Consider the following 72,089-nt stretch of genomic DNA (forward strand, 5'->3'; position numbering starts at 1 on the left):
GCTGCCTATTAATAAAAGAATTATTTTTAAAGCCCTGTACTTTTGCCATTGGAGTCTGCGGGGCAAAGGCCCCAGTTATCTCCATGATCTTGTCCCCTATAATCCTATGCGTCACCTCAGGTCAACTGGGGCTCATTTGATTAAAGTACCTAAAATCCAAAGAGCAAGAATGGGTGCATGTTCATTTGGTTATTTGGAAGACAAAAACTGGAATGCATTACCTCTCTCTCTTCGAGCAGAGCCATCGGAAAACACTTTCCAAAAATGCCTTAAAACCTGCCTCTCCCAGCTCTGGGGTTTTGTGTTCATATTGCTCCTGTTTCACTGCTTCTTGTCCCTCTAGTCAATTATGCAGTGTTTCCTTAGGTGGGCGACGCCAGTTGGTGTAACCTGGCGCTCTATAAATGGTTTGAAAAAATTCAAGCAGGGGCAGCAGGAACAACAGAACAAAAGGGGGAACAAGAAAGCGGAAGAGACCTCAAGCTGAAAATAATGCAATAAAATAGTCAGTCTTCCAAGACTCTTTTTCATAACTCATCAATATAAGATGGGAAACCACAATATGGCTTAGTTTCACGACGCAAAACTGGGTGTTGACCAACAGGTGATACCCAAGAAGTTAAAGGTATACTATGCTGAGTGAATCAGAGTGGGTCAATGATAGGGCCTTGTGGAGCATTATGAAGTACAAGTGTCAAGGAAGAGAAGACCTTTTCCATGACATTCAAAAGAATGACCAGAAAGATGAGAGTCACACCACCCTATACCGGAGCCAGAAATATCATTTGCATAGTCATTTGTCATACTGGAAAGCTGAAGTGGTACATTCTTGGAGGACTGCTCCCATTCTTGCTCTTTGGATTTTAGGTACTTTAACCAAATGAGCCCCAGTTGGCCTGAGGTGACACATCGGATTATAGCAGGGCCGGACTGGCCGTAGCGGGCACCGGGCAATACCCCGGTCAGCCGCACGGGTGAGGGCCGGTTTTGGGCCCCTGGGGGCCGTTTTTGTTACAGGGCCGTTTTTGCAGCATTTTGCCTGGGCCGGTTTTGGTTCCCTATCCGGCCCTGGATTATAGGGATTAGCCACAACATTCTCAGCATCAGTTGCAAAGATTCCCTCTAGACTCGACTGCATAGCTAACAAAGAAACCTGAGAGGAGACTATTGATTGTGGGAAGAAATAGCAAGAAAATTAGCCATCTCATGCACTGTATACAGGGAGTGCAGCAATATGCCCAGGCAGGTACACCTGCTGCTTGGCCCACTCACCTTTCAGAACCAATTTAAGACTATGGGGTTTATGGCGAATTTAGCTGCTATTTATTGTTCATGATTAATAACTATAGAAAGGGGTACGTTATTTATCAGGCGTGATAAACAACACTCATTACGAGTTAGTGGAGAATAACATGAGGATTTGTGTATAACACACCCAAAAATGCTTGATATGGTAAATACAGTATGCTTTTCCTCCGTTAAATGTTGGCAGGTTTGACTTGCTGAAATGTAACAAAGGTATTTAAAGCACCTCATAATTATCAGATGCGTTAAATACCTACCAACTCTTAATTCCACCCCGTGATTAAACAAGGCTTTATGCATGGGTTGGAACATAACGACCAACTTATAAACATGGCCTAGGAGCCTGATTATGAGTTAAAGCGTTATTTTTTGCCCCTGATAAATAATGATATCCTGGGGTACGTTATTTATCTGGTGCGATAAATAACACTCGTATGTTTATGAAGAATAACATGCAGATTTTGGTGTTTAACTCACCAAAATCTGCATGATTCAGTAAATACCATATGTTTTTCCCTGTTAAATGTTGGCAGGTTTCCCCTGCTGAAATGTAACAAATGTTGAGTCATTTAACGCATCAGATAACAGTCAAATTCGTAATTCTGACCCATGCATTAACAGGAGTTTACACCTGGGTTGCAACATTACGCAATATTACGAGTAAATCATAATCAAGCCCTAAGTAAGAATTTAGTAGGAACCTAACAATCAAAATGAGCCTAACATAAAGCGCTATATTCTCTTCATTCAAAACCCGATAGATCCCAAATGTAATGAATGATTATCGGAATTTAATAGGGTGTATCGTGCTTTAAAGGAAATATAGGCGCAGTCTGCTGTACGCAGCTCATCCCACATAGATCCTAGCAGCTCTGCTATTCTACTCTAGAGTGGTAAGAGCTTTTGAAGAACAGCACATAGCAAAAGTTTTACATTTTTACTTTACATTAGCACATTGTTTTGGTTACCCACCCAGGCATTCACGACAGGAAATGAACTTTAAAGTTCCAACGACAGACCTCACTGGCGTGCCTGCAAGGGACCCTGGAAGCTGCACTTTTTGATAATAACTTAAGACTGACAATAGCAGAGGTTTGGAATTCTAAGGTAGGAAATATGTAGCTGCTGCAATGAAGGTCAGAGTTAAATATAACAATAACGCCCCGTTCAGGGCTAAAATCCGATCCTTATGTAATCACTTGTGGCGCTCTTGCAAAAATATGCTGTCTATGGTTCAAGCAACTCTCAGATATGCTTCCTTATGCATTTAGGAATATAGCTTCTAACAAATTGCTTTTTCTAATGTATAATGTCTGTGACTCAATTATACTGTAATTATGCAATCTTTCTCTTTTCTTATTCTTACTTGTTGTCGTTATTGCATTTGTCCTTCCTTCCACCCTATCGTAAAGCGCTCTGATATCCTTCGGGATCTTGTATGCGCTATATAAAACTTTATAAATAAATAAAATATATAATACTCACATACAGTCAGATACATTCAATGCAGTCTCTCTATTGAATAGAATGTATGTGCCACATGCCATTCAATCGCATCTCTGAAGAACGCCATCCACCATCTTCTGTGTGGAAAGGGTAACGCCGATATCCCATAGCCCACCACACACATACTGCCCTGGTTAAAATGCATATACCAATAGAGCGAAGACAATAAATAATAGACAAGGGACGCCAGTTAGTGTTGGAGAGAACTCTGCTGCAGGTTTATTATTGCATATGTAAGCAAGACAAAAATGGGTTAACTTACGGGCAATCCAAGGACAGCTTGCGTAGATGTAATCTATGCTGACCACCCACATTATTAGCCAACGAGAGCCTGAAATATACACCATCAGGCACTAACCTTTTGGGGTTTCCCCAACCTGTGGACCCCAAAGTCCAGGAAAGAGAACTCATATGCAGTGGCGGAGTGGTACAAGGCAAGCCCCCAGATTCTCACATTTTACAAATACGCATGGGACTAACAGGGCACCGTCGCTTTCATCCTTGGAGTCCTGCCGTAAAGACTATTGGGGAGTTGGCATGGAGCACCCCCTTTGTTCTCCCACCTTGGTAGCTTTCTGCACCAAAATCCTTTGGATCACCCCATAACTCCGCCTGTAACACAAAGCAATCAAAAAACAACTTTGCAGATAATACAGACAATTTGGCTCTTTAAATACATCCAAGGTTAAGAAAAGGTGGGTTTCACATAGACTACCTTCCGAAATAGGATGAGGGCCAGGAGGCCCCATGTATTTAAAACTTCTTTCTCCTCCCCCTAAAGTGTCCACCACACCCAGGAATTGGCAACCGCTACCCGGAGTGGAAGGGGAGGTACACATTGTCCGTCTTCCCCCAATGTAGTTTCCCCGGCAGCAGGACTATATGAATGAGCCATGCAGCGATAATGACAACTGCAGGTCTTGAGTGTTGTTGGTATCCATTAAGGAAAGATTATGTATTGTTAACCAGTGTGGAGACCGCCTGCCCTACTATGACTTTTAAAGTCATTGGCGTTCCCACAGCGGTCCCTATAAAATAGCCACCACAATGAGAACGTCAAGTGCTGGAACTTTGGTGCATGCACACAGGGGGGCACATGACGTGCCCCCCTGGTGCATCCACAAGCTGTGAGGCACAAGGGGGCCCTGCAGGGCCCCATTTCTTTCCTCACCGCCACTGTTTAATGGAGGAAGGCCTCCATGAAAACAGTGGCAGTGATGAAAGTCAGAATATGCTTAGCAGGACCGCCATGGTCCCGACAAGCATATAGGTGCCTCTGGACTGCCGCACCACCGCCAGGGAGCAACAGTTCTCTGGCGAAGTTGGCGGTCTCAGGGTGGCATGACCACTAGGGTCATAATAGGGCGGTCACAAGACCACCACCGCCGCACCACCACGAGGCTGGTGGTCCTCGGCCCGCCAGACTCGTATTATGCTCCATAGTAGATGGAATTGACCTATTGCTTATGTTCAGAGTTTCATATACTACAATCTACCATTTCTAAGTCAATGGATCGTTAGTATGTGCAACATTTTTGTAAGCAATATTGATGGGTGCAATGTTTTTTGGAAGTAATATTGTACGCTCATTATGTCCCAATTTTATGAATGATATCTCTGTATTTGTGTCTCAGAATTATGACAGCTATCTCTACCTAATCCATCCATGATTATTCTTGATAGTAATTTGCCTTCACCATAGAACATCTCAACATTTGTGCTTTGAGAAAAATGAAAATGTTCCTGTAAAAATATCTGTGTAGATTTTCCAAAGTAACAAATATGTCTATCATATGTGCATGTTGTAAGTCACAATCTCACATGACAAACTATCAACCTGAAACAATATCAAGTGCAGTATATCAACTAACGCTGTATCAATTAAGCAAGCATATATAGGTAAGTAGTAGATTTACTATTATTAACAGAATACAAACATATTTTGAAGCTATATACATACATATTATCAACGTACATAGATGTGAATATCCAAGTACATTTAGAGACAAGGAAGACCACATCCACAATAAAAAAACATTCATCAATAAATTTGGGCAAATAATGGTATTTGAAAGATAATATCTGAAAACATTGACAATGTGTAGACTCCAACCAGTGTTTCCATGCAGATCCCCCATGCAGTAAAGATGACAAGCCCTGTTGTACAGCAGGGTATGGCTGCAACTTTTAACAGCTCTCTTGTGAGAGGTGTTGACGTCTAGATCTTTTTAACAATGGAGATGTCCGGAACCGCAAATTATTTTAACAACTATCATGCAAAAGGTGTTGACAAGTAAAATAATTGTATCTTCATAGCATCTCTTCTGGAAGAGGTGTTGGCGTATACAGCTGGCAGGCCTTACTATAGAAATCAGTTAGACTCCGACAGAAAATAAGTAATGATAAAAAAAACAAAATGTTTTAGATTTTTTAGGCAAAAGTATAGTAGCATTTTCTACATTCTATTTATATATTGCTTTCTATGTTTTGCTGTTTTGCAAGATAATCATGTATTTCTTAAATTTTGGAGGGGAAGTTCGGCACCGCAGCCCTACCTTTCCTTGCAAACGCACCCAGGCTTTTTAAACAATTATTTGGAAAAGATGCATTTAGCTTGTTTTGTATAGCATATTGCTGTAAACTAAATATTTAGGTTTTGCTATGTATACATTTATAAGCATTGGCAAAGCCAATAGATCTTTCTTTTGCAGCAGTAAACATTTTTGGTTTCTCTATTCTACAGTAGTTGTGTGGATAGTAAGTGTAGATTGTTTGTGTTTGTGTTAATAAAATAGTTTTTGATGTTGTGCTAATTAAGTGAAGTATGTTGGATGTTTTGTCTGCCTAGGTAGACCTATTGGCTTTGTAAATGTTTTTTGTCGATGTTAGCAAGCTGAAGCATTGATGTCATGCACTACCTCAATCGCATCAGAAACCATTACTGCAGATATCATAAGCTCCCTTTGGCATGTGTTCAGTGAGCTATAGTACATACTTTTGTTAAGCCATTTTATCACAGCACGCAGAGGCTTGGTTATTTCAGTAGGAGAGGGCGTCTTATTTAGCCTCCATTCAGTACAGAAGTTGTATGTATGAGGTATTTATATACAAACCTAATTGAAAGGCAGCGGAGCTCCGTATAAAGTTATCATAACATATGATAGATGTGGTAGCTGGTTTGTGGAGCACTGATGATACTGTTTGATATAACAGTGTGAATCACTGTCTGTAAATCAGTCAACTTTTGCATCATGGGCAACCCGGCAACGGATTTGAGTCGCGTGTTGCAACGCATAAAGATGAAGTAGATGGCTTGCACAACTACTTTCCTTGCTCGTGAATGTTAACGTTTGAAACACGCTAGGTAGCCGCACGACTTTGCACTAATGGTTCCTTTTATCAAATATATAGCTGTAAAGTTTTGGTTTTGCATATAAGGTTGTGATAATTATTGTTAGTGCATTGTGCATCTGTGTGGTGATTGGCGGTCCCACATGTGTAGCTCTCCATTGGAACCAGTTGTAAAGAGGGGCCAGGAAGCTAAAGCGGGACTCAGAGGGGAGGAGACGGAAAGAGCGGCCAACGACATAGGGGGCAGGCAGCGATGAGAGAGGTGGTTGTTGGATGGAACAGGCGCCCTTTGAAAACAGCAAATGTGACAAGATAAGGACAAGATTTAAAGGGGTGTTTACGAAAATGGTGCTAGGAGCACAAATTCAACAAAGAAACAAAAGGGAACCTTGCCAAACGAAAAAAAAGGGGGCATACACAAACTGAAATAGAAAAAAGTAAAATGATACAAGTACTAGGCTACTGCTCCATGGGAGAGAGCAAGACACAAGAAGGAGGGACCAAAAACACAGATAACCCACATAAAAACAAGTTTTTGGGAAGGACACATGAAGAAACTAATCAAAAGCAATGGGCAGGCTGTAAGCCCACAGAGAGTATGTCGCATGTCTAGAAGAGACCGCGCATACGCTGCCTAGGTGAGACCTAAAAATCTGATCATAGACAAAAACGAAGTCACCCTTAAGCACACTTTCTGTCCTTGACCTCAAACACCAACTATTTACACAATGGAATATTTACAATCCTTTCACCCTTTGGCATACAATGGAGCTTCGGTTGAATCTTATGGTTCTACCCTCTCTACTGCCCCTCTCTGCCTGATGGTCTTTTCACATTGGGCATACTGCACCTTTCTGTGTATAATAGTAATACCAATGGTGTAATCATAATGTATGACTGTATGCCAGGCATAACATAAGGAGGTAGAAAACAGCTCTGTGTGTGGGGTATAAGGCATCCATAAGTTCTTGTACAACATGAAGCTGGAGCACATCAACCACGCCTGAAGACACTACTAGAGCCTTCAAGAAAAGGAAATAATGCGAGGTCCAAGAATCCTACAGCTGGATATCGTATTGCCTTTATTCAATTTGAATCTTCTTCTGAGGAGTTTAAACTCGAGGCCCTGGACCAACTCAGCCTCATAATCTACAAAGTGTTTTAGGTTTTGAGTATTGACTCCTCTTTACGTATTGCCAATGCTTCTTTCATTCAATGTTTCCTGAGAAAGACAATTGTCCGATAATAATTTCGAATGAAGTCTTTATTATTTTCATAAAGGTTCTTGTGATGATACATTAACCAAACAGCCGACACGTGTTTCGCTCTGTGGTCAGTACAACCTGGGCTTTCTCAAGGCAGCAAAAAATATGTAGAAATGTAAGATTATAAGTAAAAAACAAAATGGAATCCCCATAATAAAATAATAAGATATTGTGCCATTAGTAAAGGTGCAAGAGAAAAGGAAAATAGGCACCATAAAAAAGATCAAATGTCAAAAAATCATGAAGAGATCACCAGAAAAGAAGTGACAAATAGATGATGAAAAAGTGCTTGTGAAAAAAGTGAGGTAGTCCAGGTCAAAAAGCTGGTAGAAAAGCCCGAAGAAGATATATTATATAACAGGTAATAATATATGTAGTCTGTATATAGGCCAACCTTTATATAGAGATTTGAAGGTGCTGGCTAGAGAACATGCAAATTGGTGAGTAAATGTAAAATTGTGTAAAAGTTTTTTCAAGTGAATATCTATTTGTACACTATGAATTTATTAAAATATAAGTTCCAAAGTCAGAAAAAATAGTCAGTAATAATTAGCACAGTGTGCATGCACTGAAATGTTGTTCAGGATAAGGTTTAGGCAAGACAACCCTTATCAAATATATCATACATATAATACCTTTCTTAATCTCAATTGAAAATCTTGGGTATGACATCATAAAGCTCTTCATGGCATTAAAAAGCAAGTATATATCATCTTCTGTAAGGGAGAGGGATGAGAAAGATTATTGCAATCAAGAAAAGTCATATAAGGAAGATCAAAAAATAACTTGATAGTTTTGCAGCAAGCAAGTTGATGTAAACAGTTTGAATACAATTACATTATCTACTCCAAAGGGGAACAAAATTGCAAGGTCTCAGACAAATATCAGTTTATCCTTCAATGTGGCATGGACATGTTTAATGTAATGCAACCAAAACCTCATAAGGGACATTTCTTTGCAACCACCTAATAGCGAACCAGGTAGCTAAAAAAGCTACCTGTAAAGACACACTGTATGGGTATTTTGCAAGGTATGAGAGATGTAATCCTTTTATGCTTGCTGCAGGCAATACTTGTGGTAGTGTGAAATGAACAGCCGACGTGGCCATAAAACAGCCCACATGTCCATAAAACAGGCTCACCCCCTGCTAAAAACCGACCCGCACACTGATCTGTCAGAAAAGCCCATCGGCCACTGCTTGTTTGCCTTATAGGCCATTCCAACCTTGGAGGGAAGAGGTGGCTTGCCAGAGAAGTCTCCTCCACTGTCACTCCTGGCAGCAGAAGGGCTCCAGAGTATAGCCACACACTTTGTATGGAGAGTGGGGTAATTCAATTGCACCTAGTCTCCTGATCTCACAGTCTGTCTGTGAAACAGAGGTGACAGCAGGCAGCTATTGCGAATAGCTGTAGTTATTGTGATACTCACCACTGCCTGCAGCTGTCTGCCCCCTCGCTCATTGGTAGAAATTTCATGCATTCATCCAAAGGGAGGAGGCTGTGGAACCTGGGAGGGAGAGAGTTTGAAGCAGAAATTTCTACCTGCATGTGTCTCTTTTATATTTCTCAGAAACTACTGAACGGATTTACACCATTTAAAGCACAGAGTGCACTCTGGACCAAGAGCTACATCTCTGCCAAATTTGGTGTAATTCCGTTCAGCAGCTCAGGCTGTAGCCGCGACAAAATTTCCTACGGAAATTAACATGGAGAAAACCCGTTTTGGGACCCCTCTTTTTTCTCGGCTCCCGCTTGACAAATCACCCTAAAACTTTCAAGATAGGAGCTGACCGGAAATTGGTTTTGAAAATTGCGCAAAGATTTGTCAAACGGTGCCAAAGATATTGGATGAATCAAAAAAACGCTTTTCCTATGGAAACTAGGTCCTAACTATAACTACCTACTGGCGACCGCCAGGAGGTAATATATATATATATATATATATATATATATATATATATATCTATATATACTCACTGAAAAAACCATAGGTTTCACACACGTTATAGTTAGGAATTAGCATTTAAAAAACCTTGCAAATTCACTGAAAAAACCATAGGTTTCACACATGTTATAGTTAGCTGGACATTTCACTCGTACAAAACCAATGAAATTCCCCCGTTATAGTTAGTTCAGCTAACTATAACTCGCGCGCCCGCAATGCACTGCTGATGACATATTACATCACTCATGACATGGTCAGTGACATCACTCATGACATCACTGATGACATCTCAAATGACATCACTGATGACATCATCCAGTGAATGTGTGTTTTTCTGAAAATTAAATATGTTTTATATATGTTTATCTAAAGGTCGATGAAAGAATAAATGGCTATATAAGTGTCTAAATGGATGATTTGTTTTTGAAAAATTGATTGTATAACTGACTGATTAAGTGTATCTTAGTGAATACATGGCTTAGTGAGTAATGTTTAATATGTAAATATCTGTATCAGTCTCTCACTTTGTGTATAAGTGGCTGCATGGGTTGGTGAGTAGCTACATAGCTACATGAGTGTCTATATAGGTTATTAGTTGTATTTTGAGTATCAGTACGAGTGTCTGAGTGTCTGTATGGTTCGGTGGGGGGTATTACGTAGTGCATAGGTGCATGAATGAGTGACTCACTGTTTGTATGTGTTGAAGACAGCATGTGTGCAGGACTGTATGGGTGGATGAGTGTGTGCATGGGTGTGTTAGTGAGTGAATGACTGTATCAATAGTGTCTTTATGAGTAACTACATATGTTTTAAACTAGTATATGTGACTATTGGTGTATATAAGTGAATATATGTGAGAGTAAGAGATTGAAAGTGTTCCTGTATGAATAAGTATGTGTTTCTATAAGTGATTGTTTAAAAGACTAAGTATGTGTAAGTTTCCGTAGAAGTAAGTGTGGTGGTGTTTGTATAACTGTATATGCAAGTAAATGTATGTTTTACTCTTTATTAGCATGAGTGACTATGTGTGTGAGTAACTCTATGGATGAGTGGCATTGTGTAACAGGATGTATAGGTGTATGAGTACATATGATGAGTGAGTACATGTATGAGTGACTGTATAGGACTGTTGGTGAATGTGTGGATGTGTATGCGGATCTTAGAATTACTGAAGAGGTTGTTGTAACTGGTATTGGTCCATTGTTTTGAAAATTGTAGTCTCTATTTTTGAATGTGTGTATCAAAGGTTATATTAGGGTGAGAGGAGGTCTGCCACTCTATCACAAGGATGATGTTATCAGTGATGTCATGAGTGATGTCACTGACCATGTCATGAGTGATGTAATATGTGACGTCATCAGCAGTGCATTGCGGGCGCGCGAGTTATAGTTAGCTGAACTAACTATAACGGGGGAATTTAATTGGTTTTGTACGAGTGAAATGTCCAGCTAACTATAACATGTGTGAAACCTATGGTTTTTTTAGTGAATTTGCAAGGTTTTTTAAATGCTAATTCCTAACTATAACGTGTGTGAAACCTATGGTTTTTTCAGTGAATTTACAAGGTTTTTTAAATGCTAAGTTATGTATTTTTTATTTATATTTTTTAAATATTTGTTTTTTAAAAAATTTCCTATGTATTAATTTATATATTATCTTTATCCTTTAATTTTGTTTTGCTCATTTTTTTAAAAATTTGCAATTAGGATAAAGGTGAACAGCATAGTTAATATTTTCTATTAGGTTATATCCTTTTTTTTTTATATATTAATTCTTAGGGTGCGCGCTCAGAGCGCGCACCTAGTACGTTTACGTAAGTTTATTAAGAATTCTGTTTTACGTCAGTTACGTACGCATACATACGTTTTCTTTCGCGCTCGGAGCGCGCACCCAGTACGCATGCGTACGTACGCGTACGTACGCATGCGTCCGTACGCATGCGTGCGTGCGTCGTACGTGCTCCACGCGGTACACTTCCGTATACGCGTAGAGTACGCGCGCTGTCGTTCGCGTATACGCGTGTGCTATGTATGCGCGTTACGTACGCGCATACCACGTATGCGCATGCGCTCGTACGCGTTTGCACATGCGTAATTGCCAGGTGCGCGCTCCGAGCTTGCTCCGTGCGCGCACCTCGGGTTATGTTCATAATAAAACAACACTTCTAATTGGTTTTCATTACTTTCAGTTTCTGATTGTTTCAACACCACACCCAATCCCCTCATTGCAAGTCATGTGATCCACAATAATGACTTTTGATTGGTTTGAAGTACTTTCAGTTCCAGATTCTTCCAACACCACTCCCACGTTCTTCATTATTAGTTCTGATTCCCTTGGAGAAGGAGCTAATCTGTTGTTGAGAGACAATGGCTGAGCAGCAACCATCTTCAGAGAGTGAACAGGACACTCTTGAGAGACAGAGGAACAGGAAGCAGAAAGACAGCTTTATATGGCAGTTTTTTACTTTCCCTGAGGGAAAAAAAAAGTGAATGCACCGAAAGTTACTTGTGTATTGTGTCAAAAAGTCTGTTCACGTGGGAATGCTAACAAGAAGTATTCTTTTAGCATACACACAATGACGAGGCATGTTGAGGCAATGCATCCAGTGTCTTTTCGTCGAGCTTCTGGAGCAAACCCTCCACCTGCTCAGCCGACGACATCTGCAGCAGCTCAGCCGAGCACATCTTCGGCAGCTCAGGCAAGCACTTCTACTGTGATGGTGCCTTCACCTTTTTCTACACCTCTTATTGGTCCACCTTGTTTGGCGAGGTTGTCTACACGGTGCACTGATTGCGGTAGTCTTATTTCTGTGGGGGAGACCAGTCTTGATCTCCTTCAACGAAAATTTGATGCGCATCAGTGCTCTAGGCCATAGATGTTTTTTCTTTTTGTCGTTTTTCTCTTCCTGTTTCCCTACATTAACACAAGGGCTCTTTTCAGAGCCACCTAAAAACTAAGCCCAAAAATATTTTTGGGGGATTTTTTTAAAAAAATCCTTTTGGGGTGCGCGCACGCTGCGCGCACCCAAGGAAGTTTTTTTTTTTTTTAATTTTAATGAACAAAGAGAGGTGAAGAAAAGGAATCATGAAAAGGAAGGATTAAGAAATACAAATATTTTTTACTTAGCTTATTTTTAAAATAACTTATTTTGATAAAAAACATTTTTAATAATTTGCAAGGAAACAGAATTTCATTTTTTAATTTTTCTTACAAGTTCTGAAAAATACATTTTATAAAGCAGTAAATGTTTTTACATATTTTACAAAGCAATTTTTTGCGCTTTTTTTGCTGTTTTCAGATTTTTTTAATTTTCACTTAAAATAGTGAAAACAATTGTATTCATCATTTAACAGCGGGCAAAAAAAAAACAATCTGAAAGATTGTTTAAAAAAGCCCAAAAACTATCCACACTAAAATATACTTTGATAGAAATATTACATATATATTACAAATACCTTTCTAGATGAATAATAATTTTGTAGATATTCCATCTTTAAACATTGTTGCAAAAGCACATATGCCAAAATAATATCTGTCAAAAAAGTCCACATTTGTTTTTATTACTTTTCCTTTAGGCCAAATAGTAATTTCAAAATCCTTTTTAAGTGAAATCTTCAATTATAATCCTTTAAAATTTCTAAAAATGCTTTCTTCAGATGCAGTTTTTAGTTTTTAAAATTTAGGTTTCAGAATAATTAAGTAAGAATTGGGTAAATCAGAAGGCAAACGTTGCTTGAAAATTAATTGGGAATCACCTTATATCTAAACACTTAAATGCGATTTTTTATTCTTTTTTTAAAAAAGTTTTTTTTCGGATGCGCGCTGGGTGCGCGCACTCGGCTATATTTTTTTTAAAAATATAAATCTTTTTTTTTGCCCTACAATGTCCTACTGTGACCCCCTTACAATGCCTAGTGGGTCAATATCTCCCCACTCTGCCCCCTTCACACGTTCTCCCCCTTTGTTTCTCACCCCCTCTTTATGCGAGAGACAAAATGGCGGCCGCCGCTTCCTGATTTCCACTGATTCGAATGTTTACTTACTTCTAACAACCAATCAGAAGTGCGCTCGCGCACTGCCGAGTGCGCGCACCCAGCGCGTACGCTGCGCGCTTACAGATATATATATTGTTTTAAATGCTTTTTTCTCTGGAAATACTGAACAGATTTACACCAAACCTGCAAAAGGCACTTCATGGACCCTTTAGCTACCTCTCTGCCAAATTTCACATAATTATGTTAAGCCGTTCAGGCTGTAGCTGCGACTAAAGTCCCTATGGAAAAATCCATGGGGAAAACGTTTTTTGGGACCCCCCCTTTTTCTCAGCCCCCGCCTTACGAATCACCCCGAGACTTCCAGGGTAGGAGCTGAGCGGAGCGCCCCATTAGTTTTGAAAATTTCGCGAGGAATCGTCAACCGGCGCCAAAGTTATTCAAAATAGAATTTTGAGATTTCCTATGGAAACTCGGTCCTAACTATAACTATCTACTGGCGACCGCCAGTAGATAATATATATATATATATATATGTGATCAAGGCCACCTTGTGGCCGAAACGCGTACTGGCGTGCTGTGTTGGTGCTGGCTTCCATTAAATTTCCTTGAAGCACGAGCTGGTGTCCGTGTGCTTTCTTCTTCGTAAAGTGGGAGAGTGCGTTTGGTGTTTACATACATATATATATATATATATATATATATATATATATATATATATATATATATATATATATATATATGAACCAACAAAATGCCCCAAGCATTTGAGAGGGCACACACAGCGCTCGCGCCCTCCGGCTCTCTTTTGCAGCTCGCTTTCACGTTTCATCATTAAGCATTTAGATATGCCGACGCGTTTCGAGGCTCTGGGCCCCTTCTTCCTGGGCTGCTGAAACAAACCACATCGCAAGCTCACCTTTTGATTTATGGCGTTTTTTATTTCTATTCAGGTCCTAAGTAGGAGGTGCTGCATTTAGCTGTATCCTGGGACATGTAGTCTCTTGGGTGAGCGTCATTATTTTCTTAAGTAAGTTCGATGCACGTTTCAAAATTAAAGCATTTATAGTCCTTAGTGGAATGATGAAGCATTCAAGACGGGCACATTTTGCAATTCGAACGCTGTACTGTTAATGGTTACGAACAGTTCGAAAACCCCAGCCTCACTGTTTTTGTGACGGTGCTCCTGTCCACGGCTGGGCTGCCGTGAAGTAAATGAACCAACAAAATGCCCCAAGCATTTGAGAGGGCACACACAGCGCTCGCGCCCTCCGGCTCTCTTTTGCAGCTCGCTTTCACGTTTCATCATTAAGCATTTAGATATGCCGACGCGTTTCGAGGCTCTGGGCCCCTTCTTCCTGGGCTGCTGAAACAAACCACATCGCAAGCTCACCTTTTGATTTATGGCGTTTTTTATTTCTATTCAGGTCCTAAGTAGGAGGTGCTGCATTTAGCTGTATCCTGGGACATGTAGTCTCTTGGGTGAGCGTCATTATTTTCTTAAGTAAGTTCGATGCACGTTTCAAAATTAAAGCATTTATAGTCCTTAGTGGAATGATGAAGCATTCAAGACGGGCACATTTTGCAATTCGAACGCTGTACTGTTAATGGTTACGAACAGTTCGAAAACCCCAGCCTCACTGTTTTTGTGACGGTGCTCCTCTCCACGGCTGGGCTGCCGTGAAGTAAATGAACCAACAAAATGCCCCAAGCATTTGAGAGGGCACACACAGCGCTCGCGCCCTCCGGCTCTCTTTTGCAGCTCGCTTTCACGTTTCATCATTAAGCATTTAGATATGCCGACGCGTTTCGAGGCTCTGGGCCCCTTCTTCCTGGGCTGCTGAAACAAACCACATCGCAAGCTCACCTTTTGATTTATGGCGTTTTTTATTTCTATTCAGGTCCTAAGTAGGAGGTGCTGCATTTAGCTGTATCCTGTGACATGTAGTCTCTTGGGTGAGCGTCATTATTTTCTTAAGTAAGTTTGATGCACGTTTCAAAATTAAAGCATTTATAGTCCTTAGTGGAATGATGAAGCATTCAAGACGGGCACATTTTGCAATTCGAACGCTGTACTGTTAATGGTTACGAACAGTTCGAAAACCCCAGCCTCACTGTTTTTGTGACGGTGCTCCTCTCCACGGCTGGGCTGCCGTGAAGTAAATGAACCAACAAAATGCCCCAAGCATTTGAGAGGGCACACACAGCGCTCGCGCCCTCCGGCTCTCTTTTGCAGCTCGCTTTCACGTTTCATCATTAAGCATTTAGATATGCCGACGCGTTTCGAGGCTCTTGGCCCCTTCTTCCTGGGCTGCTGAAACAAACCACATCGCAAGCTTACCTTTTGATTCATGGCGTTTTTTATTTCTATTCAGGTCCTAAGTAGGAGATGCTGCATTTAGCTGTATCCTGGGACATGTAGTCTCTTGGGTGAGCGTCATTATTTTCTTAAGTAAGTTCGATGCACGTTTTAAAATTAAAGCATTTATAGTCCTTAGTGGAATGATGAAGCATTCAAGACGGGCACATTTTGCAATTCGAACGCTGTACTGTTAATGGTTATGAACAGTTCGAAAACCCCAGCCTCACTGTTTTTGTGACGGTGCTCCTCTCCACGGCTGGGCTGCCGTGAAGTAAATGAACCAACAAAATGCCCCAAGCATTTGAGAGGGCACACACAGCGCTCGCGCCCTCCGGCTCTCTTTTGCAGCCCGCTTTCACGTTTCATCATTAAGCATTTAGATATGCCGACGCGTTTCGAGGCTCTGGGCCCCTTCTTCCTGGGCTGCTGAAAGAAACCACATCGAAAGCTCACCTTTTGATTTATGGCGTTTTTTATTTCTATTCAGGTCCTAAGTAGGAGGTGCTGCATTTAGCTGTATCCTGGGACATGTAGTCTCTTGGGTGAGCGTCATTATTTTCTTAAGTAAGTTTGATGCACGTTTCAAAATTAAAGCATTTATAGTCCTTAGTGGAATGATGAAGCATTCAAGACGGGCACATTTTGCAATTCGAACGCTGTACTGTTAATGGTTACGAACAGTTCGAAAACCCCAGCCTCACAGTTTTTGTGACGGTGCTCCTCTCCACGGCTGGGCTGCCGTGAAGTAAATGAACCAACAAAATGCCCCAAGCATTTGAGAGGGCACACACAGCGCTCGCGCCCTCCGGCTCTCTTTTGCAGCTCGCTTTCACGTTTCATCATTAAGCATTTAGATATGCCGACGCGTTTCGAGGCTCTGGGCCCCTTCTTCCTGGGCTGCTGAAACAAACCACATCGCAAGCTCACCTTTTGATTTATGGCGTTTTTTATTTCTATTCAGGTCCTAAGTAGGAGGTGCTGCATTTAGCTGTATCCTGGGACATGTAGTCTCTTGGGTGAGCGTCATTATTTTCTTAAGTAAGTTCGATGCACGTTTCAAAATTAAAGCATTTATAGTCCTTAGTGGAATGATGAAGCATTCAAGACGGGCACATTTTGCAATTCGAACGCTGTACTGTTAATGGTTACGAACAGTTCGAAAACCCCAGCCTCACTGTTTTTGTGACAGTGCTTCTCTCCACGACTGGGCTGCCGTGAAGTAAATGAACCAACAAAATGCCCCAAGCATTTGAGAGGGCACACACAGCGCTCGCGCCCTCCGGCTCTCTTTTGCAGCTCGCTTTCACGTTTTATCATTAAGCATTTAGATATGCCGACGCGTTTCGAGGCTCTGGGCCCCTTCTTCCTGGGCTGCTGAAACAAACCACATCGCAAGCTCACCTTTTGATTTATGGCGTTTTTTATTTCTATTCAGGTCCTAAGTAGGAGGTGCTGCATTTAGCTGTATCCTGGGACATGTAGTCTCTTGGGTGAGCGTCATTATTTTCTTAAGTAAGTTCGATGCACGTTTCGAAATTAAAGCATTTATAGTCCTTAGTGGAATGATGAAGCATTCAAGACGGGCACATTCTGCAATTCGAACGCTGTACTGTTAATGGTTACGAACAGTTCGAAAACCCCAGCCTCACTGTTTTTGTGACGGTGCTCCTCTCCACGGCTGGGCTGCCGTGAAGTAAATGAACCAACAAAATGCCCCAAGCATTTGAGAGGGCACACACAGCGCTCGCGCCCTCCGGCTCTCTTTTGCAGCTCGCTTTCACGTTTCATCATTAAGCATTTAGATATGCCGACGCGTTTCGAGGCTCTGGGCCCCTTCTTCCTGGGCTGCTGAAACAAACCACATCGCAAGCTCACCTTTTGATTTATGGCGTTTTTTATTTCTATTCAGGTCCTAAGTAGGAGGTGCTGCATTTAGCTGTATCCTGGGACATGTAGTCTCTTGGGTGAGCGTCATTATTTTCTTAAGTAAGTTCGATGCACGTTTCAAAATTAAAGCATTTATAGTCCTTAGTGGAATGATGAAGCATTCAAGACGGGCACATTTTGCAATTCGAACGCTGTACTGTTAATGGTTACGAACAGTTCGAAAACCCCAGCCTCACTGTTTTTGTGACGGTGCTCCTCTCCACGGCTGGGCTGCCGTGAAGTAAATGAACCAACAAAATGCCCCAAGCATTTGAGAGGGCACACACAGCGCTCGCGCCCTCCGGCTCTCTTTTGCAGCTCGCTTTCACGTTTCATCATTAAGCATTTAGATATGCCGACGCGTTTCGAGGCTCTGGGCCCCTTCTTCCTGGGCTGCTGAAACAAACCACATCGCAAGCTCACCTTTTGATTTATGGCGTTTTTTATTTCTATTCAGGTCCTAAGTAGGAGGTGCTGCATTTAGCTGTATCCTGGGACATGTAGTCTCTTGGGTGAGCGTCATTATTTTCTTAAGTAAGTTCGATGCACGTTTCAAAATTAAAGCATTTATAGTCCTTAGTGGAATGATGAAGCATTCAAGACGGGCACATTTTGCAATTCGAACGCTGTACTGTTAATGGTTACGAACAGTTCGAAAACCCCAGCCTCACTGTTTTTGTGACGGTGCTCCTCTCCACGGCTGGGCTGCCGTGAAGTAAATGAACCAACAAAATGCCCCAAGCATTTGAGAGGGCACACTCTCTCTCTCTCTATATATATATATATATATATATTTTTAAACCAAGGGTGCCCAAAGCAATTTGAAAGCGCACTCGACTCACAGAGGAAAACCTTCCGGTTTTATTACATGAAGAACAGGCATCCGCTTTCAACTTCGTTTGTCCCGACGCGTTTCGAGGCTCCCTGCCTCTTAATCATGGGTAATTTAGCAATTGCAGCAGATGGCTCCGACATTTCTTTTACCAGCAAAATCATTTAAATACCCCCAGTGGGCTTTGCGCAGTGCGTAGGTGTTTCCTAATAATGCTGGGACTTGTAGTCCATATTCAGAGTCATTTAATCACTTTAAAACCCCCAGTGGGCTCTGCTGTTAGATGCTTGAGTTAAATCCTTCGTTGCCCTTCAGTAAGCTTTGAAGATGACGCCAGTTCGAATTAATCACCCCTGAAGTGCTGATGAATGTGGCACAGTTCCTGATTCCAGCCTCCCATAGTTCGAGGGATGGTGCAGCTTTCCACGGCAGGGCTGCCGTGTGAATAGTTTTAAACCAAGGGTGCCCAAAGCAATTTGAAAGCGCACTCGACTCACAGAGGAAAACCTTCCAGTTTTATTACATGAAGAACAGGCATCCGCTTTCAACTTCGTTTGTCCCGACGCGTTTCGAGGCTCCCTGCCTCTTAATCATGGGTAATTTAGCAATTGCAGCAGATGGCTCCGACATTTCTTTTACCAGCAAAATCATTTAAATAACCCCAGTGGGCTTTGCGCAGTGCGTAGGTGTTTCCTAATAATGAACCAACAAAATGCCCCAAGCATTTGAGAGGGCTCTCGGGCTGTGTGTGTCTCTGTGTCTCTGTGTCTGTGTGTGTGTGTCTCTCTCTCTCTCTCTCTCTCTCTCTCTCTCTCTCTCTCTCTCTCTCTCTCTCTCTCTCTCTCTCTCTCTCTCTCTCTCTCTCTCTATATATATATATATATATATATATATATATATATATATATATATATATATATATATATATAAAGTTCCACACTTGCCAAAGCTTTAGGACGCACTCTCCATAGGACAAATAAGGCAACAACGCAGTCTGCAACTCCCTAGTAAATAATATTGCCTTACGCGTTTCAGACATAGACTGTCCTTTCTCCCAGGCAGAGCGACATCAAATGAAAGGCAAAAACTGCTGCTGGGTATTACAAATACCTTTAATGGCCTTCAGGTGAGGCCTCGTAGTGTCAGCGAATTGCATTCTGGGAACAGCAGTTCTTAACTCAGCCCCAGAGTTCGTAATCACAATGTCCACTCTCAATAAATCCATAATTTCGCCATTAATGGGCTGCCAGGGAAAGCAAACGAACGTTGTTAAAATATGCAAGCCATCCTCATGGACCGAACCGGCTCTTGACATCCAGAGCCTCCGGCCCGCCCCTCTGCGGTGGTGCTGTCCTCACGGCATGGCTGCCGTGTATTAATAAAGTTCCACACTTGCCAAAGCTTTAGGACGCACTCTCCATAGGACAAATAAGGCAACAACGCAGTCTGCAACTCCCTAGTAAATAATATTGCCTTACGCGTTTCAGACATAGACTGTCCTTTCTCCCAGGCAGAGCGACATCAAATGAAAGGCAAAAACTGCTGCTGGGTGTTACAAATACCTTTAATGGCCTTCAGGTGAGGCCTCGTAGTGTCAGCGAATTGCATTCTGGGAACAGCAGTTCTTAACTCAGCCCCAGAGTTCGTAATCACAATGTCCACTCTCAATAAATCCATAATTTCGCCATTAATGGGCTGCCAGGGAAAGCAAACGAACGTTGTTAAAATATGCAAGCCATCCTCATGGACCGAACCGGCTCTTGACATCCAGAGCCTCCGGCCCGCCCCTCTGCGGTGGTGCTGTCCTCACGGCATGGCTGCCGTGTATTAATAAAGTTCCACACTTGCCAAAGCTTTAGGACACACTCTCCATAGGACAAATAAGGCAACAACGCAGTCTGCAAGTCCCTAGTAAATAATATTGCCTTACGCGTTTCAGACATAGACTGTCCTTTCTCCCAGGCAGAGCGACATCAAATGAAAGGCAAAAACTGCTGCTGGGTGTTACAAATACCTTTAATGGCCTTCAGGTGAGGCCTCGTAGTGTCAGCGAATTGCATTCTGGGAACAGCAGTTCTTAACTCAGCCCCAGAGTTCGTAATCACAATATCCACTCTCAATAAATCCATAATTTCGCCATTAATGGGCTGCCAGGGAAAGCAAACGAACGTTGTTAAAATATGCAAGCCATCCTCATGGACCGAACCGGCTCTTGACATCCAGAGCCTCCGGCCCGCCCCTCTGCGGTGGTGCTGTCCTCATGGCATGGCTGCCGTGTATTAATAAAGTTCCACACTTGCCAAAGCTTTAGGACGCACTCTCCATAGGACAAATAAGGCAACAACGCAGTCTGCAACTCCCTAGTAAATAATATTGCCTTACGCGTTTCAGACATAGACTGTCCTTTCTCCCAGGCAGAGCGACATCAAATGAAAGGCAAAAACTGCTGCTGGGTGTTACAAATACCTTTAATGGCCTTCAGGTGAGGCCTCGTAGTGTCAGCGAATTGCATTCTGGGAACAGCAGTTCTTAACTCAGCCCCAGAGTTCGTAATCACAATGTCCACTCTCAATAAATCCATAATTTCGCCATTAATGGGCTGCCAGGGAAAGCAAACGAACGTTGTTAAAATATGCAAGCCATCCTCATGGACCGAACCGGCTCTTGACATCCAGAGCCTCCGGCCCGCCCCTCTGCGGTGGTGCTGTCCTCACGGCATGGCTGCCGTGTATTAATAAAGTTCCACACTTGCCAAAGCTTTAGGTCGCACTCTCCATAGGACAAATAAGGCAACAACGCAGTCTGCAACTCCCTAGTAAATAATATTGCCTTACGCGTTTCATGTGTGGAACTTTTTTAATACACGGCAGCCATGCCGTGAGGACAGCACCACCGCAGAGGGGCGGGCCGGAGGCTCTGGATGTCAAGAGCCGGTTCGGTCCATGAGGATGGCTTGCATATTTTAACAACGTTCGTTTGCTTTCCCTGGCAGCCCATTAATGGCGAAATTATGGATTTATTGAGAGTGGACATTGTGATTACGAACTCTGGGGCTGAGTTAAGAACTGCTGTTCCCAGAATGCAATTCGCTGACACTACGAGGCCTCACCTGAAGGCCATTAAAGGTATTTGTAACACCCAGCAGCAGTTTTTGCCTTTCATTTGATGCCGCTCTGCCTGGGAGAAAGGACAGTCTATGTCTGAAACGCGTAAGGCAATATTATTTACTAGGGAGTTGCAGACTGCGTTGTTGCCTTATTTGTCCTATGGAGAGTGCGTCCTAAAGCTTTGGCTAGTGTGGAACTTTATTAATACCCGGCAGCCATGCCGTGAGGACAGCACCACCGCAGAGGGGCGGGCCTAAGGCTCTGGATGTCAAGAGCCGGTTCGGTCCATGAGGATGGCTTGCATATTTTAACAACGTTCGTTTGCTTTCCCTGGCAGCCCATTAATGGCGAAATTATGGATTTATTGAGAGTGGACATTGTGATTACGAACTCTGGGGCTGAGTTAAGAACTGCTGTTCCCAGAATGCAATTCACTGACACTACGAGGCCTCACCTGAAGGCCATTAAAGGTATTTGTAACACCCAGCAGCAGTTTTTGCCTTTCATTTGATGTCGCTCTGCCTGGGAGAAAGGACAGTCTATGTCTGAAACGCGTAAGGCAATATTATTTACTAGGGAGTTGCAGACTGCGTTGTTGCCTTATTTGTCCTATGGAGAGTGCGTCCTAAAGCTTTGGCAAGTGTGGAACTTTATTAATACACGGCAGCCATGCCGTGAGGACAGCACCACCGCAGAGGGGCGGGCCGGAGGCTCTGGATGTCAAGAGCCGGTTCGGTCCATGAGGATGGCTTGCATATTTTTAACAACGTTCGTTTGCTTTCCCTGGCAGCCCATTAATGGCGAAATTATGGATTTATTGAGAGTGGACATTGTGATTACGAACTCTGGGGCTGAGTTAAGAACTGCTGTTCCCAGAATGCAATTCGCTGACACTATGAGGCCTCACCTGAAGGCCATTAAAGGTATTTGTAACACCCAGCAGCAGTTTTTGCCTTTCATTTGATGTCGCTCTGCCTGGGAGAAAGGACAGTCTATGTCTGAAACGCGTAAGGCAATATTATTTACTAGGGAGTTGCAGACTGCGTTGTTGCCTTATTTGTCCTATGGAGAGTGCGTCCTAAAGCTTTGGCAAGTGTGGAACTTTATTAATACACGGCAGCCATGCCGTGAGGACAGCACCACCGCAGAGGGGCGGGCCGGAGGCTCTGGATGTCAAGAGCCGGTTCGGTCCATGAGGATGGCTTGCATATTTTAACAACGTTCGTTTGCTTTCCCTGGCAGCCCATTAATGGCGAAATTATGGATTTATTGAGAGTGGACATTGTGATTACGAACTCTGGGGCTGAGTTAAGAACTGCTGTTCCCAGAATGCAATTCGCTGACACTACGAGGCCTCACCTGAAGGCCATTAAAGGTATTTGTAACACCCAGCAGCAGTTTTTGCCTTTCATTTGATGTCGCTCTGCCTGGGAGAAAGGACAGTCTATGTCTGAAACGCGTAAGGCAATATTATTTACTAGGGAGTTGCAGACTGCGTTGTTGCCTTATAAATAAAGCCAGTTTTCCCGGAACCAGTGTTGTGGCGCATTTTTGGTGAGGATGTTACATGCGGGAAGCGCTGTCTCCCGTTTAGCCATGAACGCCCTGCAGGGTTGGGGGCCCCCGACGACAGCGAACTTTGTTGTATGATATTAATTGGGGGGCATGACCCGCTTGACCCACTGCAAGCCTGAGGATTTACCGGCGATTGTGCAGTGGAGAAGAGAAAGGGAGCGGAAAGGGGGTTGATACCTCCTTGTAGCAGGTTCCGGATTCAGCGCCTTAATTGTGACATTGTGCAACTGCTACGTGAACGAGTGTGCACCAGAGTTTGCCAGCAACCATACTTACCTGCAACATCATGTCGGAGTTTGAGGTGGGACTTTACAACACTAGGACTGCATGAATATTGTCCATTTCAACTCCTGATGAATCATGGGATTTGTAGTGTGGGAGACATTGCACACGTGTTGTTCCTCTGAAGAAAGCAATACGCTGAAACGCGTCAGGTGCTTCACCATCGTTGCAGCTTGTGCCAAGCATAAATAAAGCCAGTTTTCCCGGAACCAGTGTTGTGGCGCATTTTTGGTGAGGATATATATATATATATATATATATATATATATATATATATATATATACATACACATTATATATATATATATATTTCATTGACAAAATAAACGTTACAGTGACATCCTAGTTAGGAATAGTAATCATATGTGACTTTATATTAAGAAAAACATATACATTCCCTGAAAAAAATTTGAAAATTATTGTTGCTTCATCTAAGTATGTGTGATGGCATTAATGATGCTTTTTTATTATTCTGATCCATTTTGTACTTACTTTTATACCTCTATTGCCATACTCTTTTACAGAGTAATGAATACAAATGTAGCTTGGATGATGTCGTCAGTGCTGTCATCAATGATGTCATATGAGATGTCATCAGTGATTTCATACGTTAGGAGTGATGTAATATGTGAGATCATAACCAGTACATGGTGGTGGCACAAGTTATAGTCAGTTCTGCTAAATATGACTGTTTCATTTCTGTGGTTCTTTGAATACAAAACGATACACTGTCACTGATATTTTCACCTAACTATAACGTCACTCTAACTTTTGTTTTTCCAGTGAATTTTGAACACATTTTTTCCTGCCCATTCTGTTACGTACAGGGAATTTACTGTGTCCCAAGGGTGGGCTCCAAGGGACACAGTCTTTGAGTCGGCCCCGGGGTATTGACCCCATCCCTCGAGGCCTTAAGGTTCTCAGGGAAGCGGAGACAGCTTGATCCTTTCCCTTTAAAGTTAAGTTTGGCCCTGGCGGATGGGGTTCCCGGGGCCTTTGAAGGCTTGCAAAGGGGAGCTGTGCGCCCCCTCCCCTTAATTGCTGCAGTGGGTCCCAAGGGATCTGCTCCCTGGGACCACAAATGGCTTGGGGAGGAGGTTGTGCCCCTCCACCTTAATGGATATACAGATAATTTATTATATATTACGGATGTGCTAGTTTGAGGGTACATGGAACCAGCAGTGCTCAAAATTGAAGATCTGCAGATATAAGGATGAGTCGATTGAGTATATCACCTGCATGTGTCTGACACTTATGGATTTCAAAAAGAAATATCTAAAGGCGACATTCATCATAGCTAATACCAGAACTATTGATCAAGCCATAAAATGCTGCTTTTGGTCAAAAGACAATCAATTTGTTGGGAAATTGACCACACCTTTTTACTTTACTTATTTACTGCTACAGTTACACATGACATGACAGAATATCTATAGGTGGAATTGTGTGTTTACTAATTATTTGTATCTTTTAGCATTACTATGGCTAACTGGCTGGATTACTTGTCATTATTTATATCTTTTATTTTTAAGTCATGTTGAATTTTATCTTTAGGGTTTTAAATGAAATACTTCCTTTTTTCTACACAATAAATGTGAACTTTTTCTTGACCTGCATGCAGAATGGTGAGTGACCGATATTTCGGCATCTTATGGAGCAACTTCTTTCTGTTTCATAGACTTCATTTAGCTCGTAAATCACTTACACATATTTAAATAGATGAGCGGAGAAGGTATTTAGGAATATTTTAAGGTTGCACAAATGGGTATCAAAAATAGGGGGTGTAATGTGGTCCACCCAAGCCATCTTAGGGTTCTTGTGGCATCTGTAAACCCCTCGGCCATCATTATTAGCATTAGCATGTCGCTACAAATGTTTAATGGCATTATTAGCCCTTAATACCCATCTGCTGGTCATGTATCCTTTCATAAATAATTTTTATTTTTCAGAAATTAAAAGGAAGCTTTTGGAGGCAGGGGTGGAGAGTAATTCATCAGACTTGAAACAATGTGCCTGCTTTTCAATGTCATGACCGGAAAGAAACTGAGAAGGACATTGTGACCGATGTGGGCAATGTACAGAAGTTGTGCCCAGTCAGGTTCTAAGAGGCTAGTTTAACCAGTTGCCACATGGGCGTGGCGTGACTCGCACCTGCATGTTGCTGTCATCTGCCATCAGGTGATGCACATGTGCGTGATGTCCCTGTGATACGGGCACCTCTTTGCAGAGCTGCAAAGTTAAACCTGCCCGGTGACATTTCCTCGAGAGTACAAACCCCCAGGTCTGTTGTTCCTCGAAACACAAAAAAGATCAAAAGTTATTTATGGCAAAACACATCTCTTTCAGGACAGCAGGACTTACCAAATAAGGCGATGCTCGGAAGTGGCATATCTCACTGCCTTTCAGCACTCAATTACCCATTCCAGAAGGGTGTACACCCGAATATTGAGCCCATAATATTGGCGGGACAGAATATTGCTGACAAAATAAGTCTAGTTTTTCTAACTCTACATATATGTACTTCAGTTTTACATATAATCACCTACGACTGAAAATGGAAATGAATCTGCAAACGTGTAAAGCAATCCAGAATATATTGTTTCAGAAAATCTGCCAGATGGATTGGTATGGTTGGGGGCTGTACTCCTGAATATTGACCCCCAGAATATGGTGGTACTATCGAGGACAGAGTATTGAGGGCAAAATATAGAAAGGTAAGTGCATATAGGAACGTATAGATTTACTATGCCTAAATCCATATCTATTACCTTGAAAATATATATGTAGCATAGGTCGATAAATGTGAGGTTAGGTATAGAAAATGTATAATTACTTACCTGTTGATATTTTGGGTTTGATATTTTGTCCTCGGTATTCTGTGTCATCAATATTCTGGTTTCGATATTTGGGGTGCACAGCACAGTTGGAAAAGAGGCAGGAAGAAGGGTGTACCCTTTCCTGAGGCAATTGCTTACCCATTGAAACAGCCTGCAAAGTTTAAACACTGGGCCTTGTTTTACTGGCTGGCCGACCACCATCCTTTTGTGAATGGGACCACCCGACTGTCTGTCGGCTGTCCGGCCATAGGCATTAGGATGCGATGGCCACCACGGTGGTTGCAATGTCTATATTTTGTATTGCAGCGGTTGCTGCGGGCTGCAGCACTCGCCGCAGTACAAAAAATAGAAAATTCACGTATCCCTGCATTACGTGGCTGGCACCATGTGGTGACTGCCGCATGGGGTGGGGATATGTAGGGGGGCACCTGTGGTGCCCCCCAAAACTCAAAGCTAAGGGCCAAGGTGGATGGGGGGCCGCTACGGGCCCCCAAAGTCACTTTTTGCCAGCCTTTTCATGGTGGGTAAACCGCCATGAAACGGCCAGCAGGGTGGGACATCATAATCCCTACGCAGGCTCCGCCACCATTGTAGGGACTGAAGTTCCCTCTGACTGTCGATCTGCGGCGGTCGGTCTCTCCGATCGCCACCCATTCGCCTGCCTACCTAATGTAGCGGGCGGGAATCCTCATTACGATGGATTGGGTTGTCGGTGGCGGTCCCACTGTCATCGTAAATAGGCCCTCAGATATTCTCAATCCACTTCCTACTCAAGCACACATACCCTTACCCACATGAGATGTTCTCCTGAGAACATTTTGCAGGTGTGACATTACCAAGAAAAGATGTGCTGGTGATCTAGGAGTTTCATAGATTTTCATGTGTACTTTCATTTTTTTTAAATTCAGAAATGAGTGAATCTATGAAAATCATAGGGGAAAGACTATCACTGGACACTCTTGTTGTTGTGGGTTATTTTTGGCAGGTGAATGGGAGTGAGCTGAGCAAGGTATCAGGAGTTTGATATTCAAGCAATAGGAATACAGGAACTGCCTGATAGTGGATGGTGTTCCATACTCAACCAGATCATCATATGAAAGGAAAGGCTTAATCTCCAGTTAACTTTAGCTTTTTCATACTATTAAAAATATAAAATGTTATACCTGTTCTTGAGTGGTTTACAGAAGCCGAATATATATTTACTTTATTTATTTTTTGCAGTTCATAGCGCAACCTCAGGTACTGGAATACTTTATATGAGCATCAGTTAAATTACACAAGGTCACATTCATCTTTTTAGGCACTCAGAGATTAAGAGCTTGATTTAGATTTGGTCAGACGGGGTACTCCACCACAACGGTGACAAATATACTGTCCGCCAAATTATAAATCACATAATATCCTATGGATTTATATTTCGGCGGGCGGGATATCCGTCACTGTTGTGATGGAGTAAACTAACCACCGAAATCTAAATCAGGACCTTAGTTATTTGCCCAGGATCACAGGATGCGGAGCCAACACTGTGACTCAAACCTGCTTCCCTTGTCGGGACGGGATCATTGAGAATAAGCACATGGAATGAACTTTTCCCTGCCATAGGTTTGATGGTGAAGGATAGATTTTTAGTGCAATATGTGAACCCAAGCTTCTTCTGCCACCCCTCCCCCATCATCAGCGTATTACACTGAGAACCTAAAGATTGGGATCAGAAGGATTCCCAGAGAAAAGTGGTGTCTTCAATTTTTATGAAAGGCTATGTGGTGAGTACCAATGTTGCACTCAGAGCTTTCAACGATACTGATCAACAGTACAGGCACCAGTAATAAGACAATGCTACCAGTAGTAAATAGTTACATTAAGGGACCTTAGTCAGACTCAGATTCCTGTACCTAAAGTCTCAAATTTGGCAAAAGATGGAACCCTTTTCCTTCATACAGCCAGCTCCTTGGCCGCCAGTGCGTTAGAAAAATATCCTAAAATGATGTTGGACAAATGAGAGGGAATTTTCCTGGTAACTATTGACGATGGCGCATGAGGATGAAACTCAAGACGTGTGATTCTTCTCTGACTTCGAGTCAGTAGCGTAGAGTTTATAAGTGATTGCGGTGACAGAATCTGGAGCTGGCAAAGGCAGAGTTGGTGTCAGCCTTGCAGGGCGCATGTGGGATTGTAACTAAGTATTATGCTGGGAAAAATATTACAAAATGGATTATATTGCTGCATACTCAAATGTTTGCATACTTTCTCAGATGAATATAACCCTAGTAGACAGTCTCTCCAGTTTCCAAAATCACTTACTAATAGTGGCTTATAGCCAGCCCTCTTTACCCATTGTTCTGTTCTTGTGTCATTCACACACTTCTACCATCTCTTTCAGCATACAGCATGGGGCAATGGGTCAGTCACATCCTCAAACTTCACTGTGGGTGGACGCAAAAACTCTTTTACAAGGTGTACACAAGCACACAAAGTAGTTTCCTTCTGTGCTAGACAGGGCTTTAAGTGGGATGAGAAAATGGGGACGGGGGGGTCTCTCAAAGGGGCGTGGCCAATGCAATTAAGGGCGTGGCTTAAAACACGTAAGCTAAATATCTGTGCTCAGCATAGTGTACCGCCTGACTTTTATTTTGCTGTTTCTGTCATTGCATCCAGATCTATGATATTACAAGTAACATCATAACTACAATAAGTCAGGACTATTGGATTTGTCAATGGTTGTTAGTTGCATTAGATAAATAAGCAGCAACTGTGCCTTGTATACAATATTGAAAAAGATTCCACTTAAAACCCTGCTGACACCACAACACTATTGCTGCTCCTGAGTTTAAAAAAGAGAAGGGAAATCCAGAGAGAAAAGGACTCTCTTTAAAGGATTTCCCTTCCCCTACAATGCTCACCTGGCATGACGTCATGCCGTAACTTCTCCACTAGTGAGAAGTGAGCACACGCACATCGATGTTACTGTTGTCACTGCAGTCCGGAAAAAACGGGACCGCCTATGCCAGGGCACAAAACAGAGCCAGATAGAGACCTGTTTCGAAGCCTCCTTTAAAAATCTGCCGGGGGTCAGGACCGTTGAGACCCGGCCCACTTAAAGCCCTGGTGCTAGAGACTACTATGGCAATGTGTGATACTTGAGTCCCAAAAATATTTTTGCTTTCCCATTTTTCTTTAATATTGGTGGGAGTGTCAGCCAATTCACTTACAATAAAGATATACAAAAATCACAACAAAATAAAAGAAACACTGAGAAAGTCGAAATACTGTCACTCAACGCCAAAACGATTGGATTTTCCAATCTTGTTGTTAAATATCTTGTGTGTACCCCTAGCCCATAGGCATTTTTTAGAAGAAAGGTTTCAATCAAAAACCATGCTTGACTACTGATGTACATATAAATGCAATGAAGGTGGGATTGGTAGTGCTTAACTTGTAAGAGAATGAGTGCTGGTGCCAAAACCTCTGCTTAAATGTCTGCGCCTAGCGCTATTAAATGTCAGTGTGCCGAATACCAAGGCTGGAAGTCTTCAAACCCACCCAGGCCTCTTTAACTCACTGCAGGACCCCTTCTGCATCTTTATCTCACTCTTGTGGTTTCCTACTTTTTAGGTCGAGCTTAGAGTCAGCACGCATGCGCTGCTCTGTGAGGCATGCAGTATTACGTCTGTGTGGTTTGGCCACGCCCACCACTTTTCATTGGTTCCTTTAGTGCTTATGTTTTGAGTCACTGAGCGCTTGTTTGGTCAGCGGTTACGTAGAGATAGTTTTCTGTGGAGTGCTGCCCTTTATGTGGTTGCTAAAAGGTAGTGCCTCCTTTTCCCACCTCTCTCTTCCACGCCACCTTCATATATCCATTCAGTGGTGTTGTGCACCATACAAAACGCTTTCATACCACATACCTAAGGTTAAGAGGCAAAACTCTGCAGTAAAATGTAACCCATTCTCCTATTTTTATTGCAGGGTAAACAAGATGTAATGGCAAAAATGAAAAGGCCACTGCAGAATGTCATAGTGCTGAGTCCAGATCTGAAGCAAACTGAATACCCTTCCCCTGCTATGCATTGTAATATGGAGTTGTGGAATGGAGGGGTGTTCTGCCTGAGCTAGCATTTGGGTTGAATTACAAAGTATTTCCCTCTTAAAATGCAGGAACCGCCCAATTTGGGACTGGTCCCTGAAAATCGTGGTTGCTCCTGTCCAGCCGTGGTCCGTGTAGGTAAGAGTGTTGGGGCGGTGGGGCTGGGTAACTGGGTATTTCGTGGGATGATGCCGAGGGAAAATTAAATTTCCCTCGAAATCCCCCCTTACACGGCCCACCGCTGTTACCTGCATGGACCGTGGCTGCTCCTGTCGGAGAGGTTGCAATATTTGATTGTTTCAACCAATCAGTTTCCGCAAACCATTCGGTGAAATCCCAAGAAAGTCAATACATTTCGCCAATGTGCGACCTATTGGCTTTATTTATATTTTTGAAAGATGTTGCACAGCTGCTGTGCCACATGGCTTAAAGTTAAAAAAAAAGCAAAACGCTATGGTGGGACGAGTGTAGACCACGCCATAGCACTTTATTTTTATTCACTATAAGCCATGCTGCACGGTAGCCTATGCTGCTGGGCTATATCGTTCAGCAGCTTGGGGAGGTAGGGGGCGGCAAGCAAGAAGAGGGAGGAGAGTGGGGAACAAAGTATATGTAGCAGGAGTAGGGCGGTGGGTGGGTTAAAGAGAACAATAGCGGGGATGTTTTGCAAAGATTGGATGGCAGGAGGAGGGCGGGTTAAAAGGATCAGACGTCAGGAGGAGTGCGGGGGAAAGACTGCTGTTGGAGGGCAGGAGTGAAAAAGAGGGATTGCAGATGCCTGCGCTGTCTAAGAATGCATGCCAAAAAGTAAAAATAAAGTACCTGCAGGAGCCTGCAGCCAGCGGAAGTACACTGGCTACAGGAAGCTGTACGTGATCCATGCTCTATGGAAAATGAAACAAAAACGTTTTATTTTTCATTTTTTTAAATGCATCCCGTTTTGCATTTGAAAAAAAAAACTGCTTTATTTAAAAGCAGTCCCAGACATGGGGGTCTGCTGAGCCCAGCAGGCTACCATACCTGGGAGGACCAGCCATTCCCAATAGGGTCACAAATTGCGAGTGCCTCATGAATATTGATGAGCCATGCAATTTGCGACCCCATTGGGAATCAGACACTGTTGAACGTGTCCTTTTGCGACTCCAAATTGTGACTCGCAATTTAGCGCAATTTTCGAGTCGCTAAATGACATGGTCGGACATCTGCCCCATAGTGTGAACCGATTCATCCAGCCGAATTTATGACTGCTGATAAATAGCATATTGCGCTCAGTGGACCTGCGTTTCTGGATAAGCCCATGTGTTTTTTCATACTTGGCAGTAATACATAAAAGTATTCATCCATGCAGTGCAACAGAATCACAACACATAGACCTTGCAGTGTGGCACCAGCTGTTCACATAGGTGATTCTGACACGGAAACTGTAGGACTTTCAGCAGTTTTTTTTCGTTATTCATGTTCAAATGTGATGATAACATGCAGAGTGATTCTTTGCGCTTTAGTTGCAAAAGTAAGATTATATTTTTATTATTACACTTTATGTCAAAAACCTGTTTTATTGGCCCATTTGTATTTTTACTAGCATGAAATACAAAAATATATACTCTTAGATTAAAAAAGGTTGATGTATGATCCGCCTATGAGTTTCTGCTGCAACAATCTTTTCCCTTCTCTTTTGTTTAATAGCAAGGGCGTCTGAAGGCGATCCTAAAAGGCCAGGACTTTTTACAAAGTTTTGTGATAATCTCTGTCTGAGACAAGGATTTCCAAATAAAATCATATATGTCAATTTGTCTTACATAATTATTCTTAAACTATGGAGTGTATTGCGCGCCCCTTGAAGTACGTTGGGTACCCATGTTTCAGAACATTAGAAACTCTTGTGAAATGTATCCTATCACATGTAATTCTATTCATTCTCCTCGACCCACACGCAAAAACGTCTGAGAGCAATCAATTGATTCTGAACATAAGCCAGAAGTTCACCTCAAAGAGAAGTCACATCATGGAGCATGGCGTCTCTTCAAAATGCATGCTTCTCAAACTAAGCATGAGTCCATGGCAAGGCAGAGTGGTAACAGAGCCACAACTGTCACATCCTGTTTCGCTAACACTTCCAAAGTGACTTTCAATCGGATCTGACCAGGTTGTGGTTCCCTTTCATGAAAGACGTCGTTGACAGCACCACGTGGAGACCACACACACATGGTATGTGTCTCTAATACCACTATTATCTTAATCCATGCTGCATTTCTCTGTCGAACGCGGAGGGCAGACCTGGCCGCCGCTGCGCTTGGTAAGGGTCTATGTGTTGCGGATTACCAAGATTTTGGATCCACAGATTGAGTGGCATGGATCTCCTTGTAGACGAGTCACTGCCCAGGGCACCTCTGGGTGCCGCACTCTTACTATGAGAATTACCTGCTCGAATGAGCAATTCACATAAGATTATAGCCTTGTATTCACCCGGGCGCCAGATGAGGACCAATCACCAGGAGCCTCTGGGCAGTGTAACCTCAACGTCCTAAGTGACTCAAAAGTAAATATACTTAAAATGGGAATTTATGTATCCCTTATGCAAAAGTATAGAATTCTAGACAGATCAATTCGAATATCGGGATTGTTTTTCATTGAGTGACATCAAATAGACAGCGAGAGTGATGTCAAGTTCTCTGTGATGTCACTCAGGAGCCTGTCATAAAAAACATCCCCTTTATCCATTGTTATCCATCTACAATTTTACATAATATATTGGTACCCAACCCATCCACCATTGAGAGGCTTTTTGAAATGTGGCATTTTAAATATATATATTTATAGACTATTTTACCCAGGGGTTCTGAGTGACGTCAATAGACAATGAGAGAGAATATCGATTTATCAGGAGAGTCACTGCGCACCCCAAGGGGAGAAGCCTCCCCATCATTCACTTGCTGCACATCTATAATTGTAAGCTACGTATGGCCCCAAAAATCATCTGCCCCTGCTTTCAACATGTACGCAGGGGCAGGCAGTAATGTGGGAGCCATACACAACAGGGGTTCCACTCTCCCAAAGATTAAAAAAAAACTGGTCTTCTGCTCCCCACCACTACTGACCTCTGCTTATTCCCTCACTGTCCACCTGAAGCTGTGCTCGCTGCTCTCCAGCACTGAGCTGACAGGCCAACAGAGAGCGCGAGCCGCCGCAAATCCCTCATCAACCAGCAGCAGCGGTTCATTGATTTCATTTATAAAGCGCAGCGAATGTCCGAGGGCTTCTTGGGGCTAGCGTTAGCAAGGGAAGCGACAAACGGAGATATAAAGACAAGAGACAATCATTAGGCTGATTTTTTAACAGGGTGGGCAATTTATTCCAGAGTTTGTATGTTAAAAAGAAAAAACTTCCCACCCTTACCCCCCCCCCCCCCCCCAAGAAACTTTATCACATTTGCAAATAATCCTCATTTTGGATGCTGCGGAACGAAGAGCTCTCCTGGGCATGCACCATTAACAACATTTGTTTCCCATTGCTGCAGTATCATAGCGTTGAATAACCAGATTTAGAATCTGGTCGCCGGGTATGGCTCATAGAGAGCCGCTATCGTTTATTTCAGTTTCTGACTCTCATAGCCCACTGCTATGACATAGCAACGGTTAATAACTAATCTGGTTACCTGCTGTTGTGATGTCATAAAGGCCTTCCAGGCCAGACTGATAGGAATCCCTGAGAGCCTGTCAGTGCAGCGTTGCTTGTCTGCGCTGATTGCAAACAGACAGCACAGCTGCAGGAGGGGGACGGAAGGTGGGGAAGGTGGTGGGGGTTGGTTATGGATAGCAGGTAAATTATTCATTTTTCACATTTGCCGATAATCATCATTTTGGATGCTGCGGAACAAAGAGCTCTCCTGGGCATGCACCATTAACAACTTTTGTTTCCCATTGCTGCAGTATCATAGCGTTGAATAGCCAGATTTAGGATCTGCTCGCCGGGTATGGCTCATTGGGAGCCTCTATTGTTTATTTCAATTTCTGAATCTCATAACCCACTGCTATGACATAGCAATAATTGATAACGAATCTGGTTACCTGCTGTTGTGATGTCATAAAGACCTTCCAGGCCAGCCTGACATGGATCCCTGAGAGCCTGTCAGCGCAGCGCTGCTTGTCTGCGTTGATTGAAAACAGACAGCACAGCAGTTATGGATAGCAGGTAAATTATTCATTTTTCACATTTGCCGATAAACATCATTTTGGATGCTGCGGAACGAAGAGCTCTCCTGTTCATGCACCATTAACAACTTTTGACTCCCATTGTTGCAGTATCATAGCAATGAATAACCAGATTTAGAATCTGGTCGCCGGGTATGGCTCATAGAGAGCCTCTATCGTTTATTTCAGTTTCTGAATCTCATAACCCACTGCTATGACATAGCAATAATTGATAACGAATCTGGTTACCTGCTGTTGTGATGTCATAAAGACCTTCCAGGCCAGACTGATAGGAATCCACGAGAGCCTGTCAGCGCAGCGCAGCGCAGCTTGTCTGCTTTGATTGAAAACAGACAGCACAGCTGCAGGTGGGGGACGGAAGGTGGGGAATGCGGTGGGGGTTGGTTATGGATAGCAGGCAAATGATTCACTTTTCACGTTTACCGATAATCATCATTTTGTATGCTGCGGAACGAAGAGCTCTCCTGGGCATGCACCATTAACAACTTTTGTTTCCCATTGTTGCAGTATCATAGCGTTGAATAACCAGATTTAGAATCTGGTCGTCGGGTATGGCTCATGGGGAGCCTCTATCGTTTATTTCAGTTTCTGAATCTCATAATCCACTGCTATGACATAGCAATAGTTGATAACTAATCTAGTTACCTGCTGTTGTGATGTCATAAAGGCCTTCCAGGCCAGCCTGACATTGATCCCTGAGAGCCTGTCAGTGCAGCGCTGCTTGTCTGCGTTGATTGAAAACAGACAGCACAGCTGCAGGAGGGGGACAGAAGGTGGGGAAGATGGTGGGGGTTGGATATGGATAGCAGGTAAATGATTCATTTTTAGGTCTCGACTGAGCCAGCGCATGCGCTGCCCTGGCGAGACATTTAGCAGTGGAGTTTTAAAAGTCCGACCACAGCTTTGTGTGGCATACAGTGTGCGGTTACGCGCACAGGCACGTGCAGAGGTGCCATCTGGCTTTCCTCTCGCTCAGCCAAGCGCGCGCGCCTCGCTTCAATGCCCCTTCCCCACCACAGAGCGCGTACAACTCCCGGGCTTGCTGCTTTCACTTTTTCCGCCACGCGCGCACGCAGCACTCGCATGCTTTTCAAAATTTTATTTTAGCACTCGCGCGCACACCACTCCCGAGCTTGTTGCCCTTGGACCAGATAACATTTTTAATAAACTAGTGTTCCGCCCGCACCAACCCTCCAAGGTAGATGCTTGTTTTTTTTTTACAGCAACAGTACTTAGCTGATTTCCATGACAACTGAGCATCAAAAATGTTCACTATTGTACGTGTACAGTTCTGTCTAGCAGTCATAAATGCATATACGACCACATCCCCTCTACCCTCCTGCAAACTAACGCACACATACAAATGCTGCCAGTAAAAAGCGATTTTGGTGCACAACCTTCCTGCTCCTATTCGGATCCTGCCATCGCCCTGTGTAGGATGAGTAGCATCTGCACCTCAGCAGAGCGGATGTGGAGGGCTGCAGCTCGCTCGTGTGGGAAGATGGCGATTTACTCAGAAATGTCAGTTCCATCGTCTGTCATCTCAGCCGAAAGCTGCCTTTCCCGCCGCTTCTATTCAGAATGAGGAGCTCGGGTGTCTATAGTCGTCGCTGGGCCACAGGCACGTAACGCCCTTTGGGGTCAAAGGGCTGCCTATTGCTGGAATAATTAGACCCCGGACATTTTTTCTTTGCCCTCCCACCCGAAATTTTGCTCTAGTAACGCCTCTGCTGGGCCATCATTTCGCGTTCGAGTTCCCCAGCCTGGCCGCACTCGGCTGCGGGTTCGAGAGCAAGAGACTTGCGTAGGACGGAGATTCTCTCATATGCTATTCATTGGACACATCGGAAAGGAGGAATCTATATTAGTTCCTGCGCGATCTGCATGGTGCAGTTGTGAAGTAGATGTTTGACCCTTCTGGCTGCCAATGTGCGGAATGGGTGGTGGGGCTGAAGCAGTGCCTGTGTTTGTTGGCGACTGCGCATCCCATGTGTTTAGTAGTTATGTTTTGGACCATCTGTTTGACAACCAAATGCAAAAACGTTGCCGCAGCCCAGGTGTGCAAACGCATAGGATGCATTTCCAATTATTTTATCAGGGACAATGAACAGCGTGAAACATGTCACCAGCCATTAAACACAAAGACGAGCCTTCTAGTGGTCTGGTTATTTTAACGTTTGAAGGAAAACTACTGATCAGAAGTGATAGAAATTGTACATTCTTGCACCAGTGTAGAGTGTGGAATAATCTCACCTGCACAAACATGAGAGAGTTTGTTTGAGATTCGGTCACATCCTGGCAGGTTTCTCCATGTCCCGAGGAGAACAAACCCCAGCCATCTCAACGGATGCGCAAGCCAGGGTCAGCCTTCAGTTAGTCCTCATTTGCTGCCAGTTGCTCCTAAATATTCAGAAAAGCAGTGGCTGTGTGTTGTGCGGGAGGAAGCATTAAGCTTTCCCTTGAGATGCGTTACCGGATGGTCAACCTTCCATCAATCTTCCCTGTTCCACTTATGGGTGTTTGAAAGTGACCTGCCCTGGAGATAGGCACTTCTGTCACCTACTCCAAATAAAATCTCCCAGAATTCCTCCCGTGATTCCTGTCTGAAAAATGCACAAGAGCAGCGCATTTATGGTACCTAATAGGGGTAATAATCTGATAGGATTTTAATTATATTTTTTTAATTGTCAACTTCATTGCACTTGGTTTGGTCTTTTGATCACCATATCACAGGGTGAAGGAAGGAATACCCCAATGCAAGTGTGGGTGTGACTTATGCATTTCAAATGATATCTGAGCACCGTCAATCAAAATTCACAAAATTGATGAAAATCCACGTTTCATTTATGTGCAAATGAAGCATTTTCCTGGCTGAATTCATCAAGCACTACATCGCTGAGGGTCAAAGAGAGCCTGTTAGTGACTGTCTAGGGTGTAGTGGCTTTAAATCAGTACAGCGCGGTGTTTCACCATTCTTCTTGAAACAAATGCAAAGGATCTGTCTGGAGTTTATTGTATCATTGCAGATGGTGTATCTCCACCTAGGGTGGAAGAGAAGCTGACCAGATTTCAGGAAAGGGAGGCCTGGAACCTAGAAGCATGCTCACACCATCCCTCTGCATTGTAAATGGTGGTATCCCTTACGCGCTTGCCACTCTGCTGAAGGTCACTGGGTAAGCGCCGCAGATGATGTTTCGTCAACTTTGCTATCCAGATAGTGCTGCTGGTGCTTTAACCCCTTCGGTGCTCATGACGGAATGGTTCCGTCATGACCCACGGTTGAGCTGTGCTCATGACGGAACCATTCCGTCATGACCACGCCCGCGCAAGATTCCGTCAGCACAGCGGCGGAATCTGCGCAGCATCGAAGGGGTTAAGGTTACGCTCGAGATCTTCTGGTGCTGGAGGTCTGCTGGTCCGTGATTCAGCTGTGACCATCCTGTCAGCCGAACAGAGAGTCACAGAAAAGTGCCCGTTAATGAACCCCTACTAAAATAGCAGAAGCCCTGCCATGACAAGAGATCTAAATTCAACTGACTGAAAGTCCACACATAGAATGCTGAGAGCAAATAAAGAAAATCCTCAAATCTCACAATTTCCATGATTTCAAAAGAAGAGCTATAATTGATTGTATCTGAGAGAGTCGAAAATAGCATCCCCTCTATTGATTGGGGCCTTCAAAACATTCATCTGTGTCCCATTCAACTTTTCCCTTAAGCTTGCCCCCTCTACCCTCACCTCATCAATTAAAGCATTACAATTAGGCCTGGGTTAAAATTCTGTTCCGCTCGCGGAAATTGCGATAATTTGACATTTTAGCGTTCCGCGGAGAGCGCGAAAATGTCAAAATTTCCGCAATCCGCATTTTACCGGAAATTTTTTGCTTGCTCGCGCTGTAAAATAATACATTCTCGCGTGCGCGCGATCGCCTTACCTGAATCCCCGCGTTCGCCGACAAGTTTTCCCGATCCGGTCGCGTTCTCCACGAGATGTTGGATTGTTGGTAGCCATTTGCGCTGTCTCGCGACAGTCGCGCCCGCAGTAGCGTCATTCGTCGCGCGTTCACGTCTTTCTTCTCGCGATCATGCACCGCGAGACAAGTGAAAACAAGATGGCCGCGCCCGTGAACAACCGCATGGGTAAGTTGGCGAGCCGTGACCACGCAGAAAATATCGCGAACGGGCAGGAAAAAACGTATGCATCTTCGAGATATTTCCGCGTGTTTGCGGAGATTTTTAACATTTTCGCGATAATTTGTGAAAGTGAATTTCGCAAATTCCGCCCACCCCTAATTACAATCCATTAGTAAATCGATGAGATTAGGCTGTATGTGAAAGCCTCCTCTGTTACATATCCAGTGACTTAAGCACGGAATGCACATCATACAATTCTGACGTTCAGCACCTGTCTGGTACTTAACCCAGCAAAACTGAATTCCCCCTATTTACCAACAACAATACGCAACATCTAATCTAATCCAAACCTGGCTCAATGGCAAGAACCTCATAGATTCAAAGCCCAACATTTGACCAGCGCCAAGTCACTGGGATTCACCTAGACACTGACTTCATATGCCAGGAACTTATCGGCAAGAACACCAAGACCGCTTTGTACCAGCGCTCTCTATTAAAGAAAGTGGAACAGTTTTTATTCCCAGAAAGCGATTTCAAAACTGCCCTTGAAGCCTTCATACTCTCACATTTGAATGTTGCAGTGGCCCACTATGCACCCTCCCAGACTCCCACAATCCTGTCTGTTGCTGCACATCTAATTAAGGGCTTGAAGACATGTGGCCAAACCACCCCTGCCCTCTTGGAACATCACTTGCTTCCTTTGCTACCAATGCCTCCTTCTTTACCTAGCAATTCATGGTGGCCACCACCCCCATCTCCCTTGCTGACGGGGCTCTAGCCATACCTGCAGCCAAGAGAACCTCAGCTTAGAATCAAGGAGGTACAACAAACCCCAAATCCTATGTGATGAGCCTTTTCCTTCTGTTCTCGCTGGATTTGGAAGGACACCCCATAATCATCAGGACTTCCCCTATCGCTCTCCAGTTGTGTAAACAGCAAAAGGCACTCTTCTTTAAAGACATCTACATTGCGTCACAGTAAATGGTCCGCCTTTCCTTTCAGAACTCAGTGCTCGCCTGGATTCCTTCCCTGGTTGTATCTCTTCCTTTGACTTTGTACATATGTCATTTCTTTGTCACTGGAGTCATGTCTGGATGCACCGTCTCCATGACAGGATTTCCTTTTCTTACATTTGCATTTTTATAAAATTATTATTTTTAGGCCAACAGTATTTGCACAGACTTTCCATTCCTTCTTTTTTGGGACACCTTGATGTTGTGTTCTCTTACATTACCTTTTGGAAGTTTGGTTTGATAGTCTTTGTTCATAGTCATGCACTCCTAAGTCTCTGGTGTTCCTGCACTCACAGAACTGTGGCAGTAATGCATTTTCGTTGCAGTAGCCTTCAGGTATCCTGAACCTATGTCCTTCAAACGTTTGCAATCTCTTGTGGGCATGTAATGCCGAACTCGTGGCCTGCATGTATTCACCCAGTGCAGGTTTTCTTGTGTTACCAGAACTCTGGTCTCGAAGCCTTCCAAGACCTTTGGTCATCATGCTATTTGAGCATTCTAGTTTGTGGCTTCCACGATTGTTAGTCTCCAGCAGTTCATACAATTGAAGCATAAATGCGTTTCCAAACTCCGTTTTTTTTCCTCAGAATTCCAGAACTCATTCATTCTCTTTGGGACCTTTTAAGTGTTTAGTTATCCAGCACAATGTCCTTGGTGCAACAACATCAAGTGTTGCATAGCTAAACACTTATAAGGTTCCAAAGGCGAGACCTATTGGCTATGCCAATGCTTGTTCACATTTGCCGATAATCAGCATTTTGGATGCTGCGGAACGAAGAGCTCTCGTGGGCATGCACCATTAACAACTTTTGACTCCCGTTGCTGCAGTATCATAGCATTGAATAACCAGATTTAGAATCTGGTCGCCGGATATGGCTCATAGAGAGCCTCTATCGTTTATTTCAGTTTCCGACTCTCATAATCCACTGCTATGACATAGCAATAGTTGATAACTAATCTGGTTACCTGCTGTTATGATGTCATAAAGGCCTTCCAGGCGAGACTGACATGGATCCCTGAGAGCCTGTCAGCGCAGCACAGCGCTGCTTGTCTGCGTTGATTGAAAACAGACAGCACAGCAGTTATGGATAGCAGGTAAATTATTCATTTTTCACATTTGCCGATAAACATCATTTTGGATGCTGCGGAACGTAGAGCTCTCCTGTGCATGCACCATTAACAACTTTTGTTTCCCATTGCTGCAGTATCATAGCGTTGAATAGCCAGATTTAGAATCTGGTCGCCGGGTATGGCTCATAGAGAGCCTCTATCGTTTATTTCAGTTTCCGACTCATAATCCACTGCTATGACATAGCAATAGTTGATAACTAATCTGGTTACCTGCTGTTATGATGTCATAAAGGCCTTCCAGGCGAGACTGACATGGATCCCTAAGAGCCTGTCAGCGCAGAACAGCGCTGCTTGTCTGCGTTGGTTCAAAACAGACAGCACAGCAGTTATGGATAGCAGGTAAATTATTCATTTTTCACATTTGCCGATAAACATCATTTTGGATGCTGCGGAACGAAGAGCTCTCCTGGGCATGTACCATTAACAACTTTTGACTCCCGTTGCTGCAGTATCATAGCGTTGAATAACCAGATTTAGAATCTGGTCGCCGGATATGGCTCATAGAGAGCGTCTATCGTTTATTTCAGTTTCTGAATCTCATAACCCACTGCTATGACATAGCAATAGTTGATAACTAATCTGGTTACCTGCTGTTATGATGTCATAAAGGCCTTCCAGGCGAGACTGACATGGATCCCTGAGAGCCTGTCAGCGCAGAACAGCGCTGCTTGTCTGCGTTGATTCAAAACAGACAGCACAGCAGTTATGGATAGCAGATAAATTATTCATTTTTCACATTTGCCGATAAACATCATTTTGGATGCTGCGGAACGAAGAGCTCTCGTGGGCATGTCCCATTAACAACTTTTGACTCCCGTTGCTGCAGTATCATAGCGTTGAATAACCAGATTTAGAAGAATCTGGCCGCCGGGTATGGCTCATAGAGAGCCTCTATCGTTTATTTCAGTTTCTGAATCTCATAACCCACTGCTATGACATAGCAGTAGTTGATAACTAATCTGGTTACCTGCTGTTGTGATGTCATAAAGGCCTTCCAGGCCAGACTGATAGGAATCCCTGAGAACCTGTCAGCGCAGCTCTGCTTGTCTGCGTTGATTGACAACATACAGCACAGCTGCAGGAGGGGGACAGAAGGTGGGGAAGGCCGTGGGGGTTGGTCAAGGAAGGCAGGTGAATGATTCATTTTTCACATTTGAAGCTGGGAGGAGAGGGCATTTTATGGATGGCTCTTCTAGTATTCTGTGCAGTAGTTAACGGCAGGGGGAGTTGATTTTGGAGGCCAGACATAACACAGAATTATAGATGGTCAACAGTGAATTACAGGGATGTTTTTCACCTCAGCATTCTGAGTCACATCATAGTCCACTCGAGCTTCGCTGTTGTTTGTTTGACGTCTCTCAGAACCCCTCGGTGAAAAAATCCCCGTAATTCACTTTTGCCCATCTATAATTTTATATATTCATGAAAGTCTTCCAGTGAAAGTCACACATAACATATTGGGTTATAGATGGTAACAGTGAATTACAGGGATGTTTGTAACTAAGGAATTCTGAGAGACATCAAACAGATAATGAGAGAGAAGCTCATACATAACACAGCCCCTGTCCCCCTTCCAAAATATATATATATACCTGCCCATCCCCCACCCACCCTAGCTCCCAAGCTCGGGCCTTTCCAATCCCCCTTCCCCCAAAGCTGCACTACAGGCTGTGCTGCACTGACCGGCTCTTACACAAGCTTTTCAGGACAGCCTGGAATTCCTGCTGCTATGTCATAGCAGTGATTACCAGTGTCCTGTTGGTGTGATGCTACTGCATGTCTTAAAGGATGGTACACTTGGGTTCGAATTTAATACATGTAATTAATATTGCATATTACATGTTTATTAATCAAACATGGCGTATTTTGTGATTTGCGCACCAAAATCTGAATCTTCCAGGACTTGAAGGGCCTTTTAGCCTTTTGTCCTGTTAAATCTCAGCAGATTTTACCAGCCAAATTATATTGAATGGAGACAGATTTAGCACACCCAGTAATTCTCAGGTGTTATAAGTTCTGCCCAATTTAGCAATGGCAGGCGTTTGCCCATGCTTCTTTAATAACCGCAGTACTTAAGGCACCAGTCGCATTTCTAAATAAAGATTCAATAATAGAAATACATTTACATCGTCTCAAAGGCATTTCCACGTTAACACAGCACCTCAAAATCACCTCGAAGACCTCAGCGATGCCTTGAAGGATATCTGTGAGCCACGAGCAGTAACCCCTAATTTGTTTTGAAACATTTCGATTTGGGAAGGAAAACATAATTGTTTTGCACAATTGTTTTCAAAAGGAATGCTGCACAGATACAGCTCTGTGTAATGTTTTAAATTGTGCTGTTCAACATATTAAACTATGTTAAAGTGTGTATAGCTGGGCCGTCATACCAAAAGAACGGTGCATCCAGGGACACGTCTCTGAGTCTTAGTGAGAATTCAGAAGAAGACCATGTCCACAGGATGGTCTGTGATGAATCCTCCTTGTATCCGGCCTCCATGGAGAGGCCACTGAAAGAGTTTGCACTGCAAGAAGAATAGAATCCGACCGGTGAGTAAAATACTAGCTTTTGATACAGAGCTTCGGCCTTCTAAATGTTCCAACTGCTATTAATAACGGTACTTTTTATTTCCCAAATTGTTGTACTTAATTTATTGATTTTGGAAGGATTGAAGTCTGAGTCTGCATTGCTGGAATTCGAACTCGTGACCTTCAGACCACAGCAGTTGTCAGCGGCGAACGTTTAACTCACTGAGTCAAGCTTCTGAAAACCACCAGACCCCCTGCAGTGAACGTTAGAACTTTATTTATTCCCTTGGTAATGAATGTCACGAAACATTCCATCAGCTCACTCGTGCTCCAATGAACAAAATATGTTTTTACATTTTTGATCTGACATTTTTAACGTCAGTTAGAGGTTCCTCTGCGCCCATAAGGAGCATTTTAATTGTGTATATTACATGTGTCTAGTTGTGCTAAACGATGGACTAGCTTGGCTTGCATTGAGCTAGCTACAGGGTGTACGTTTTGTGCACAACTGTTCCAAGGCAAAGTGTGATAGGCGCTTCATTTTTTCTCACCCATATTTATCCGTCATCCCAATATTTCTAGGTGTGCTATCTTATATCAATGTCTCGTATGACAAAGCGCCCCGATGGCAAAAGTTTCATAGCACTAGGAAATAGTGTCCAATCAGATAGGGTCTCTGCAGTTGTCTTAGAACAAATTGCACAGTTTAAGATTTTTTACAGAAGGGACGGCTCTCAGGCACCTGCCTGACGGATACTGACGTCACTTCCTACATTTTGTTGCTTCGGCTTTTTCCTGATTATCCAACAGCTCGGCCATATTTGAGGTTCTTGCAAACTGGCCCCACTTGAGTTGGTTCCCCCAAGATGCTGTCTACTTCCACATTAAAGTAGGGTGTAAGTAGGGTAAGTAAGGTAGTGCTAGTAAGTAGGGTGCCTCTGACAGGATTGTTGTGTCACATAGTGAGGATAAGCACAAAAAATGGCCTGCTCCCCCATGTCCCCCCAAGCCTTTTTTGCCAGTTTTGTGAGCAGTTTGATCATCGGGTGCGGTTTGATCTGAGAAGGTGAGTATATTCGCGGAACTGGCATCTTTTTACGGGCGCGGGAGAGCGGCCTTAGATGGACGTGTAAACAGATGGTCAGAATAGTCATAGCGGTAGGTCACGCCTTTTAAAGCCGACAGGTTACCAGATGTGTAATGCGCATGCCCATGAACAGCAGCTATAAATCCAGGTAAACAAAGCTGGTCTGACATACTGCCCTATTGAGGAAATTATGGTTAAAGACTAGGGGTGGGCGGAATTTGCGAAAGCGACTTTCGTAGATTATCGCGAAAATGTTTAAAATCTCCGCAAACACGCAGAAATATCGCGAAGATGCGGAAGTTTTTTTCCCGCGGTATTTTCTGCGTGTTCGCGGCTCGCCAACTTACCCATCTTGTTTTCACTCTTCTCGCGGTGCATGATCGCGAGAAGAAAGACGTGATCGCGCGACGCATGACGTCACTGCGGGCGCGAACTGTCGCGAGACAGCGCAAATGGCTAAAACAATACAACATCTCATGGAGAACGCGACCGGATCGGGAAAACTTGTCGGCGAACGCGGGGATTCAGGTAAGGCGATCGCGCGGGCGCGAGAATGTATTATTTTACAGCGCGAGCAAGAACCAAATTATCGCAAGGCTGCGGAATGCGGAAATTTTGACATTTCCGCGCTCTCCGCGGAACGCGGAAATGCCAAATTATCGCAAATTCCGCGAACGGAACGGAAATTTTGCCCAGGCCTATTAAAGACCCAGCTCTACTACCTAGTCCTATGCACTGCTGACACAAGCAAGTATTTTTTTTATTTTTGTATAAGCTATGTATTGTTTTTGGTCTCTGCAAAGTGCAGTAAGGCTGCATGAGGAAGAATAAAACCGCTGAGGGAGAAAAGCACTTCAACAAAATAACTGTTAACGTGAAATTTCTCCGGACAAGTTTTGTTTTTATAAAAGCCTGTATGTATGTATAAAAACTTATAAAAATAAAATTAAAAATTAAAAAAATAAAAGCCTCCCCAACAATGTTCTTATGAGGTTTATCTCGCTGAAATTCCCTACCAAAAACTTTTTAGCAGGCGAAGGATTTTCTGAGGTTTTGTGCGTGTTTCTCTTGCAAACCCATTCCTGATGGGCTTTTAACCATTTGTTTTATTTAAAAAATATCTCATTGAAAACTTTGTGACGCTTCACAAAAAAAGTCCAACGTTGCCAAAGGGCTACTTAGTAAATTTCCTCCACCACCAGCAAAATGCACATTACTAATATTTTGCCAAATGATTTTTGAGTCTCCAGACTCCGAGTTAAAATGAGAAGTGGATGTGGGAGGAGCAGGTCTGGGGTGTCCGGATTGGCACAGCACTAGTTCTGTAAACTGGTGGAGTGACTTTGCTCTTTGCATGTTAATAAATCATTTTGGGATTCTCCTGTTCAGGAAGTGTTTTGACAGCCAATCAATCGCTGTGCATTCCTTCACTGTACACGCGGGGGGTAGAAGCTGCCCTTTCGGTTTCTACACCTGAGGGGCACCTCAGAGTGATTAGTGACAGTGACAGGCTCCGGGCAGCTCCGACAGCTGTGGGGGTAAGAGCCGGCCCTCCAAGGGCGTCCTGCCGGAGCAGGAGCCCTTCCGATGGCATCCGAAATATGGAACAGAACCGCATTGCTGCAGCCGGCTGCATCCTCGGCGCGCGCACACTAAACCGGTGCAAGCCCGACTCCGCGGGCCCTGTTAGGATATGTTATATCATGTTATTGTTATGTTATTTTATAAGTGTTTATATGTTTCTGACATCAACATGGCCTCGGAGCATCAATCGGATGCGGTGCCACACCTCTCTGGTTTCGAGGATTCCTTTGCACACCAGAGTCTGGCGTTTTTGCGAGCTGAGGTGGGTAGCAGGCTGTGTACGGGTAATATGGCCCTCACAAGGCCCTCCCAGACCTGCACTGGACACCCCTTAGTGTTAAGACATCCTCAAATAGTATTTGTGTCCGTTTTAACACAGCCCCTTACAAAATGGGCACAAATTGTGGTTGTAACTGTTTCTGCTTGCACACTTACAAGCGGCTTGTGGATGGTGGTAAAACAGTGTGAAGGGCAATAAAGGTGTAAAAATGGTGACATGTCACTTTGGGTATGTTATACCCAAATCAATCTCAAAGTCCACATAATGCCCGGTGCAAATCGTGTTCATACAGGGTAGTTTTCCATCCAGTATTTAAACGAGTGTAAAATAGGGCCGTAGGAGGATATTCTCGGAAAATTGGAAATAACAACAAATGTGAATGTATATACAACAGAAACGTGCATACGTCTGCACACTCAAAGAGTATGCAAAACGTCTGCAGTCTTAATGTTAGAGAAAATGTAGAGTTGCATGTTTCCATGTTTCATAATCCTCGTGCATATGTTTCGCATACCATAGCCTGAGCCAGAAATGCCTGTCTTTTTGCCCTTTTCTTACAGCAGCACCTTATAGCTGTCGCTTTAGGTCTCAATTTGCACAGGAATTTCTGATAGAGACTTATAGCTGCAGATTCCTTACCTTTGATTTCCCACGCATCAGGCTGGATCCGGAAACATTTGTGTGAGCAGTGCCCTTGGGCGCCGTTGGGTGGCTCCGTTCGATTCTGCGTGACGTCGTCATAATCATCATAAGCGTCGGTTATGACACCGCAGTCACCGAGAGAGGCACCACCCAGGCATGCGGATGTCGGTTCTTTTCTTTCTATGCCAGTTAAGCACTGAGCTGGAGATTTCAGTCGCAATGAATACTGCATTTTTGGGGGCTGATTTATGAACTTTTGTATACAAAGGCTGGACAGCATAAAAACAAGAAAGCAGAATACCACCATATTTTTAAAAATGTTCCTCTCTTCCTGCGCTGGTGCACTCTTGATGGCCATGTGCCAATGCACAGCCTTTCACCATAGTGTGTGATGTCAACCATAGGTTTTGTACGGGAGGGAACTCTTCGAATACAGAATACTATGCTTTGACATAGTTTAACACTTTTCTAATGTTGTATGTGTGCTGTTCATTGCAGCACACATGCAAAGTAGGAAACGTGAGAAACGAACATTTTTCTCTAACACCATGCCTGCCACAAGGAGGTGCTAAGTTTTGTGAAAAAGTTCTATTAAAATTGTTTAATAAGTAAGACTTAGGGCCTGATTAAGATGTCAGACACTTTTGCGGTCTTAGTACTGACCGCCCTCCGGCCGGCGGTCCCGACACCACTATTACAATGCAACCACACATGGTGCGGTCACATACTCCCATTTCTCTATGGGAGCTTGTGCTGCGGCTGTAGCACAAGCTCACATAGAGAAATGGGAGTTTTTGTTAATTCCTGCTCCGTGTGGCAGGCAATTTTTTAACAACGTTCTTGGAGCACCCAAACACTTCTACATTCAATTTTACAAATTATAAATTGCAAAGAAAAAACAACAATCGGTTGGGGTCTTGTTATTCTATTCCTTTTAATATCGTCAGGTCATCCAATCCCTTTTGCCAACGCGTTTCGCCGTGGTAGGGATGACCTACGGCTTCATCAGGGCTGGAAATAATATAAAGCGCACATTTGTCATGATATTCTTAAGCACATCACAATAGTGCCATTTGAGCCCACATCTTTTTGACAACCTTGTGTATACGGACTATATGTGCCTACACCATGTGTAACATATTTTAACACATGTAAACCACAAGTGCAAATTCTTTCTAATTCGTGCATTGTCTTGAATTTGTATAGAAAACATATACATTGAATATTATTACTGTTTTTCTAACATCCAGTTCATGAAATTGTGTCTATAAATTTATAGGATTCAGTTTCTTGTTTGATGCCAGAATATATCTATGTCCACGTCACCCATGTAAAAAAATAGCATACAATCACGTCTCTTGACGCAAATACCTTGCAGTAGTTCAAAAGGATTTCTGTTAAAACCAAGCAAAAGAAAATATAAATGAAGGCTCATGAGGCAAGAGTCTTGCTATGCATTATGTTTGTTCATTAGCCACAGCATTTTACTTTTTTCAATGGCGCCTACCTTATTACAGGTATTTATCCATAAGAACGTCTTTTCTGTTTATTCTTTTTAGGTTCGTAATGATTATCCGCCCTTTTTCTAAGTCCCAAAGTTCCGTTAGATAAACCATATCAAAAAGGCTCTCTTTGTATTTTTGCTATTCTTCGTTTAGTTTTTAATATTTAATTTTATATTTTATACTTTAAATTAAGTCACATGCCGCTCTCCCTTACCTTTCAAAAGTGAGGTCGATTCAATTGTTGGGCTTAAAGCTGCTATTTAAATATTTTAACCGCCAAGCTTCAATGTCTATTTGTTCATCTCCTGCGAAATAAATCCATACATAAACCTATTGGTTCTACCGCCGTCATAGGTTTACCAATAAAAATTTACCATCGTTAAGTAAACGAAAAAAGTATCCCTACCGTTTTTTTCATTTTCAACGTTATCTTGCTTTTTCTTGAATCGTCACCTGCCACCATATAGTTATGCTTCCTCCCAAGTCATAATGGGAAGAATAAGTAACGAACTATGGATTATCTCCTACCATATCTCTTCATTAAAAACTCACGCATAAATTTGGGCTGTGAGCATAGAAACCTTTCATACCTTGAACTTTCAAATCTTCTCAACCCGAGTACAGGCGAAGGACTGCTTGCTTCCGGGTTCGCGGCAATGTAGTGTGTTATTAAAAACTGAAGATGGACTAAACTCGATACCCGTATGTTTTTTAGCGCCATCTTGAAATGGTGCATTAGTCGTATGTGCCCAGAATCAAAAAGGGACTCCCCTAGTCCTCATAATAAAACACCATTTTGGATTGGGGTATCAATTACATATCACATTCTACCATTAACTGTATTAGCTAAATAATCAAAACAAAGTGTTTTTAGATCAGAATAAGAATTGTAGTAACGATCTTTTCAAACCTCTATATTGGTCACTGACAAAACGGATTTTAAATGGAGCATCATCACTCAATATCCTATTTATTTGTAGTCATATAACATGGTGCTACCCAATATATCGTTCCCATATTTATTTGCCGCTATTAACATGCAAAATAAAGTGCAGTTAATGCATAAATCATGCCTCAAACCTCTATTAGCATCATACTATATTCCTCTCTTAGAATTTCCCAGAGGTGATGCCCACTTCTTTCTATTTTGTTTCGGCCTCTCCCATAAGTTTTACCTTATTCGAGGGTGGTTTGCAATATCCTTAAGAATAATATGCATTCTTACTAGGGTAGATCTAAATAGACCTCCTTAAGTATTTCTACCTTCTCTTATTTCTGTCTTTAATTCAGTCACCTAAAAAATACTGTAACTCATGATCAAAATTTAAGCCGTCCTTTACGGCCCTTAAACGCATAATCCACTTTGCCTCATGTCTTCGCAACATCAGTTCTCTGTTTCCTCCTCGTTGGTCTATCTTGATATGTTCAATTCCAAAAAATGTAAAACTCTTATTATATTGCTGAGCTGCACAATTATGTACATGTTCTGCAATAGGATACCTTATGTCATTTTGTTTGATTGCTCTTACATGTTCGCTAATACGTTCCTTCAACATTCGTATTGTGCTGCCAATATAAATTTTAGTACATTCACACTCAATTACATAGACAACATATTTGGTACTACAAGTTATGTTTGTTAGTATGTCATACACTTGACCACTATTACTCTGAAATTGCTTAGTTTTATCCTTGGCACATCTACATACACCACAATGCCCACATTTAAAAAAGCCCTTGTGGCAGGCACCTCACGGTCCCATTTCTCTTTGGGAACTTCTGCTACGGTGCTACCTCACGGTGCCTGCCATGCAGTGCAGGGATTAACAGGTAGGCACATTAGGTCCTCCCTCAGCCCCCAACCAGAGGCCGCAGGGAGATGGGCCCTGCTAGTGGCCCCCAATGTCGCTTTCTGACAGGCTTTCCATGTCGGACAGCCTGACATGGAAAGGCTGTCGGAAACCACCATCGTAATCCTGACGGCGGGAATGCCGTCCTCAGGGATTACGGTGGGGCCTCCTGGCAAATGGATTACTTGATCCCGCCGGAATCCAGCCGGAATGACCAGCTAGTTTGATTTTTGACCACCGGCATTGTAATGCGGCGGTCGAAAGTGAAACCTACGATGTGAGTCGTAAAGCCTCCGAGGCTTTCCGACTCGCATAGTAATCAGGACCATAGAGTTAAAATCCATAGGTAGCTGCATCGGAACACCCATATACCATCTGTGAGAAGTTGGCCTGGTATATGCTGTCCACTAGTTATAGTGGGCACCTTGAACCAGTCAAAACGACCCTTATTCATGATTAGGTTAAAGACAACCTTTATTGAAAGCTAACCTAGTGGTAGCTATGGGGAGCAGCCTTCAGGCTAAGTCTCGAAGGAATGTAAAGGAGCTTGGTTTACCAGATTATAACCTCCTGAATGACCAAATGAAAGGAGAACCACACAAGGTATATATAAAATATATCTATTTATTACTAAACACTCTCTACTAACCTCTTTCTGAGATTAGAGAACAAGGCACACAATATTAAAGCACTAGAACGACAGTAAATAGCACAATACACAGTGGGCTCCAGGCGGAGACCAAACCATATACTAAGAAAGTGGTATAACAATCACGACTTGATTAGACACAGTGTCTAGAGCACGTAAAATCATAGGGACCCCAAGGAATCACCCAAGGTAGTGACACAGGGGACCCATGGGGGACGCGTGAAGTGTGAGAACACAGACGTGAACTCCGTACAACACTATGGGAAAGTCGCGGTTGGAATTTTAAAGATTAAGGACACTTAGGAGAGGACTTTAGGCAAACCCTTGGGAAGATTGAAGGTTCTAAGGCCAGCACCCTTGAGAGTACCGAGGTACCCGTGTTATCTATTCCAGGAGAGCCGGTGCATAGGGGTCAAGTGGTGTCGGAAACGCTCGTTGATTTCAATGACATGATGCGAAGAAGTGCTGCTGCCAGGAAGATGAGAAGTGTCCGGTGTGATCCAAGCCTGGATCGGAGCTGAGAAGAACCTGAAAGCAGAGTGGACAGAGTCTGGGTCATTTCACAGTGACCAGGGGCACGATAGACGAATGCCCACCAATGTCGGTTGTTTCAGGTGAGATGAGGTGAAGCTTGACTCTTCAGCCACGGGGACCAGGAGACGTCGACGATGACCAAAGTCCGCAGGTGAACTGTACCACAAAGGATGTCGAGTGCTGGGGCGTCAGTGTCCAGATTGGAGACCAACAAGCCTTGGCAACTGCAACCCACGCGGTCAGAGAAAAGATGCTTCAGTGTGAACCAGCAAGGTCTAGGGCACGTCTGGAGCAACCAGAAAAGCCCACTGAAAGTTAAAGTTCCCTTCTGAGGGACCCACAGGTCGACGGACCATGGATCGCGAAGGGACCTCGAGGGGAATCACAAAATACCAGCCCACGGAACACTCGTTGAGAGTAGGCCGATAATCTTCAGTGGAAACACTGCTCGCGGTGTGGACTACAAATGGCCCACAGCACAGCCTCAGGGATTGCCAAAAAGCATATGCTGCTGCAAATAAACACGGTGCCCAGGGGTTCGGGTTGCACGGTCCCCACGAGGGATGCGGATCTTAGAATTGCTGAGAGTACGGATCAACCTCAGAGACTACAGGAACCCACCTCCTGTGTTGCAAAAATCTAGGAAGGGGTGGGTCAAACTCTGGGGACACACCAATGGGAGGGTCAGGACAGAGGGGTGGCTACACCCATGTCCTTTGTCCAGTTTTGCTCCAGAGCAGGGGATGATAGCCCCTGCAACCAGTTTGAGGGACAGGGACACCTAATGTGCCCCCAGTGCAGGCATCATGGCACTCTCAGAGTGCACCCACCCAGTCCCAATACACTAAAGCCTGCCTGGGAGGTGGTCACACCTCCCTGTGACAGGAAACCTATTGTCCAGCCATCCCCTGCCGGAGTTTCGTCCAGCAGCAGGAGGGCAGACTCGTGTCTGTGGCTGGCAGCATCTATTTTGTGATGCCAGGGTCTGTGAAGTTGGTACCGGGTGTACCGGTGCTGTCATATTTCTCCTTCTTGTAGGGTGGAATCATACCTCCCACACCAGCTACTGGTGTGGAAGTATGATTCCAAGGTGTTTGACACCAAACACGACATGTTTCCATGCAGTCGTTTTAAAGTTACCGCAAGGTTATAATGCACTTAAGTATCTATGGTTTGGCTGCATCTCAAACAACTCAGAATAGAGGTTCCGAAGGCTGCAGAGGGTCTCTGCTCATGCATGGGCACCCTCTCACATAAAACACAGCGCACTGTCTTCAGGATTGATAAGGCCTGCCATAGGGGTGACTGGTAGGTTTATATGTGCAGTAATAAGGATAGATATAGTGAACCTATATCTAAGAAAGGGGTGCATGCACCACCTTACACAGGCTGCTGTAGCAGACCTGTTGTGTCATTTTGAATGGCCTCCCAAGGGTGGCATAATACATGCTGCAGCCCCTGAGAGGCCTCTGGGGTACGTATGCCCTGGGTACATAGTATACCATATACTAGAGACTGATAAGGTTACCCCAGAATCCAATCTGGAGGGTACCTAAAGTATACGAACAACCAATTTTGGGAGAAAGCAGATAGACTGGGGTCCTGATTAGCAGGATCCCAGTCAAAAACCAGCAAAACACCAGGCAAAAAGTGGGGGTAACCATGCAGTCAGAATCCATTCTCCTACACCATCCATGGAATACAAACAGCTACTTTGAATTACTTTTCAACAGAAATCAGAATTGGCGGTTGAAAGTAAATCCCAAAAGAACACTTTTGCCTCACTTTTGTAATGCAAACTCTGTGCAAAGTGTTAGTAAATCTCCCCTGAATGTGTGCTCTACAGTACAGCACACATGCCATGCTGGACAAGCTAGAAAAAATAAAAGTAAAACTCTTTTTTTATGCTTGCCTTGTTATTTTATGACATAAATCCTTATCAACTATTGTTATAAGGTTGGGTTTAGTGTCAAAACTGATGAGTGGTTGCATGGGAATGCCCGTGTGCCACTCATGAAATGCCACCTTGGAACATGGTAGTGCAAAGTAGCGCACATCGCTATTTAAGCAAGTTTTACAATGGAATGTAAATAGTTTATCAAGACTGCGCCCATTTGCTTCACTTTTTATGACTTTGCCCCAGTGCACAGCCTGGATAATCTGCCCCTCAGTGGTGCAATAGTTAATTAGTGAAGGGGGAGGCAAGTGGGCATCAAAGCCTACAATTTTTGATTAGGGACACTGTCCCAATAAATCCTAAACTGAGGGAAGAATGAAATAAATGAAAGTTTGAACCTAAATATTTACTGTGAAATACATCTATTTGAAATAAAGTAACAGTATGATTGGGTTGTGACGTCAGTTCCTGTCCAACCATTTCCGGTAACATAACTTCCTGTGACACCATTTCAAGCTGCTTATAGTAATTAGTTCTCTCCATTATCTGTTTTAGATTCCTGCCCTGGTCTATGAACATTCCATGCTGGATTGTTAATTTCTGGGAGTGGGCATGTCAATTTCCACCTCTGTGTAATATACTTTCTATATATACTATATTTATTCTCGTGTTTTTTGCTATCGTGTAAAGCAGAGTTTCTGCCCAAAAATTCCCTGTAGTTGGATCTTTCTGAAAAAAACAGATGTGGCTCGAGGCCAGAGAGTTTGTCTTACATGATTGTGGTCGGGTTACCTGAGGATGAGAAGGCTTCACTTAATTGCACACCCAGATCATAATTACCTTTCATGTACTAAACTGGCACCGACCCTTCTCTTTCTTCTGGTGCCGAGATATTTGCAAGCCACCTGCTGGTCTCATGGCAGGGGAATTCCAAGCACACATATGTATTTCTTTGTTGGTAATTTTGCGGACTTCCTATCCCCCCCCCCTTCTCCCCCAGTGTCCTCTGCCCATAGAAAGTAGAATTTTGCATTTTTAACTCGTCTGCACACAGATCGCTGATGGAGCCACAGTTCAATGTGGCCTTCCTGAGTGAGGCTCACTTCTGTACCTGCACTGGGCATGGCGAGCTGTATTTACCCTCAGTTGCAGGTATGGTGGGAAAGCCAAGGTATGGAGGTCACTCCTTGGAGTTATCAGGCTCCAGAACTAGCCACTGAGGACATTTGGAGGCCATCTTGTAACTGGGATTAACCGTGATGAAGTATTTACTGATGGCCCTGAGGAAGCATCAAAATATAATGTATAAAAAGTTGCGAAACACGTGTTGGCCTATATTATTTTTCTGCTGAGTAAAGAAAAAATGTTGCTCCTTTGTTGTGTTAAAAAAAAATAATGGACTTTCCGAAACAAAGATATATATTACATGCGACAGAAAAATTTCTCATGAATCTGTCAGAAATAGTTCTCACTGACGGTGGGACTAATTCCATTGTACAGCGCTGAGACAATCTTTAAAGTGGGTCATGTTCTCCTGTAAGGTGGGTTGTAAGATTTGGGTGGAAAAGCTATCCGTCAGGGTATCTTGGCAGAATTTGTGGTCAATTTATGGTTTTTCCCTGTGCAATAGGAACTAATCTAAGCAACTGTCTTACCACACTACAGTCCTCTTTGTCCACTGTTTTGGCCTCACTTATGTCTCTGTTTTGGGTAATAACATAAGTAAATTAACAATTCACGCAGATCCTACATTCTAAAATTGTGCACAAATTCTGCAATAAGACTTTGTGTGTGTGTGTGTTGTATTTCTTTATTAATAACAAAACTATGCAGCAGATGTACAGTATATAGCAGAGTATACATCTGCCGTGGAAAGTAGGGAGGGGGAGGAGAGTAGGAGCAAAATTGCACATTGCTAGTAGTACAGATAACAACCATAAAGTATGCATCGTCCTACGTCAAATGCTGGTGGATCAACAGTCCCCATTGACAGAGAGCATGGACAGTCGGCAGCAAGGGTAGGGAAGGTGCTCTAGACAATGCGTTGGTGTGGACGAAGAGGTAAGAAGAGAGGGTGTAAACAAGAAGCGAGGGGCGTCTCACATCAGCAGCCAATTGTGCCCCAGGGGTACAGTTGGAATGGGGCCCATGCCAGCACACGTGTATGGGAGGGGAAGGAACCCACAACATGGGAAGGGGCCGGTGTGTGTGCGAGAGGTTGAGCGGGGATAGGGGAGGGAGGGGGGACAGAGGCAAGAGGGGACAGGCAAGTGAAGAAAGCGGGAAGAGAATAGGACAGGAGGGGAGAGAGAGATATGGGAGAGATATATGAGCGGGAGCCAGTAGAATGGGAGGGAGTGACAGTGAAGAAGAAGGGGGGGGGGGGAGAATGGAAGAGGCAGGTAAAGGGGGATGGGGGGAGGTCAATGGGACTTTATCATCAGAGAGATGAGCGGAAGGCAGCGCCACAGAAAACAAATGTAAGCAGTTGCAAAGTGTTCAAATTATACCCCTCCGCTGCAGTAACATTCCTGCACACTTAATGAACACACAAACGGCAGTGATGGTCAATCAGGAATGCACATCAATTTTAGAAAGTACCTAACTGTCCAGTGTATAAGAAGAACTAATTGTATCGGTGCCCCTCAAGGTAGTCAAATAAAGACACCCCACTACCACTGGTGTCTAACAACAAGAGATCCTAGGAGCTCCCATTTAAAGCTTAAATACACAATACCTCGGCACTTTTAATATGTCTCAAATTGTCACATAATTTAGACGAAGTAATGCATCCAGAGTCAGTGTGTAGACTCACAGGAAACCAAACTAAATAGTCAGTAAACTGCACAATGTTATTTAATGAAAAATATTTTTTTTAAAACACACAATTTAAATACAATAGAAAAATGGGGGTGTAATCCAAAATATAAATATAGTCCTTATATTTCCACGGAGGTCGAGATCATATGGCCTCTTTTGTTGGCAATGATTGGAAAACAGCCGACACGTGTTTCATTACAAAGTAACTTCTTCAAGGCTTTGAGTGTGTTAGTTGCATGTAGGATGAATGCTCCAAAATCGCCACACGTTTATTTCCTATTCCTTTCGAGTATATGGGAATAATTCTCAATTCAAAAGAACGTGTGTGTCAAAATTCTTGTATGAGTAGTAGCTTCAGAAAAAGAACTTGTATGAAGACACAGTTCATTCAGGGTTTGAGAATCACCATAGTTGCGACTTCGAGCGCGGGACACGGCGGACACGCCGGTCCGGAAGAGGCAGCTCACAGCCTCTTCTCCTAGAGCTGACAAGTGTTTGGCGCCTATGGTGATTCTCAAACCCTGAATGAACTGTGTCTTCATACAAGTTCTTGTTCTGAAGCTACTACGCATACAACAATTTTGACACACACGTTCTTTTGAATTGAGAATTATTCCCATATACTCGAAAGGAATAGGAAATAAACGCGTGGACTTTCCTGCACACTGTCCATAACTAGTTTATTTTTACATTTCATTAACTTTGTAAGTCACCAAGCTAGTGATATGTTTTTAAAAACAGCAAATTAAAAAAGTATAGAACTTAGCACCCTCATGCGTGTCTTGGTGCAAATTTACTTACTATTCACACAGTGCAGTGCAGCAAGACAAATTGCTGTGCTGCGTAAATGGAAGACAGCATAAAAGTGCTATATTTATTAAGATACGGTGCTCTTTAGCTTGCTCCCTGCGCTGGCACACTTGTGCCTGCCTAGCACCAATGCCGGCATCATTGAACCATGATGCAACGGTGCCTGAGTTGCAGGCAGGATTGTTTTTGTTCAGGAAGGTGTCCCTTAAGGGATTTCCTTATTTCTATGTGTGTTGCAGAATGCTTGGATAGAGGAAGTAAGCAGGAGAAATAAGGATTTTCCTCATTACGCCTGCTTCATAGTAATGCAAGGCTTTGCTCTGTTTTTACTAACCCGCTTTGTGGCTTTGTGTGGCTCGGTATAGGCCAAAAAGGATTCTGCATCAGGCTGCTCCATAATAGTGATGCCACCCTGATGCAAAACCTTCATGATCTATCCCCTAGTACCTAATGCCTAGTGCTAGCTCCAGCAGGAGCTCTGAACGTCTCACATTTCAGAAAGCATGAACTGAAGCCGGTGAGAGCATGGCACTTCGTTCCTCTTGATTATGGCTACTAGCTTAGTTCAGTTGCAAGCTGAATAAACTCATGCAGAATGTTTAGGAAGGAAATTGTGTTTCCAGCTGGAAGATGCCAAACATTATATTCCATTGCCATTGTAGTATTTCTTTTTTTTCTGTCAAGAAAATATTTCTCTCTCTCTGGCTAGTCCTCTTTCTAATATCTGTTTGTAATCAGAAGAGACAATGTAGAAAGATGCAGCCTTCTGTTATTCAAAAACTGCAACCCCCGTATGGTATGTGGTATGATTCCAGTGGCAAGGGTGGGCAGGCCACTTGTAGGACTAGGAGTGAATCTGAGATGAGTGTATTTTGGTGGATCCCCAAGACGTGAGATATGTGGACGGAAGTTCCCATTCACAGGCCCAAGCCCAGCAGGAGATGGTGATTCCATGTCCCTTCATCAGGAGAAGGACATTGCCATGAAAGTGTTGCGGTCTCGGTGTCACAGTATGGGCGATGGAAGGCTCCGAATAAATTAAGGTAACAGAGCTAAGCAGTATTAAATACACCCACAAACACTACCTCAAAACTTGTTGCCTGAATCAGGTTTCACTCATCTCCTGCCTGACACAGGCTGCTCTCTGCCTCACAGGTCCCTACCCGACCTTGCTTCACACAGCACTTACTCTGTCTGACAAAGGACCCCATGCCTCTGTAGCGTGCCACCCAGCCTCTACTCTATTTTGTAGCCACTTACACACTTTAGATCCAGACGCGGCAAGAACATATAAATAAATGAGTGAATGGTTGCTCGTAACAGTATTTTTGCGCCAACACAGAAACTGATGGAGCCGTCGAGAGATCATTATTGGTGCACTTTGGTGGGACAGACTATATGATCTATTCAAGACTCTACCGAACACAGGAGGGGACTCAGACTTCAACGGTGCCACAACTGCTCTAAACAGGCTCGTTGACCACCAGCTTAATCCAGACTACAAGCACTTAAAACCATGCTAGCCCCGGCAGGGAGAGACGGAATCAGTCAACATGTTCCATGCATGCCTGAGGAAGCTGGCAAGCTTGTGTGTGAATAGCAATTTACCCGGAAGAGATCAGTACCCAGTCAATACATGGGTGCAAGTCAGCAGTGCTCCGATGCCTCATCCTGTGGCAGCCGGGAATCTCGTTGGGTAAAGTCCTAATCTTGGTCCGGTCCCACAAGCTATCAAACAGCCGGGCTGAAGACATGGAAGCAGACCTAAGCAAATAGGCGGCCATGGGTGGGCCCCTGACATATGTGAAAGGAAAGGAAGGATGGGTCGACTCAAGCCAAAGATAACCGGCATCTTTACGCCCCGTGAGCACCCCTAGTTAACCAAGTGTAGATGTGGCAATTGTGGGCTGGAGCACAAAACCCCGAATGTCTGCCTGGCCAGGGGATGCGCCTCCTCCAAATGCGGAAAAGCTAACCACATTCACTAAGGTGTGCCAAAGTTAGAAACCGGGGTACAACTTACGCTACCCAAAGAAGATAAACGCTGCACTGTGATAGCTATCCCTCAACGAGCGGGAAGATGAAGAGATATGAAGTAGCGGTGGGTTAGGCTCTTGTCTAGAAGACGATGAAGAGGGAAGGCAACAGGAAGAGGCTGATCACCAAGTGCACGATCGAGTTCAGAGCTACCGCCATTTCTGCATTGATCAGCACCGCTGCCTCCGTAAATGTTATGGACTTATACCACAGAACCTGAGAGAGGTAAGGAGCATCCTGGGTATGGCAACGTACTGCTTGAGGTTCATCCCGAATCTAGCCGCCCAGTTGGAGCTGCTAAAGACGTTGATAAAAGTGGAATCCCAATGGGAGTAGGGAGCAGAGGTGGAAAAGGCCTTCTAAAGATTGATAGGGGACCTCCTTCACGAAGCCACCATGGCGTACCTCAGCCCCTACAGAAGACGGTAGCTGGTTGTCGATGCCAGCCTGGTTGGGCTAGTAGTAGTGCTCCTGCAAGAGAAGATGGAAGGATCATAGGTCTCCATTGCCTACACGAGCAGCTGGCTGCCCGACATAAAGACGAGGTATGCCCAGATTGAGTAGGAGGCATTGGGCAGATCATATTTTCTATCTGTACCTTTGTGGTCAACAGTTCCAGGTGGTCATGGACCACAAGCCGTTGGTCCCCCTATTCACTGGATTGGCCCGGCTGGCGCCACCCAGAATTGAGAGGTTGCTGTACAGTTACAGCCGTACTCCTTCAAGGTCGTCTACAGTCAAGGCGCCACCAACCTGGCGGACTACCTGTCAAGACACCTGCCTCCTCCCGAAGGAGAGGACCAGACAGAAAATGATGAAATGATCAGAAGACTTCGTGAGGATGGCAGTACATGAAGCATGCCCCAAGGCGCTAAGTATCCAGGAGATCCAGGAAGCAACTGAGAGAGATGAGAATATCTCATGAGTCAAATAGGCCCCCGTTGGGAGGCAGTAGAAACATTTCCTAAAGGGACACGATCTCTGGCACACAGCAACCATAAGACAAGGATCCAGATATGGCGAGTGCGACAGGAGAAGGGTTTTTGCACAGGGGTTGGAATATCATGATGCAACAGGATCTAGGGGCTCACCCACTGCCCTGGTCATAACTATGGAACCTGCCTAAAACCCTGGTTGAAAGTGAGCATGGAGTTTGGGAGTTTTTTGGATAGGCGCCTCACGGTAGTCCTCATAGGCTCCCACACTAAGTGCCTGGTAGTGTAGTTGGTACCATCAACTACTTTTTCAAAAGTCAAGAAAGTCGATATCTATATAGTGAGTGTGTGTCGTGTGATTTACTGAGCGGCGTGCTAGCAGTATTCCTGACCAGTGTCCACCAGACCGTGGACACAACAGCAACGTCCAGGCACAATCACCTACTGGGCAGACGCAACTCTCCAGTGGTCTGTTTGTCCTTCACCTCCTCACAAGGACCCATTCTTAGGTCACTGGTCGTGCTTTTATCACTGAATGTGAAACTCTGGCAACCCAATGCCCACCTCTCACCATGTCCCCGACAGTGCATGTTGCATCCTCCCTCTCCCATCCGTCTGTCACTCTCCCTAGAATACAGCTCGCTGATGTGCCGTCCCCATCTCAGGAGTGTGACTTAACGGCTAGAGTGGCCGACCAGGTGGGAACCAGGTTCAAGTCTGGTGGGGGGCTCAAGAGTCCTGTGGTTCTGGGCAAGTCACCTAATCTCCCTATGCCTAAAAATGAATGTGCCCCTCAGTAACGCAACTGGTGCTCAGGTAAAGCGCCCTGATATCTGCAGGTCGAGTTTGCGCTAAAACTGCAACAAGAAAAAACAGAGGCCCTTACAGTCCTTGTGATACAAGGGGACCCCCAGCACTTCAGGGGAACCCTCAACCTTTCAGGGGGCTCCAATCCAGCCCAATGTCAATTAATATATGTATTGAATCATTGTATTGTATTGTAAATGCATTTATATGGCGCTTACTACCCGACGAGGCGTCAATGCGCTTCTTCGGCGAGTAGCACGCTACTCTGGAACCCATTAAGGATTAGTGGTGAATTAGTATAGTAAAAATATGAAAGTAATTTGAGTTGTGGATATATAAGTCAGTTATTTGGATTGAGAAGGATAGTGAAAAGGTAGAAGAGGTAAAAAGGTTTATATTTGTATAGCGCTAGCTACCCCTGATGAGGTGTTGAAGTGCCTTTTCTACTACAGAACCCATAATGTGAGACATGGGGGACTCAGGAGACCCCCTTATCACATTCTGCAAATGGGGAGGGGGCATAATTTACGTTACACCACTTATATTTACGTTACATATCACTTCCATGCAGCCACCTTTTTTGGTATTGTAAAAACTCTAAGAAAGGTGATCAGTTATCTATCTGACATAACCCAAAAATGGTGATACATGCGCTCATTAGGTCTAGATTGGATTGTGCAAACTGGCTATATATGGATCCTCCTCAGCCGCGGTTTGTTCAGGTAACAGCGGTAGGGCGGTGGGGCCCCGGGGCCGTGGGGGGTATTTCGAGGAACAATGCCGAGGGAAAATCAAATCAATAATTAATGCCCCATTACTAAAGAACACGTAGCCCCCTCCAAGGCCCCCTACTCCCCCCCCCCCCACTTTCCAAGCTGCTTCCGTCACCCACCTTTGCCACACCTCGAGACCAAAAAAGCTTCTCTCTAAACGGAAGCGCAAACAGTTGCCTTTGACAACGCTGGCCTTACTTAATCTAACTGTGGGCCCCGAAGCCAGCTGCCACTTTCTTGTTCATTTTAAGGAAACGAAAAAGCAGTATATTCACCCGCCGTTTACAGCGGGGTTTCCTATCCGGACATTACCTATTTTTGGCCAGCAGAGAGGCCGCCATGTCACTGTACCACCGCCGCTGGTGCATTATCACCACAGACATCAGGCGCAACGCGCGAGGCCCGGGGCTCTGAGCGGGGAGAGTTAGAAAGAAAGACCCACACCAAAAACACACACACAAACATATGGAACCGACAGCCTGCCTTTAAAGCAGCCGCATGCACTCCTGCTGCCTCGAGCTGTGAAAGTCGTGAACGCATTACTGGTGCTGAAACACTTCTAAGCTTCCCCGGGAGCCCCAGTTTTCTTTTTCTCGCGAATTACAGGATCTGTGTGTTTTTTCTTGTGTTTTGTGTCTGAATGAAAATGCAGACAGGCTTCCTGCTCCCAGAACCCCCTGTTCCGCTTTGCGTGACCACTGTGTAACCTTAGGAGCTGAAGCAACGCTCGCAGCGTCCAGTGACTCATATGGTCCTGACAACGGGCCCTAAAGCGGACATCCTTTTTCTAGAAAACAACCAGCTCCACGCAAAAACATGAATGGGCCCAGCTACCGATTTGATTGGTCGCCGATTAGAGCCGGGGCAGGTCATGTCCAGCAGGCCAGACATACAGCCCATTCATCTGCCCATTAGCCAGTCATTTGCAAGCTTCCTGCCGCCTGACTTCCAAACAAGGGCTATTACTTTTCATGTGAACTGCAACATTTGCAAATGCTTTATGTCGCTTTTCCTGCTCTGTTTGTGTTCATTTTGTCTTTCTAGGTCTGATAGTTTTAGCCCGCCAGCATCATGTTTTTCAGAATTTCTTTTAATAAAAATACTTCGGCCCTTATTAGGAGTCTGGCCACCCACAGACCGCCAAACTCACGGTGGAGGTCTTCTGACCGTCCTATTATGACTAGGGTGGTTGGGCCGCCCTGGGACGACCACAACTGCCAAGGAACCATTGTTCCCCGGCGGCTGCAAGGTGGTTCTGAGGCAGCAATATGCTTGGTGGGGCCGCTGAAGCCACGCCATGCGTATTACGAGTTTAATCACCGCCACACTTTTCATGGCAGTGTAACCGCCATGAAAAGTGTGGTGGTCAGGAAACAAAGGGGTCACTAAAGGGCCCCCTGGTGCCTCACGCCATGTGGAGGCACACGGGGGGGGGGGGCACAACATGCGCCCTCCTCTGCATGCATGCACTAGTACCTGCATAGCATGGACTCGGGCAGACCATGCCATGCAAGTACTGCCTTTTACATTCCCATTGCGGTGTCTATTTCATGGGCACTGCCCTGGGAGCGCCAAAGATCTGCCTGCCATACCATAGAAAACTCCTGATCTGGAGGTCATCTCCTACATGGGTTTGGCGGGGCTGGAGCGGAGCGGTCTAGCGCCCACACCGCCAGACTCATAATAAGGCCCATACAATCATATCTGTAAGTTTGGCTAACTGGCCTTCTTCGTTTATTAGTCTATTCAATTATCACACATTTTGCTTCTACCTACCACAGCCTTCAGCATGGGGCATCGGGTCAGCCCACTTCAGCCAATGCTCTGTTCAGTGTGAATGGCAGCATTTTTCTCTTGCGCATGTGCACATCGAGCCTAAAAACTAGCTCTACACTTATAAGATGCTTTAGTTCTGATGTTCCGCCATTGTCTGAGGTCCAGCGGCAGCTCCTCCGCTAAGGCTCGCAGAGCAGTGTAAAAGAAAAAAGAAAATAATAATAACATAAGTTATCATTGTTTTATTTTTAGCATCGCCAGGTTGGAGCTGACAGGTCGGGGCTTGGCTCTCTTGACGTCCAGGAGGAGGAGTTGTTGCTGCACTCTAAGGTGTGCATGATGGTTTGGCTGGCCATCATGGCCCAGCCAAACTGCCAAGCACCCAGCCTGCATTACAGCCTGGGTGGAGAGCATTGCCCAGACACCCATTCTCCATCTGAGTGCTGAACCACAGTGCTCAGACCAATCACAACGCAGAATTGCAGAGTTGTGATTGGCTTACTTAGTGGAGCCTGGGTGCCTCCTGCTTGAAGAGGGGAGGAGAGATGACATGGGAGAGACGGAGGAGAGAGACGTGGGGATCAGTTAAGGGAATTTTTATTTAGTCTTCCCCAGCCCGCCACCAGGAGTGGCCAGTGAAACTAAGAGTGGTGGGGTGGGTTGGGGGCGGGGGGATTCGGCAGACGATGATGTGGGAAAATTAGATAAATAATTAATTTTCCCCTGTCATCGTCTGTTGAATCCCCCCAACCCATCGCACCGTTCTTACCTGCACGGGCCGCTCCTGCCCGCCACCCCCGTACTGTACCAGCCGCCAATGCTGAGGTCGTAAGTTTTGATCACAGTGTAGGTCTGATGTGCTTGCTGCAGTGTTGAACGGGCCCTACATTTTATTGAGAGTGTACCATAACAGGGAATTCGTTTTACTCACTTTTAAAAACCATCCTTAACTCTGGAGGTACAGCAGGCCTCATTTTGCTGGATTTGACTGCAGCGTTCGATACAATAACTCATTTACCCTGTTACACAAATTGTCAGACATAGGGATTAGGGGTTCAGTTATTGATTGGTTAATGGACTTTATATCCAACGGAAACCAAACTAACCATATCTCTACTTTCTCTACTAGTACTTCTACCCTCCAGCATGGAGTACTTCAGGGATCCTCTTTGAGCCCCACCCTCTTTAACATTTACCTGATATCAATAACAGCTTAGATACATAGCTACGGATACAAAGTACTGTCCAATGCTGATGATACTCAACTGGTGATAGCGCTTTCTAACAATCAGGATATAGGTCAGGTTAAGTTAAAGCAGTGTCTATGTGCGGTCTCAAGTTGGATGATGGATAAAAGTCTGTAGCTTAACTCAAAGAAAACTGATATTATGATCCTAGGAAACTTTAACAATTAAAGACCCAAAACTGGTAGGCAGCTGAGACGGGCTCACCTCTTAACCCATCCAAGGCTGTAAGAAACCTCAGAGTAAAGTTTGAGTTAACTTTCACAACATATCACTTCCATGCAGCCACCTTTTATGGTATTGTAAAAACTCTAAGAAAGGTGATCAGTTATCTATCTGACATAGCCAAAAAATGGTGATACGTGCGCTCATTAAGTCTAGATTGGATTGTGAAAACTGGCTATATATGGATCCTCCTCAGCCGCGGTTTGTGCAGGTAACAGCGGTAGGGCGGTGGGGCCGCGTGGGGGGTATTTCGAGGAACGTGCAGAGGGAAAATCAAATAAATAATTAATGTTCCATCTGCATCGTCCCTCGAAATAGCCCCCACGTGGTCCCACCGCTGTTACCTGCACGGACCGCGGCTGACCCTCCTCTCAATCTTACCTGCAGACCCCAAAACAGGCCCTTTCTGTCTTCAACATCACACTCTGCTGTCCCTGAAGTAACTCTGAGGTCTTCAAACTCAGGATGTATTGTCCCTCCCAGATATCATCTGAAGACGAGGGGAGGCAGTACTTTTATGGTCCTAGGCACGACCTGGTGGAATCAACTTCTGACCAAGTTACAAGCTATGGAATCTCATACTAGATTCCTTAAAGAGCTGAAGAATTTGCTCCTTGAGGCCCCGTAAATTGTTAGACAGCTTTTGTTTCTATACATAGCGCTTAAAAATACATTTTCTTGGGCACGGACGTGCTCTATAAAACAAATAAAATCAAATTTGTTCTGCGGTGCCGCACTGTGTCTTGGGCCCCTTGTTTTGAGGACAGTGTAGTTCTAGCTTTTCAGGAGTTTCAGAGGCCCTACCTTTTAATATCAGTGTAGTTTTGATGTGCCGTCACTGTCATGGTCGCTCGCTATAAGCAAAAATAGAGTTCTGGTTTGCGCCAGGCCTGGACCGCTTAAAATGAGTGGCTGTCAGGAGAGCTCCGAGGCACTACTAGGGTCTGGGGCAGTTTTGATGATAGTGTAAATCTGAAGATCTGCCAGTGTCTGATGCTCAAGGTCTGCTGGCATGTGTCTGTGGTCCTCGGTTTTATGACAGCGGAGTTCTGGCTTGCTGCTGGTGCCTGGAGCCCTCAACATGAATGGTAATAGAGCTCCCAGGCAGCACCTGGGGCACTCAGTTTTAAAGATTGTAATTATGCTGTTCTGCCTGGGTCTGGGGCCCTATGTGTTAACTACAGTGTAGTTCTCGTTGCACTGATGTCTGTAACTCTTAGTTTTAATGGCTGTGTAGATCTAATGTATTTGTGGTATCTTTGCGGCCAGGATTGGAGGGCGGCGTGGAAAACTGCTTTCATGAATGCATAATGGCAGTGAGTCGTTGGATGGCAGAAAACAGCTTGAAGCTGAACTCTGATAAAACAGAGGTTATAATTTTTGGAAATATTCCCAATTTTTGGAATGCAAATTGGTGGCCTGTTACTATGGGGAATCTCCCGGCCCCGGTTCAAAAAGTAAAAAATCTGGGAGTAATGGTAGATGATAAGCTGAATGTGGGGGCCCAAATTAATTCAGTGTCCTCCTCTACAGCTTTTGTTTTGCGGACAGTGAATAAAATTCTGCCTTTCCCGCCAGCAGGGAGTCAGAAAACAGTGGTCTCAGCCTTGGTGCTGTCTAAGCTCGACTATTGTAACAGCCTCTACCTAAATATCAAGGAACGTTTTCTGAACAAATTACAAAGGCTTCAAAATGCAGCCGCCAGATTACTTACTGGGGTCCCTAAGTTTGCGGCTATCTCCAAGGAAATTCAGAAGCTGCACTGGCTCCCAGTCAGGAAGAGGATAATTTTTAAAGCACTGTTTATAAAGCACTCCATGGGATTGGTCCAGAATATCTACAGAATCAATTCAAGTGGTACACAACCACAAGAAATCTAAGCTCTTCAGGTGCAAAAATGGTGACGGTCCCGAAGATAAAAAAGGTCTCCTGGGGAGGCGGAAGATTTGTTTTCAGCGCAGCTAAGGCGTGGAATGATCTTCCGGCTCAGCTTAGAAATATTCTGGATCTGTTGTCCTTCAGAAGGGCACTAAAAACTTGGTTGTTTATTCATTAGAACTGCTCCACTAATTAGTCTGACTCTTCTTGGTAATGGCCAGTAGGATTAGGTAAACAGCGCCAGGACATCCCAGGGTAACCGTTGCGCTTTACATATTAATTAACATAACATAACATAACATAACATAACATAACGAGGTGCCACCAATGTCTGGCACTCTCATTGTTAACAACAGTGTAGTTTTTGCTTGCTGCCAGTGACCGGAAGTTTTAATTATAATGGCAGCAGAGCTTGCAACTTCCACCAGTGTCTGGTATTCCTATGTTTCATGACTGTAGTTCTGATGTTGCCCAGATGTCTTTGACCCACAGTTTTAATGGCAGCTTGGTTCTGATGTTCTACCAGGGCCTGTGGCTCGTTGTTCTGAAGCCATGTTGTTTAAGGACAGTAGAGCTCTCAAAGACCACTAGGAGTTCACAACAAGAAACTGATAGATTGTGGATATTTTGTGGTTCAGCAGTTTGTCTAGCAGTATTTGCAAAAACTCCACAAAACAGACTACGATGGAGGTCTTACTCCTCCTGTTAATCAGTAAATGATTTCATGGTCACCCCAGATATGAGGTCAACCAATTTTGAGATCCCAATGATATCCTACTGTTTGAAGCCCTGTTCACATGGGAGTCCCCCCTGGTCAGGTGCCGTGACTGTCCCAAGGCCCTGTTTGTCTTATCCCAGACTCAGCTAACCGCCCCCGGGGGGGGGGTGGGCAGGGGAGATCTATAGAAGTTGAACCGCCGTAAAACATGTGTGAAATCTGCCACCCCTGATACACCCACTTTTCAGCTACAGAAGATAGGTCCCCTACCTCATCAAGCCACCATTCATTAAGCATGACTTGTTGGTATACTCTGTAGGACGATGTGGCATTTGGGGTCTCGGGGTCTCCACTCCTCCCTCAAAGGTGGATTTAAAACTTTAGTACATTGCAATACTAGGGGACATCGATTCAACAAGCAGCTTTTCAAAACTGCATTGATACAAGTGAAAAAAAAGCAGGGGACCTCAAGGGGGAAATTCTGTAGCTGATATCACAGATGAGGCAACACCACCATCTTGAAGATTGCTGAGCACCCCAGAAAGAACCCAAGGACCAGACCAATGTGGCTCGTCTAGGAAAATTAGTACATCATCCAAGTATACAGCCACTCTGTCAGCGAGTCCCCGGGACCCAATCAAATCCTCGCATCTACCCTCCATTCTGCCAGTGGCTCAATAGTGGTGGCAAACTACAACAATAACAAGAGGCACCCCTGTCGGGTACCCCTTTGCTCTGAAAGGCATCTGAGATGAAGCCACCTATGTGAACTTACACGGTCTACTCTGTAAATAACAGTTTTACAGAACTAATAAATATAGGGCTGAAGTTCATCATGGTGAGTACAGGAAAAAAGTAGACCCAGTCCACTGAGTCAAGAGCCTTGTGGAAGTTGGCACCCCAGCAGCCTGCCGGCCATTGCGAGCACATTGTGGACGCACCTGCTGTTGTGCCTGATGGCCCGATTTGGCATAAGGCCCCATTGGTCCACATATACCAACGAGCCTATCACCTTAAGTAAACGGTTGGCAAGGGTTCTCGTCCAAATCTTCACATCCACCTTGTTGGGGTGTGGGGGGAATTAGGGATGGGCAATATGAAGAACAGTATTGAGCCAATCGTGCTTAGGTATGACTACTATGTCAGCCACACGTAAATCAGGTGGGAGAATTTCCTACTCCAGGGCATTCGGGAAGACCTCACAGAGGGGTTCTCCCAGCCGGGAAATGAAAGCCTTAAAGAATTCCACTGGGAACTCTTTGGAGCCCGGAGTCTTGTCCGACTGTAGAAGACCCAATGCCTTTCCCAGTTCCTCAGTCAAATACAAATGGGGTGAGCCCGGTAACCATCAAAATATGCGTCCGTTACATATATAAATATATTTTGGTTTGACTAAGTGGTGTGTTTCTTGAAAGTTAATACATTATATCTCAATAGAATCCCTGACCAAGAAGTGAAATTTTGTTTCGACCCAACAGAATCATCTTGCGATTATATATCTTCCAGTTACTCCGCAGTGATACTCTCCTCCAGGAGATCTCTGTCCTCAGTGGCCAGTCTCCTCGTCGGGAGATCAACCATGAGTTCGGCCATCTCATTAGCTGGGTGTGTAGAGGATGACGAACATAGGGTGATGCAGTAAGTTGCGAAGCAACGCGCACCTCATCAGCCCTGAGTTTTAATGGCAGTAGAGTTCTGACATGCCACCAGTTTCTGTGGTACTCAAGTTTAATGGCAGTGTAGTTCTGATGTTGCACTAGTGTCTAGTAGGGAAGTTTACATCAGACTTGCTGCCAGCGTTTAAGACCATCATTTTTTATGGCAGTGTAGTTCTGGCTTGATGTTGGTGCCTGGGACCCTCAATTTTAATGGAGTTGTAGTGCCAACTGTGTATGGGGCTCTCATTTGTAATAATAGTGTAATGTTGCTGTTGCACCGGTATCTGCAGCCTTCAGTGTTTATGGCAGTGTAGTTTTCATTTGCTGCTAATGTCTGGAACCCTCAGTTTTCATAAAAGTTTAGCCCTGGTGTTGTAATGACACTTATGTGTTTTGTAGTCATTAGCATCTCTTAGTGACATATGTGTGTTCTGGAATGTAAAAGCTGCCCTGGCTCAGAGTTAGAATGTTTGCATCTGTACTGAGATGAGCCTGCTGTCAGTTGGGTGGCTGTGCTGTTAACACCTTTAACCAAGATTAAACAACTTCAGAAGAAATCCAGACTCCTGTGTCTTCTTTCACCAAGGAACCCACTATTTAACACTGGCAACGAGGATGGGATAAACAACAGCTCAACTCCAGCTTCATGAATCAGCGGTAATCTCATTTTTGGATAATTAAAGAAGCCGTCACTTCGATGCTGTCTTACTCCACTTTAAAACGAAACTCTCAAGTAAGATTTTTTTTTCCATACTCAGCGCGTGCAGCTTATCAAGTCGAATTACTTTTCAGACTACTGCTTACAAAGTAATTGACTTTTTCGCTGCACAATTAAAGCGGGGTGCAAAATAAAGAGAAATTGACTTTCTCGGTGTACGTTTATAACACAGCGCTGTTAGTGTTTTACAATGGAATTTTATGGGACTTAACTTGACTCATTTTCAACATTAAAACCCTCAATATATTTTACCGCGGACCTGGCAGTTGAGCTGTTTATATTAAAATAGCACCTACTGCTCTCACGCGCTGTCACGCACTTCATTCTACCTTCTCTTCACTCGTCATTGAAAGTCTGACGTACCAGTGAAGCGATGCGTCCTACGTTTCCTGCACCCGTCACAGAAGGTCTGACGTGCTGCCAGTAAAGCGCTGCGTTCTACGTTTCCTGCACCCGCCACTGAAGGTCTGACGTGCTGCCAGTGAAATGCCGCGTCCTACGTTTCCTGTCTTCATTTGGAACTATCTTTGTTCCTGTTACCTGGTTACGCCGACACTCATTGAGTGGACACTATCTCTTAGCAACGCCTCCACTCTACGCTAGTTCACAGCGCTAACACGCACAGCTAATCTATGTACAGCGTGTCTTCTTCGTGCACTTTTGCTTTATTATGCTGATGTGCACAGCAATCTACAGCGCTGACACGCACAGCTTATTTATTTACAGAGTGTTTGCCTTGTTCACACAGAAAGTCTGATTACACGCACGGCTCCTTCTTGATTCAACATGTTTTTTTTTAGTGTGCACGCTTCAATAAACATTTTTGCTGATACACACAGCTATCTGGAGACTTACCTACGGCGCTGAGGCACTCAGCATCTTTTACATCCAGTGTGTCTTTATCTACAACGCTGACACGCACAGCTTCATTTACATCCAGCGTGTCTTCACCACATTTTATTATAATTCTACTTACGGCGCGGACACGTACAGCTTCTTTTACATCAGTGTGTCTTAATCACGGCTCTGACACACACAGCTTCATTTGCATTCTGCGTGTTTTCTCCACATTTTATTACAATTCTACCTACGGTGCTGACACGCACAACAACATATATTTATTTTTTTGTGACCAATAATTTCCCGTATTCTTGTTTGTACTTTATTGATGTTATTTGTGACAAATCTACTTTAACCTTATTCTCTGCATATTTTTTTTTATTGTACAGAGCATATAAAAGTCATGCAGAACGTTACTGCAGCTCCATTTTTCTTACAATCTCCAGGAGATCCTCCTATCAAATGGTCTAAATGGAAAAAAGTTTTTGAGCGTTATGCTCACGTTTTTGGTACCTCTTTCAGTGTTGAGAGAAAAACTGCTTTGCTCATGCACTGTCTTGGATCGGAGGGGCAAGATGTTTTCGATTATCTTCCAGACGTTCCAGACAGTGCTGCAGCAAATATGAATGAATTTGAGCAGTGTATCTATAAACTGGATGCTCATTACTTGCCTAAGGTCAGTACTATTTTAGAACGTTACCATTTTGGTAGACGTATGCAAAAAGAAGGTGAAAGTATTGAAAATGATGTCACTGATCTAAGACGTTTAGCTTCGACTTGTAAATTTGATACACTCATTGACGAAAGAATACGAGATCAATTTATGCTTGGTTGTGCGTCTGAGAAGGTGCGTGATGAATTATGGCTCAAGAATGAACACTCTCTGGATGAAGTCCTAGTGGTGGCCAAAAGAATTGAACATTCACTAGAGTGCATCAAAGAAATTAAGAAAGATCTTACTAAAGATGTTTCTGTGGTCAACACAAATTTAACTTCCAAGCCAAAAGACTCTCAGATAAAATCTCAAACAAAAGACAAACAAACAGGTCTCGCTTTCAATTTAGTAAGGAATATAAGTGTTATAGATGTAACAATACTGGGCACTGGGCAAATGATAAATCCTGTCCGGCTTTGAATGCTGTATGCACGTATTGTAAAAAGAAGGGTCATTTTGTTATTGTCTGCAGAATCAAAGCTTCTAAATGAAGTGTCAATGAGGTTTCTCATGAGAATTCAACTGATCAGCATGATTTTTGGAACACCTGATGCCTGCTGCCTGGACCTAATTTAGTTTTACAAGAGACAATGGTCCCTGAAAGCAAAGGAGTATATCAAGCAACAATCAATATAGCCACAATAGGTACTATATAATAGCCTATGCCCAGCCGGACAAGGCAGCTTTAATAAGAAACAATGAATTTCAATGATCAAACAAATGTA

The 72,089-nt window shown here is 44.0% G+C and overlaps 1 long non-coding RNA gene across 1 annotated transcript; it reads right to left on the bottom strand.

Annotated features, from left to right (window-relative positions):
- Positions 1–3,005: 3,005 nt before the first annotated feature.
- LOC146859835 (uncharacterized) lies at positions 3,006–49,119 on the bottom strand. The gene is made up of 4 exons (XR_014978727.1): positions 48,887–49,119; positions 48,695–48,785; positions 8,063–8,143; positions 3,006–3,423 (listed from the first exon to the last, which is right to left on the bottom strand). It is a non-coding gene; the product is annotated as an uncharacterized LOC146859835 (long non-coding RNA).
- Between the last annotated feature and the right edge of the window lie 22,970 nt (positions 49,120–72,089).

This window comes from Triturus cristatus, chromosome 3_1 (assembly GCF_964204655.1).
Source record: "Triturus cristatus chromosome 3_1, aTriCri1.1, whole genome shotgun sequence".
Lineage (NCBI taxonomy): Eukaryota > Metazoa > Chordata > Amphibia > Caudata > Salamandridae > Triturus > Triturus cristatus.